Source organism: Leptodactylus fuscus, chromosome 9, assembly GCF_031893055.1.
Source record: "Leptodactylus fuscus isolate aLepFus1 chromosome 9, aLepFus1.hap2, whole genome shotgun sequence".
NCBI classification, from domain to species: Eukaryota; Metazoa; Chordata; class Amphibia; order Anura; family Leptodactylidae; genus Leptodactylus; species Leptodactylus fuscus.
Genome location: NC_134273.1, coordinates 4,173,136 through 4,245,224, shown reverse-complemented (window position 1 = coordinate 4,245,224; position 72,089 = coordinate 4,173,136).

Genomic DNA, 72,089 nt, shown 5'->3' with positions numbered 1-72,089 from the left:
AAGCAGAAATCTCTGGGCAGATCTCTCTGGGAGCAGCTAGTGACTGAGCCGCCTCCGGCAGGGAGCTGGTGCTTCAGTCTAAACTTAGCTGACATGTTCTGGAGTCAGAGCCCCATCCAGAAGAACATTAACTCCTAACATCCGGGACACGAAGCAACGACTTCCCATCAATGATGAGTTTATGTTATCTGTGAGATACTGAGCCGGGCCCCTGGGTCTAGATCTGGAGATTTCCCCGGCCCTTAAAGGGGTATTGTGATTTATATAAATGAAGCTTATGGCCAGGGCTCCATGTAGTGTAAATGGTGCAGTTTGCCCAGGGTGTAAACGTCACAAAAGAAAATGCAACATTTTACAGTGTGTGCATAGTGGATGGAATTAGAGCGAATTGTAGGAAAATACGCGCAGTGGACACAATGACATATCCAAAACCGTCACAGTGTTGGAAATCGCAGCATGTCAATTATACCTATGGAAATGACGGTGGTTTCCCTATAGGAGTAGAGGAAACATCTGCAGGCTTTCTGTGAATAGTGCGATGTGTTTTCGCCGCAGTGTATCCTGCAACGCTTTTTGCTGTGACCCGCTACGTGGGACCTTAGTCTATGGCGGAATTCTGATTTCCTGCAAGTTAGTCCCTATACTCAGATTAAGGGATAGCTTATTGATCGGTCGGGGTACGTCCACAGGGACCTGCACCAGTCGTGAGTGTGTGGGTCTGGGTACCCCCCTAGTGCATCAAGCATGTGCACTGTCTATGCGACCACCGGAGATAGTCACAGAGATAGTCACGGAGATAGTCACGGAGATAGTCCTCCACTCAGACTGGTGTGGCCATTAGAGATGAGCGAGGAGTATTTGATCAAATACCTCGCTCCCATAGGAATGCGTGTAAGCGGCCGAACACCAAGGGGTTACATGTATTCCTATGGGAGCGAGGTATTCGATCAAATACTACTCGCTCATCTCTAGTGGCCATGAATGCACAAACAATTTCACCAGATATTTGGGGTCACGCACCATTTTTCTATAGAAAATATTGCTGTAAATGTATACAAAGTAGCATCCGGGAAAGTAATGTGTCTATTGTCATGTGATGTACAGTATGTAGTGACATTTTATAGAGTCCTGCCGGCGGTGACACTAATGATACCGTCTGACTGCTGGTGATCTGATCGCCCACCTAAAGCGACGGGGTTGCGGCACCGCCGGAGATCACAGCCCCAGCACAACCCCTTTAACTCTGCGCCTCATTGTCGGCTTTTACTCAGTATGTCACTTTGGTTCTGACTTGATGGGACGTGACATCTGCAGCATTGTATAACATTTCTGCGAATTTCTTGTTGTGTCGGCTGAGCGCTGCGTATCCATCAGACGTATCATAGTCAATGTGCGCCGCTTATTATCAATTTTCTCTTATTTCAGGGAAATGTTATTCTCTCCTTCCTCGTGGCCTCGTCTGATGTAATGAGCCGATCGTGTCAACACATTCCTGTCCAGAACATTTCTCTCTAATAGTCTTACCCAGTGGAGGAGACAATAAAACTGTGCAAATAGGCGCTCGCCGCTCCCGCTCCCTCCGCAGCGCCTCGTATATCGCCGTCTCTTTCCTTGGTCACCGTCACAGTAAAATGATTGTTGATTTTTCTTGCCTTAATACTTACATGGAGACGACATAGATAAAACCTGCGCAGCTCGTCGCTGGCAAAGACAATTATTTTACAGCAAATGAGCAGCGAGACGCGTTTCGTTGTGCGATGGAAATGAATTATTTATGGAAGGATTCTAATGGAAAGAGACGGGAGACGGCGATCTGGGGGGGATCTGTATCCTACAAGCCAATGCTTCATGTCTAATCCAACAGCACCGAATCATGAAGCCCCCTGCCACGCACTATGGCCAGCACTATGTGACCCCCCTCTAAATAGCAGCTCTGGACATTTCATCTACACCCGGTCTGATAGGAACCTCAAATGTAACGTTATAATGTCAATGACATGCAACACAAAGTGGAGAGAGGAACTCACCGCAAAATAAAGTCATGTTGTCACCCTTCTGTCCTGGTAGAGACGCCCAGATGTTGGCCCAGGATGGTGGCATGGATGGCTCTTAACTTCTCAAGTCTGTCTTCCTTGGGGGAGCTCATCGTGTGCACCAATGCTCCAAGGTGTGCACACAAAGAAAGCAGCGATCCTGTAGACGTCTATATGAGATGAGCCGCCTATTATGATGTGCACTGTATTATATCTACCCCTCTAGCCCCCTCCCTAATGTATAGATAAGCATGGACCCCTCCAGAGGATAACACCAGGACCATGTACCCCTATACACAGTACCCAGTACTATAAAGCTACAACCAAACTAGAAGAGATGGAAGAACCATCAAGACTATTACAATGACGCCAGGTTCCCTCTTCCTCCCAAATTTCTGTAGGCTTCATACTCTTCTACAGTCTGTATAGGTTCCCTAGTTCTAGGTGTTCCCCTATATATGTCTCAGCAAAGAAAAACAAAAAAGAACACCGCGCGGCACCTTGCGCATTATCTTTGTGATGATTCTCACAAAAAAGTGCATCAATAGTAATCACCTTGATTTGCTGTGATAATGATCACAGCATACAAGCAAATCTTTCAGCAAATCTTTCAGCAAAATGATAGCAAGCAGATCTTTTAACCGTGTATATACCTATACCTATATATGTCTCAGCACGTAGGTCCCAATTAGGACTTTATCCACAGATGCCCCCTATAAGTGCTTTTACCAATGGTGTTTCTGCAAAATGTAGCAGCACAATAGGAGACCCCCATAAGGCCCGGGCTACAAGAGGTCCTCCAGAAGGCGATATTCACACACACATGCTATAAATCCAACACGTATTTTACTATAAGATCCAAAGCAGAAGTCCAGCTCTGGCACGTTCTCTGCTACATAGTCCATGTGGAAGCTTTCTGTGGATTGTCATCAGATCTGACATTGATTCCAGTGCAGAATCTTACCCAAAATCCAAGTCGAGTCAGTTTTGTGTATTAGCCCCAGTTACCCTTTCTTGCAGGTGTGAAGTGGGACAATGTATAGCGTCCTCTAGTGGACAGTGAACCATCCAATAAACCAATGAGACTGCCTCTGCCTTCAAAAGCTTCCCAACAAGAAGGAGATGATTCCTAATATCGGTGAGACTCTATGAAGATGATGAAGAACATGGCGAAAAAAGTGATGTACTAGCGGTAGAGGTATAGTATTAATCCTAGAATCCCATGTAGGGACCACCAGTCCCACTACTAACCAACCACAACCTAAAGAAACTTCTGTTTTTACAATGACAACAAAGCAAATATCAACTCTATTCTAACCCTGCTATTTTGTTGCCAGCAATGTGTGGCCACCTGGATTGTCTGATGGTTTCATAGAGTTGGCCAAACTCTTCAGACAGGAGAATTGTCCTCTGTGGGCTAAATGGACCCATACGTTCAACAAAATGGTCTTTTGTCATCTCCAGTCTCTTAGTCCAACTATGACAAGTTCTAACAAGGTCTTGCGGGTTACAAAGTTGGTTGCTGGATTCTGGTAGGATCCTTCTCAGGTCTTGCATGGTATGATCCTTCTCAGGTCTTGCACGGTACGATCCTTCTCAGGTCTTGCACGGTACGATCCTTCTCATGTCTTGCATGGTACGATCCTTCTCATGTCTTGCATGGTACGATCCTTCTCAGGTCTTGCATGGTACGATCCTTCTCAGGTCTTGCATGGTACGATCCTTCTCAGGTCTTGCACGGTACGATCCTTCTCAGGTCTTGCATGGTACGATCCTTCTCAGGTCTTGCATGGTACGATCCTTCTCAGGTCTTGCACGGTACGATCCTTCTCAGGTCTTGCACGGTACGATCCTTCTCATGTCTTGCACGGTACGATCCTTCTCAGGTCTTGCATGGTACGATCCTTCTCAGGCCTTGCATGGTACGATCCTTCTCAGGTCTTGCATGGTAGGATCCTTCTCAGGCCTTGCATGGTACGATCCTTCTCAGGTCTTGCATGGTACGATCCTTCTCAGGTCTTGCACGGTACGATCCTTCTCAGGTCTTGCACGGTACGATCCTTCTCAGGTCTTGCACGGTACGATCCTTCTCAGGTCTTGCATGGTAAGATCTGTGAAGGTAGACCATGTCTATTCTTATTTTTATACATGCTTTATACTGCTTAAGAAATTATATTTTTCTTTGTGCAACGTTTATACATTAAGATGGCGCTTGTATCCAGTACCGCACCCAGATGCTGACGCACACGATCGTCATGTGGTTTATAAGAAAGACAGTATCATTTCCCGGGAAATCGAAAGCTAAGAAGATATTGAAATTTAAGAGCCAATGACTGATCGCCAGTGTATTCGGATACAAGACGTATATGCTTACAGCCTGCCTTTTTCTTATCTTTCTTGCATTCCTGTATAAAAACTGTAACTTCCTCAATAAACCTCAGTTCTGTGTGAACAGGCATCATGCTCGTTGCATGGACTGGGATTAACCCTGACACATGTGTTAGAATTCATTCTAGTCAGCGCGCACATGCATGATTGATTTGGAGCAGGTGACTGACCACTGTAAGTGACCCGTACTCTGGCGGGGGTTCTCCCTCAACAGATCCTTCTCAGGTCTTGCAGGGTACGATCCTTCTCAGGTATTGCGTGGTGTGATCCTTCTCAGGTCTTGCATGGTAGGATCCTTCTCAGGTCTTGCATGGTAGGATCCTTCTCAGGTCTTGCATGGTGCGATCCTTCTCAGGTCTTGCATGGTAGGATCCTTCTCAGGTCTTGCAAGGTAGGATCCTTCTCAGGTCTTGCATGGTGCGATCCTTCTCAGGTCTTGCATGGTAGGATCCTTCTCAGGTCTTGCATGGTAGGATCCTTCTCAGGTCTTGCATGGTGCGATCCTTCTCAGGTCTTGCATGGTAGGATCCTTCTCAGGTCTTGCATGGTACGATCCTTCTCAGGTCTAGCATGGTGCGATCCTTCTCAGGTCCACTCATTTGCATATCTTTCTCTTTCATTATCCTCTCTGGCCAATGAATTTCCAAACTTTCGGTGGCATGTAGACAAGTGGCCAACTCCATATTGCTCTTTGCCCTTTGCTTGCTATGTATTATCACTCATGGTACATTGTCCTGGTGTCTGATGGCCACATAGACCTACATTGACCCTATTGGACAATCTTTGGTTGCCCTTTCCAGATTCCATCATTGTCATTAGCAAACCCTGAATCTAACCCCAAGAAGACGTATCAAGGAGGAGCCGAGGACCTTGGTGATAGGGTTATGGTCCCATGTTCTATAATTATTTGTCATCAATTCCAGACCTCAGTGTCATGGCTCCATCTCTTTGGATATTTCCGACATCCAACCACTGAACAGACTCAAGAGGTTTAGAATGAATTTCGTCTTCATTGCCAGTGACATAGCGCTCCTAATGAGGTCATTACAAAAATAAACAAGTCTTCAGTCTAATACGGGGCTAAACAGTCAGAGCATCAATATGAAGAGATCTCTTACTAGGTTAAACCGTAATTAAGTCACATAATCCCTCAAAATATTTACCCTGCGAGCAAACACCCGGCAAACGGCGCTCATCTGGATAATTAATTACAGTAATTAATGCAGGGAAGACAGCTGCTGCTAATACTACGGCTGCCGGATACCCGGCCCACGCCGAAACCTCTGGGGGGAATGACCACCAAGTAACCAAGGAAGCAACAGATGTAATAGGCGCCGAAGAGTAGACAGGACGGCCATGTGCAGCGCGGAGCGGGGGCCCCTGCCAAACCGATACCTAGGTGACGGCACTACAAGGCCTCATCAACCGGAGGGCCAGGAAATAATGGCAGCGTGGTGAGATAAAAAATATAGGTCTCTGCGCTCTTGTAAAGAACGTTTATGAAATGGAGGCCGAATTATACGCGCCAATAAAACAGGAGGAGACGGCGCACAGGAGGTAGATCCATGGGGGAGGGCGCCATGCTTCACTGGATAAAGCCTGCAGTATAATATAGATCAGAAGGAGACAATCAATATCCCCGGCCCCCGCCATCCCATAATAGAAAGTGGATCATAATATTCACAATAGTCAGCCCGAGGCAGACCATAACCAAAGTGTAGGGTGAGTGACAGTAGTATATCCAACATATACACCAATGAAGGGGCAGTATTATAGTAGTTATATTCTTGTACATAGGAGTAGTATTATAGTAGTTATATTCTTGTACATAGGAGTAGTATTATAGTAGTTATATTCTTGTACATAGGAGTAGTATTATAGCAGTTATATTCTTGTACATAGGAGTAGTATTATAGTAGTTATATTCTTGTACATAGGAGCAGTATTATAGTAGTTATATTCTTGTACATAGGAGCAGTATTATAGTAGTTATATTCTTGTACATAGGAGTAGTATTATAGTAGTTATATTCTTGTACATAGGAGTAGTATTATAGTAGTTATATTCTTGTACATAGGAGTAGTATTATAGTAGTTATATTCTTGTACATAGGAGCAGTATTATAGTAGTTATATTCTTGTACATAGGAGCAGTATTATAGTAGTTATATTCTTGTACATAGGAGTAGTATTATAGTAGTTATATTCTTGTACATAGGAGCAGTATTATAGTAGTTATATTCTTGTACATAGGAGCAGTATTATAGTAGTTATATTCTTGTACATAGGAGTAGTATTATAGTAGTTATATTCTTGTACATAGGAGTAGTATTATAGTAGTTATATTCTTGTACATAGGAGTAGTATTATAGTAGTTATATTCTTGTACATACGAGTAGTATTATAGTAGTTATATTCTTGTACATAGGAGTAGTATTATAGTAGTTATATTCTCGTACATAGGAGTAGTATTATAGTAGTTATATTCTTGTACATAGGAGGTAGTATTATAGTAGTTATATTCTTGTACATAGGAGTAGTATTATAGTAGTTATATTCTTGTACATAGGAGTAGTATTATAGTAGTTATATTCTTGTACATAAGAGTAGTATTATAGTAGTTATATTCTTGTACATAGGAGTAGTATTATAGTAGTTATATTCTTGTACATAGGAGTAGTATTATAGTAGTTATATTCTTGTACATAGGAGCAGTATTATAGTAGTTATATTCTTGTACATAGGAGTAGTATTATAGTAGTTATATTCTTGTACATAGGAGCAGTATTATAGTAGTTATATTCTTGTACATAGGAGTAGTATTATAGTAGTTATATTCTTGTACATAGGAGTAGTATTATAGTAGTTATATTCTTGTACATAGGAGCAGTATTATAGTAGTTATATTCTTGTATATAGGAGGTAGTATTATAGTAGTTATATTCTTGTACATAGGAGCAGTATTATAGTAGTTATATTCTTGTATATAGGAGGTAGTATTATAGTAGTTATATTCTTGTACATAGGAGGTAGTATTATAGTAGTTATATTCTTGTACATAGGAGTAGTATTATAGTAGTTATATTCTTGTACATAGGAGTAGTATTATAGTAGTTATATTCTTGTACATAGGAGTAGTATTATAGTAGTTATATTCTTGTACATAGGAGTAGTATTATAGTAGTTATATTCTTGTACATAGGAGTAGTATTATAGTAGTTATATTCTTGTACATAGGAGTAGTATTATAGTAGTTATATTCTTGTACATAGGAGTAGTATTATAGTAGTTATATTCTTGTACATAGGAGTAGTATTATAGAAGTTATATTCTTGTACATAGGAGTAGTATTATAGTAGTTATATTCTTGTACATAGGAGTAGTATTATAGTAGTTATATTCTTGTACATAGGAGTAGTATTATAGTAGTTATATTCTTGTACATAGGAGTAGTATTATAGTAGTTATATTCTTGTACATAGGAGTAGTATTATAGTAGTTATATTCTTGTACATAGGAGTAGTATTATAGTAGTTATATTCTTGTACATAGGAGTAGTATTATAGTAGTTATATTCTTGTACATAGGAGTAGTATTATAGTAGTTATATTCTTGTACATAGGAGGTAGTATTATAGTAGTTATATTCTTGTACATAGGAGCAGTATTATAGTAGTTATATTCTTGTACATAGGAGTAGTATTATAGTAGTTATATTCTTGTACATAGGAGTAGTATTATAGTAGTTATATTCTTGTACATAGGAGGTAGTATTATAGTAGTTATATTCTTGTACATAGGAGTAGTATTATAGTAGTTATATTCTTGTACATAGGAGTAGTATTATAGTAGTTATATTCTTGTACATAGGAGTAGTATTATAGTAGTTATATTCTTGTACATAGGAGTAGTATTATAGTAGTTATATTCTTGTACATAGGAGTAGTATTATAGTAGTTATATTCTTGTACATAGGAGTAGTATTATAGTAGTTATATTCTTGTACATAGGAGTAGTATTATAGTAGTTATATTCTTGTACATAGGAGTAGTATTATAGTAGTTATATTCTTGTACATAGGAGTAGTATTATAGTAGTTATATTCTTGTACATAGGAGTAGTATTATAGTAGTTATATTCTTGTACATAGGAGTAGTATTATAGTAGTTATATTCTTGTACATAGGAGGTAGTATTATAGTAGTTATATTCTTGTACATAGGAGCAGTATTATAGTAGTTATATTCTTGTACATAGGAGTAGTATTATAGTAGTTATATTCTTGTACATAGGAGTAGTATTATAGTAGTTATATTCTTGTACATAGGAGGTAGTATTATAGTAGTTATATTCTTGTACATAGGAGTAGTATTATAGTAGTTATATTCTTGTACATAGGAGCAGTATTATAGCTGTTATATTCTTGTACATAGGAGTAGTATTATAGTAGTTATATTCTTGTACATAGGAGTAGTATTATAGTAGTTATATTCTCGTACATAGGAGTAGTATTATAGTAGTTATATTCTCGTACATAGGAGGTAGTATTATAGTAGTTATATTCTCGTACATAGGAGGTAGTATTATAGTAGTTATATTCTTGTACATAGGAGTAGTATTATAGTAGTTATATTCTTGTACATAGGAGTAGTATTATAGTAGTTATATTCTTGTACATAGGAGGTAGTATTATAGTAGTTATATTCTTGTATATAGGAGGTAGTATTATAGTAATTATATTCTTGTACATAGGAGTAGTATTATAGTAGTTATATTCTTGTACATAGGAGTAGTATTATAGTAGTTATATTCTTGTACATAGGAGCAGTATTATAGTAGTTATATTCTTGTACATAGGAGTAGTATTATAGTAGTTATATTCTTGTACATAGGAGGTAGTATTATAGTAGTTATATTCTTGTACATAGGAGCAGTATTATAGTAGTTATATTCTCGTACATAGGAGTAGTATTATAGTAGTTATATTCTTGTACATAGGAGTAGTATTATAGTAGTTATATTCTTGTACATAGGAGGTAGTATTATAGTAGTTATATTCTTGTACATAGGAGTAGTATTATAGTAGTTATATTCTTGTACATAGGAGCAGTATTATAGCTGTTATATTCTTGTACATAGGAGTAGTATTATAGTAGTTATATTCTTGTACATAGGAGTAGTATTATAGTTGTTATATTGTTGTACATAGGTGTAGTATTATAGTAGTTATATTCTTGTACATAGGAGTAGTATTATAGTAGTTATATTCTTGTACATAGGAGTAGTATTATAGTAGTTATATTCTTGTACATAGGAGCAGTATTATAGTAGTTATATTCTTGTATATAGGAGGTAGTATTATAGTAGTTATATTCTTGTACATAGGAGGTAGTATTATAGTAGTTATATTCTTGTACATAGGAGTAGTATTATAGTAGTTATATTCTTGTACATAGGAGCAGTATTATAGTAGTTATATTCTTGTACATAGGAGGTAGTATTATAGTAGTTATATTCTTGTACATAGGAGTAGTATTATAGTTGTTATATTGTTGTACATAGGTGTAGTATTATAGTAGTTATATTCTTGTACATAGGAGTAGTATTATAGTAGTTATATTCTTGTACATAGGAGTAGTATTATAGTAGTTATATTCTTGTACATAGGAGCAGTATTATAGTAGTTATATTCTTGTACATAGGAGGTAGTATTATAGTAGTTATATTCTTGTACATAGGAGTAGTATTATAGTTGTTATATTGTTGTACATAGGTGTAGTATTATAGTAGTTATATTCTTGTACATAGGAGTAGTATTATAGTAGTTATATTCTTGTACATAGGAGTAGTATTATAGTAGTTATATTCTTGTACATAGGAGCAGTATTATAGTAGTTATATTCTTGTATATAGGAGGTAGTATTATAGTAGTTATATTCTTGTACATAGGAGGTAGTATTATAGTAGTTATATTCTTGTACATAGGAGTAGTATTATAGTAGTTATATTCTTGTACATAGGAGCAGTATTATAGTAGTTATATTCTTGTACATAGGAGGCAGTATTATAGTAGTTATATTCTTGTACATAGGAGTAGTATTATAGTAGTTATATTCTTGTACATAGGAGTAGTATTATAGTAGTTATATTCTTGTACATAGGAGCAGTATTATAGTAGTTATATTCTTGTATATAGGAGGTAGTATTATAGTAGTTATATTCTTGTACATAGGAGCAGTATTATAGTAGTTATATTCTTGTATATAGGAGGTAGTATTATAGTAGTTATATTCTTGTACATAGGAGTAGTATTATAGTAGTTATATTCTTGTACATAGGAGTAGTATTATAGTAGTTATATTCTTGTACATAGGAGTAGTATTATAGTAGTTATATTCTTGTACATAGGAGTAGTATTATAGTAGTTATATTCTTGTACATAGGAGTAGTATTATAGTAGTTATATTCTTGTACATAGGAGTAGTATTATAGTAGTTATATTCTTGTACATAGGAGTAGTATTATAGTAGTTATATTCTTGTACATAGGAGTAGTATTATAGTAGTTATATTCTTGTACATAGGAGTAGTATTATAGCAGTTATATTCTTGTACATAGGAGTAGTATTATAGTAGTTATATTCTTGTACATAGGAGTAGTATTATAGTAGTTATATTCTTGTACATAGGAGTAGTATTATAGTAGTGATATTCTTGTACATAGGAGTAGTATTATAGTAGTTATATTCTTGTACATAGGAGTAGTATTATAGTAGTTATATTCTTGTATATTGGAGTAGTATTATAGTAGTTATATTCTTGTATATTGGAGTAGTATTATAGTAGTTATATTCTTGTACATAGAAGTAGTATTATAGTAGTTATATTTTTGTACATAGGAGTAGTATTATAGTAGTTATATTCTTGTACATAGGAGTAGTATTATAGTAGTTATATTCTTGTACATAGGAGTAGTACTATAGTAGTTATATTCTTGTACATAGGAGTAGTATTATAGTAGTTATATTCTTGTACATAGGAGTAGTATTATAGTAGTTATATTCTTGTACATAGGAGGTAGTATTATAGTAGATATATTCTTGTACATAGAAGTAGTATTATAGTAGTTATATTCTTGTACATAGGAGTAGTATTATAGTAGTTATATTCTTGTACATAGGAGGTAGTATTATAGTAGTTATATTCTTGTACATAGGAGTAGTATTATAGTAGTTATATTCTTGTACATAGGAGTAGTATTATAGTAGTTATATTCTTGTACATAGTAGTAGTATTATAGTAGTTATATTCTTGAACATAGGAGTAGTATTATAGTAGTTATATTCTTGTACATAGGAGTAGTATTATAGTAGTTATATTCTTGTACATAGGAGTAGTATTATAGTAGTTATATTCTTGTACATAGGAGTAGTATTATAGTAGTTATATTCTTGTACATAGGAGTAGTATTATAGTAGTTATATTCTTGTACATAGGAGGTAGTATTATAGTAGTTATATTCTTGTACATAGGAGCAGTATTATAGTAGTTATATTCTTGTACATAGGAGTAGTATTATAGTAGTTATATTCTTGTACATAGGAGTAGTATTATAGTAGTTATATTCTTGTACATAGGAGGTAGTATTATAGTAGTTATATTCTTGTACATAGGAGGTAGTATTATAGTAGTTATATTCTTGTACATAGGAGGTAGTATTATAGTAGTTATATTCTTGTACATAGGAGTAGTATTATAGTAGTTATATTCTTGTACATAGGAGCAGTATTATAGTAGTTATATTCTTGTACATAGGAGGTAGTATTATAGTAGTTATATTCTTGTATATAGGAGGTAGTATTATAGTAATTATATTCTTGTACATAGGAGTAGTATTATAGTAGTTATATTCTTGTACATAGGAGTAGTATTATAGTAGTTATATTCTTGTACATAGGAGCAGTATTATAGTAGTTATATTCTTGTACATAGGAGTAGTATTATAGTAGTTATATTCTTGTACATAGGAGGTAGTATTATAGTAGTTATATTCTTGTACATAGGAGTAGTATTATAGTAGTTATATTCTTGTACATAGGAGCAGTATTATAGCTGTTATATTCTTGTACATAGGAGTAGTATTATAGTAGTTATATTCTTGTACATAGGAGTAGTATTATAGTAGTTATATTGTTGTACATAGGTGTAGTATTATAGTAGTTATATTCTTGTACATAGGAGTAGTATTATAGTAGTTATATTCTTGTACATAGGAGTAGTATTATAGTAGTTATATTCTTGTACATAGGAGCAGTATTATAGTAGTTATATTCTTGTATATAGGAGGTAGTATTATAGTAGTTATATTCTTGTACATAGGAGCAGTATTATAGTAGTTATATTCTTGTATATAGGAGGTAGTATTATAGTAGTTATATTCTTGTACATAGGAGGTAGTATTATAGTAGTTATATTCTTGTACATAGGAGCAGTATTATAGTAGTTATATTCTTGTACATAGGAGCAGTATTATAGTAGTTATATTCTTGTACATAGGAGTAGTATTATAGTAGTTATATTCTTGTACATAGGAGCAGTATTATAGTAGTTATATTCTTGTACATAGGAGGCAGTATTATAGTAGTTATATTCTTGTACATAGGAGTAGTATTATAGTAGTTATATTCTTGTACATAGGAGTAGTATTATAGTAGTTATATTCTTGTACATAGGAGCAGTATTATAGTAGTTATATTCTTGTATATAGGAGGTAGTATTATAGTAGTTATATTCTTGTACATAGGAGTAGTATTATAGTAGTTATATTCTTGTACATAGGAGTAGTATTATAGTAGTTATATTCTTGTACATAGGAGCAGTATTATAGTAGTTATATTCTTGTATATAGGAGGTAGTATTATAGTAGTTATATTCTTGTACATAGGAGTAGTATTATAGTAGTTATATTCTTGTACATAGGAGTAGTATTATAGTAGTTATATTCTTGTACATAGGAGTAGTATTATAGCAGTTATATTCTTGTACATAGGAGTAGTATTATAGCAGTTATATTCTTGTATATAGGAGTAGTATTATAGTAGTTATATTCTTGTACATAGGAGTAGTATTATAGTAGTTATATTCTTGTACATAGGAGTAGTATTATAGTAGTTATATTCTTGTACATAGGAGTAGTATTATAGTAGTTATATTCTTGTACATAGGAGCAGTATTATAGTAGTTATATTCTTGTATATTGGAGTAGTATTATAGTAGTTATATTCTTGTATATTGGAGTAGTATTATAGTAGTTATATTCTTGTACATAGAAGTAGTATTATAGTAGTTATATTTTTGTACATAGGAGTAGTATTATAGTAGTTATATTCTTGTACATAGGAGTAGTATTATAGTAGTTATATTCTTGTACATAGGAGGTAGTATTATAGTAGTTATATTCTTGTACATAGGAGTAGTATTATAGTAGTTATATTCTTGTACATAGGAGCAGTATTATAGTAGTTATATTCTTGTACATAGGAGGCAGTATTATAGTAGTTATATTCTTGTACATAGGAGTAGTATTATAGTAGTTATATTCTTGTACATAGGAGTAGTATTATAGTAGTTATATTCTTGTACATAGGAGCAGTATTATAGTAGTTATATTCTTGTATATAGGAGGTAGTATTATAGTAGTTATATTCTTGTACATAGGAGCAGTATTATAGTAGTTATATTCTTGTATATAGGAGGTAGTATTATAGTAGTTATATTCTTGTACATAGGAGTAGTATTATAGTAGTTATATTCTTGTACATAGGAGTAGTATTATAGTAGTTATATTCTTGTACATAGGAGTAGTATTATAGTAGTTATATTCTTGTACATAGGAGTAGTATTATAGTAGTTATATTCTTGTACATAGGAGTAGTATTATAGTAGTTATATTCTTGTACATAGGAGTAGTATTATAGTAGTTATATTCTTGTATATAGGAGTAGTATTATAGTAGTTATATTCTTGTACATAGGAGTAGTATTATAGTAGTTATATTCTTGTACATAGGAGTAGTATTATAGTAGTTATATTCTTGTACATAGGAGCAGTATTATAGTAGTTATATTCTTGTATATTGGAGTAGTATTATAGTAGTTATATTCTTGTATATTGGAGTAGTATTATAGTAGTTATATTCTTGTACATAGAAGTAGTATTATAGTAGTTATATTTTTGTACATAGGAGTAGTATTATAGTAGTTATATTCTTGTACATAGGAGTAGTATTATAGTAGTTATATTCTTGTACATAGGAGTAGTACTATAGTAGTTATATTCTTGTACATAGGAGTAGTATTATAGTAGTTATATTCTTGTACATAGGAGTAGTATTATAGTAGTTATATTCTTGTACATAGGAGGTAGTATTATAGTAGATATATTCTTGTACATAGAAGTAGTATTATAGTAGTTATATTCTTGTACATAGGAGTAGTATTATAGTAGTTATATTCTTGTACATAGGAGGTAGTATTATAGTAGTTATATTCTTGTACATAGGAGTAGTATTATAGTAGTTATATTCTTGTACATAGGAGTAGTATTATAGTAGTTATATTCTTGTACATAGTAGTAGTATTATAGTAGTTATATTCTTGAACATAGGAGTAGTATTATAGTAGTTATATTCTTGTACATAGGAGTAGTATTATAGTAGTTATATTCTTGTACATAGGAGTAGTATTATAGTAGTTATATTCTTGTACATAGGAGTAGTATTATAGTAGTTATATTCTTGTACATAGGAGTAGTATTATAGTAGTTATATTCTTGTACATAGGAGGTAGTATTATAGTAGTTATATTCTTGTACATAGGAGCAGTATTATAGTAGTTATATTCTTGTACATAGGAGTCGTATTATAGTAGTTATATTCTTGTACATAGGAGTAGTATTATAGTAGTTATATTCTTGTACATAGGAGGTAGTATTATAGTAGTTATATTCTTGTACATAGGAGTAGTATTATAGTAGTTATATTCTTGTACATAGGAGCAGTATTATAGCTGTTATATTCTTGTACATAGGAGTAGTATTGTAGTAGTTATATTCTTGTACATAGGAGTAGTATTATAGTAGTTATATTCTTGTACATAGGAGGTAGTATTATAGTAGTTATATTCTTGTACATAGGAGTAGTATTATAGTAGTTATATTCTTGTACATAGGAGTAGTATTATAGTAGTTATATTCTTGTACATAGGAGGTAGTATTATAGTAGTTATATTCTTGTACATAGGAGGTAGTATTATAGTAATTATATTCTTGTACATAGGAGTAGTATTATAGTAGTTATATTCTTGTACATAGGAGTAGTATTATAGTAGTTATATTCTTGTACATAGGAGCAGTATTATAGTAGTTATATTCTTGTACATAGGAGGTAGTATTATAGTAGTTATATTCTTGTATATAGGAGGTAGTATTATAGTAATTATATTCTTGTACATAGGAGTAGTATTATAGTAGTTATATTCTTGTACATAGGAGTAGTATTATAGTAGTTATATTCTTGTACATAGGAGCAGTATTATAGTAGTTATATTCTTGTACATAGGAGGTAGTATTATAGTAGTTATATTCTTGTACATAGGAGCAGTATTATAGTAGTTATATTCTTGTACATAGGAGTAGTATTATAGTAGTTATATTCTTGTACATAGGAGTAGTATTATAGTAGTTATATTCTTGTACATAGGAGGTAGTATTATAGTAGTTATATTCTTGTACATAGGAGTAGTATTATAGTAGTTATATTCTTGTACATAGGAGCAGTATTATAGCTGTTATATTCTTGTACATAGGAGTAGTATTATAGTAGTTATATTCTTGTACATAGGAGTAGTATTATAGTAGTTATATTGTTGTACATAGGTGTAGTATTATAGTAGTTATATTCTTGTACATAGGAGTAGTATTATAGTAGTTATATTCTTGTATATAGGAGGTAGTATTATAGTAGTTATATTCTTGTACATAGGAGCAGTATTATAGTAGTTATATTCTTGTATATAGGAGGTAGTATTATAGTAGTTATATTCTTGTACATAGGAGCAGTATTATAGTAGTTATATTCTTGTATATAGGAGGTAGTATTATAGTAGTTATATTCTTGTACATAGGAGGTAGTATTATAGTAGTTATATTCTTGTACATAGGAGTAGTATTATAGTAGTTATATTCTTGTACATAGGAGCAGTATTATAGTAGTTATATTCTTGTACATAGGAGGCAGTATTATAGTAGTTATATTCTTGTACATATGAGTAGTATTATAGTAGTTATATTCTTGTACATAGGAGTAGTATTATAGTAGTTATATTCTTGTACATAGGAGCAGTATTATAGTAGTTATATTCTTGTATATAGGAGGTAGTATTATAGTAGTTATATTCTTGTACATAGGAGTAGTATTATAGTAGTTATATTCTTGTACATAGGAGTAGTATTATAGTAGTTATATTCTTGTACATAGGAGCAGTATTATAGTAGTTATATTCTTGTATATAGGAGGTAGTATTATAGTAGTTATATTCTTGTACATAGGAGTAGTATTATAGTAGTTATATTCTTGTACATAGGAGTAGTATTATAGTAGTTATATTCTTGTACATAGGAGTAGTATTATAGCAGTTATATTCTTGTACATAGGAGTAGTATTATAGCAGTTATATTCTTGTATATAGGAGTAGTATTATAGTAGTTATATTCTTGTACATAGGAGTAGTATTATAGTAGTTATATTCTTGTACATAGGAGTAGTATTATAGTAGTTATATTCTTGTACATAGGAGTAGTATTATAGTAGTTATATTCTTGTACATAGGAGCAGTATTATAGTAGTTATATTCTTGTATATTGGAGTAGTATTATAGTAGTTATATTCTTGTATATTGGAGTAGTATTATAGTAGTTATATTCTTGTACATAGAAGTAGTATTATAGTAGTTATATTTTTGTACATAGGAGTAGTATTATAGTAGTTATATTCTTGTACATAGGAGTAGTATTATAGTAGTTATATTCTTGTACATAGGAGTAGTATTATAGTAGTTATATTCTTGTACATAGGAGCAGTATTATAGTAGTTATATTCTTGTATATTGGAGTAGTATTATAGTAGTTATATTCTTGTATATTGGAGTAGTATTATAGTAGTTATATTCTTGTACATAGAAGTAGTATTATAGTAGTTATATTTTTGTACATAGGAGTAGTATTATAGTAGTTATATTCTTGTACATAGGAGTAGTACTATAGTAGTTATATTCTTGTACATAGGAGTAGTATTATAGTAGTTATATTCTTGTACATAGGAGTAGTATTATAGTAGTTATATTCTTGTACATAGGAGTAGTATTATAGTAGTTATATTCTTGTACATAGGAGGTAGTATTATAGTAGTTATATTCTTGTACATAGCAGTATTATAGTAGTTATATTCTTGTACATAGGGGCAGTATTATAGTAGTTATATTCTTGTACATAGGAGTAGTATTATAGTAGTTATATTCTTGTACATAGGAGCAGTATTATAGTAGTTATATTCCTGTACATAGGAGTAGTATTATAGTAGTTATATTCTTGTACATAGGAGTAGTATTATAGTAGTTATATACTAGTACATAGGAGTAGTATTATAGTAGTTATATTCTTGTACATAGGAGCAGTATTATAGTTGGTATATTCTTGTACATAGGAGCAGTATTATAGTAGTTATATTCTTGTACATAGGAGTAGTATTATAGTAGTTATATTCTTGTACATAGGAGCAGTATTATAGTAGTTATATTCTTGTACATAGGAGTAGTATTATAGTAGTTATATTCTTGTACATAGGAGTAGTATTATAGTAGTTATATTCTTGTACATAGGAGTAGTATTATAGTAGTTATATTCTTGTACATAGGAGCAGTATTATAGTAGTTATATTCTTGTACATAGGAGGTAGTATTATAGTAGTTATATTCTTGTACATAGGAGTAGTATTTTAGTAGTTATATTCTTGAACATAGGAGTAGTATTATAGTAGTTATATTCTTGTACATAGGAGTAGTATTATAGTAGTTATATTCTTGTACATAGGAGGTAGTATTATAGTAGTTATATTCTTGTACATAGGAGGTAGTATTATAGTAGTTATATTCTTGTACATAGGAGCAGTATGATAGTAGTTATATTCTTGTACATAGGAGCAGTATTATAGCTGTTATATTCTTGTACATAGGAGTAGTATTATAGTAGTTATATTCTTGTACATAGGAGTAGTATTATAGTAGTTATATTGTTGTACATAGGTGTAGTATTATAGTAGTTATATTCTTGTACATAGGAGTAGTATTATAGTAGTTATATTCTTGTACATAGGAGTAGTATTATAGTAGTTATATTCTTGTACATAGGAGCAGTATTATAGTAGTTATATTCTTGTATATAGGAGGTAGTATTATAGTAGTTATATTCTTGTACATAGGAGCAGTATTATAGTAGTTATATTCTTGTATATAGGAGGTAGTATTATAGTAGTTATATTCTTGTACATAGGAGGTAGTATTATAGTAGTTATATTCTTGTACATAGGAGTAGTATTATAGTAGTTATATTCTTGTACATAGGAGCAGTATTATAGTAGTTATATTCTTGTACATAGGAGGCAGTATTATAGTAGTTATATTCTTGTACATAGGAGTAGTATTATAGTAGTTATATTCTTGTACATAGGAGTAGTATTATAGTAGTTATATTCTTGTACATAGGAGCAGTATTATAGTAGTTATATTCTTGTATATAGGAGGTAGTATTATAGTAGTTATATTCTTGTACATAGGAGTAGTATTATAGTAGTTATATTCTTGTACATAGGAGTAGTATTATAGTAGTTATATTCTTGTACATAGGAGCAGTATTATAGTAGTTATATTCTTGTATATAGGAGGTAGTATTATAGTAGTTATATTCTTGTACATAGGAGTAGTATTATAGTAGTTATATTCTTGTACATAGGAGTAGTATTATAGTAGTTATATTCTTGTACATAGGAGTAGTATTATAGCAGTTATATTCTTGTACATAGGAGTAGTATTATAGCAGTTATATTCTTGTATATAGGAGTAGTATTATAGTAGTTATATTCTTGTACATAGGAGTAGTATTATAGTAGTTATATTCTTGTACATAGGAGTAGTATTATAGTAGTTATATTCTTGTACATAGGAGTAGTATTATAGTAGTTATATTCTTGTACATAGGAGCAGTATTATAGTAGTTATATTCTTGTATATTGGAGTAGTATTATAGTAGTTATATTCTTGTATATTGGAGTAGTATTATAGTAGTTATATTCTTGTACATAGAAGTAGTATTAAAGTAGTTATATTTTTGTACATAGGAGTAGTATTATAGTAGTTATATTCTTGTACATAGGAGTAGTATTATAGTAGTTATATTCTTGTACATAGGAGTAGTATTATAGTAGTTATATTCTTGTACATAGGAGCAGTATTATAGTAGTTATATTCTTGTATATTGGAGTAGTATTATAGTAGTTATATTCTTGTATATTGGAGTAGTATTATAGTAGTTATATTCTTGTACATAGAAGTAGTATTATAGTAGTTATATTTTTGTACATAGGAGTAGTATTATAGTAGTTATATTCTTGTACATAGGAGTAGTACTATAGTAGTTATATTCTTGTACATAGGAGTAGTATTATTATAGTAGTTATATTCTTGTACATAGGAGTAGTATTATAGTAGTTATATTCTTGTACATAGGAGTAGTATTATAGTAGTTATATTCTTGTACATAGGAGGTAGTATTATAGTAGTTATATTCTTGTACATAGCAGTATTATAGTAGTTATATTCTTGTACATAGGGGCAGTATTATAGTAGTTATATTCTTGTACATAGGAGTAGTATTATAGTAGTTATATTCTTGTACATAGGAGCAGTATTATAGTAGTTATATTCCTGTACATAGGAGTAGTATTATAGTAGTTATATTCTTGTACATAGGAGTAGTATTATAGTAGTTATATACTAGTACATAGGAGTAGTATTATAGTAGTTATATTCTTGTACATAGGAGCAGTATTATAGTTGGTATATTCTTGTACATAGGAGCAGTATTATAGTAGTTATATTCTTGTACATAGGAGTAGTATTATAGTAGTTATATTCTTGTACATAGGAGCAGTATTATAGTAGTTATATTCTTGTACATAGGAGTAGTATTATAGTAGTTATATTCTTGTACATAGGAGTAGTATTATAGTAGTTATATTCTTGTACATAGGAGTAGTATTATAGTAGTTATATTCTTGTACATAGGAGCAGTATTATAGTAGTTATATTCTTGTACATAGGAGGTAGTATTATAGTAGTTATATTCTTGTACATAGGAGTAGTATTATAGTAGTTATATTCTTGAACATAGGAGTAGTATTATAGTAGTTATATTCTTGTACATAGGAGTAGTATTATAGTAGTTATATTCTTGTACATAGGAGCAGTATTATAGTAGTTATATTCTTGTACATAGGAGTAGTATTATAGTAGTTATATTCTTGTACATAGGAGGCAGTATTATAGTAGTTATATTCTTGTACATAGGAGGTAGTATTATAGTAGTTATATTCTTGTACATAGGAGGCAGTATTATAGTAGTTATATTCTTGTACATAGGAGTAGTATTATAGTAGTTATATTCTTGTACATAGGAGGCAGTATTATAGTAGTTATATTCTTGTACATAGGAGGTAGTATTATAGTAGTTATATTCTTGTACATAGTAGGTAGTATTATAGTACTTATATTCTTGTACATAGTAGGTAGTATTATAGTAGTTATATTCTTGTACATAGGAGTAGTATTATAGTAGTTATATTCTTGTACATAGGAGGTAGTATTATAGTAGTTATATTCTTGTACATAGGAGTAGTATTATAGTAGTTATATTCTTGTACATAGGAGGTAGTATTATAGTAGTTATATTCTTGTACATAGGAGGTAGTATTATAGTAGTTATATTCTTGTACATAGGAGCAGTATTATAGTAGTTATATTCTTGTACATAGGAGTAGTATTATAGTAGTTATATTCTTGTACATAGGAGTAGTATTATAGTAGTTATATTCTTGTACATAGGAGGTAGTATTATAGTAGTTATATTCTTGTACATAGGAGCAGTATTATAGTAGTTATATTCTTGTACATAGGAGTAGTATTATAGTAGTTATATTCTTGTACATAGGAGCAGTATTATAGTAGTTATATTCTTGTACATAGGAGGTAGTATTATAGTAGTTATATTCTTGTACATAGGAGCAGTATTATAGTAGTTATATTCTTGTACATAGGAGTAGTATTATAGTAGTTATATTCTTGTACATAGGAGCAGTATTATAGTAGTTATATTCTTGTACATAGGAGTAGTATTATAGTAGTTATATTCTTGTACATAGGAGTAGTATTATAGTAGTTATATTCTTGTACATAGGAGCAGTATTATAGTAGTTATATTCTTGTACATAGGAGTAGTATTATAGTAGTTATATTCTTGTACATAGGAGTAGTATTATAGTAGTTATATTCTTGTACATAGGAGGTAGTATTATAGTAGTTATATTCTTGTACATAGGAGCAGTATTATAGTAGTTATATTCTTGTACATAGGAGTAGTATTATAGTAGTTATATTCTTGTACATAGGAGCAGTATTATAGTAGTTATATTCTTGTACATAGGAGTAGTATTATAGTAGTTATATTCTTGTACATAGGAGTAGTATTATAGTAGTTATATTCTTGTACATAGGAGGTAGTATTATAGTAGTTATATTCTTGTACATAGGAGGTAGTATTATAGTAGTTATATTCTTGTACATAGGAGCAGTATTATAGTAGTTATATTCTTGTACATAGGAGCAGTATTATAGTAGTTATATTCTTGTACATAGGAGCAGTATTATAGTAGTTATATTCTTGTACATAGGAGCAGTATTATAGTAGTTATATTCTTGTACATAGGAGCAGTATTATAGTAGTTATATTCTTGTACATAGGAGTAGTATTATAGTAGTTGTTTGTATATATTGCAGTCGTCCATCAATCCACTTTGTTATTCAGGCTATAACTGTTCTGTCTTTTTGTTCCTATTGCTGTGTGTGTCAGTCTTCACTACAGTTCTGGAATTAGTTTTATGAATCAGTGATGCACAGAACCTTCCCGAATAAATCCGCTCTATCTTACATGATACATGATTCCCATCTGCAGTCTATGGAGCCTGTGGTATACAGTAATAATCACGCCACTCCTCCATATAGCACCAGGCACAGTTATTATATACAGAAGACAGGGAATATTCTCTGGTACAATATAAATATGACAAAGTCACAGCGACCTTGGTAACAAGGCTCCATCTTTATCCTTATGTCAACCTGCTGGTGACAAGTGAGGCGTGCACAGGGTCAGGCAGTGGCCTTCTTGGCGAAAGCATCCGCAATAAACGTAAGGCATCTTGTGGAAGATTTATTGTGTGCGGGAAAGGTGTCTGTTTATGTGATTGTATAAAACATATTAAGGGGACACATGTCAAGGCCGACAGCGGCAGGAGAATCACTGATATAAGAGACGATCAGGCAGGAGGATCCTCAGCAGATGCCGCTGACTGCGCAGCATTGACTATATAAGACATGATGCCACATATAGATTTATATCCATGAAATATACACATGTCATATAAGAGCAACTAGTAATACAGCAAGGACCGCTGTGCAGAAATGGGGAGAGGTGTCCTCCAGCTTTTATAAAACTACAACTCCCAGCAGGTCTCAAAATGTCAAGTTAAAGTCTGCTACATCTGTACAGGTATTATTATAATTGTGAATACTGCCCCCTGTGGCGCTGGCTGAGCGTGGCTCCGCTAACAGGGCTATTAGTGCTGCTCTTAACCGGTTGCTCAGATGGTGATCGGCTTTATTTGCACAGCGGGGTCCATTTCTCAATGCTAATGCATCCGAGCCTCATGTTTGCACAGTGATCTGCACTTTTCAGCCTTTTATCCCCTTCGATTCTGTTCATTCTCCGATGGCATTTGCCGCATCTTTTTCCTCGTGCCACGCACATTTTCATCCATTTATCTGCTGACATTGTCCTTATAAAGTGCGACCTCCTGTGAAGATTCGGATGTCTGTTCACTATAGAACGCCTTGTAGCCATGTGGCGGCTCCACGTTCCTGCCCTGTCATTGCTGCTGGATCCCGCTGACAGCTGTTGGCTATTACCCTGCAAAAAAATCCACATTTCCATGTGCACGTGACCCATCAGATAACTTTTTAGGATGAGCATGCCCTGTGTGACTGATTTCCAGCCCCTGTCTGGGGTTTATTCTGCATGTTTAGCAGTTTTCCTCTTTGTCTCTAGTTCACAGTTCTCCCTGAGCTGCAGAGAAGAGAATACAGATGACCAGTTTGTTCCAAGCTAGATTTGTTATAAATTTTCCAAAATTTTTAGGGTTTTCTGCCTATGACTTACTGTTACACTCAGGAGTCTCTTCAGACCCCGGAGTTTTCTGCACAGAGACCCATGGCTGCTGCAGAAGCTGAGTACACACTAATACCTTCACTCACTTCTCCAGGGCTTCATCACTGTCTTCTTTGGGCCTCAGCCAACCTTATCCGGACTCCTGGGTGATATTATGGGCCTCAGAGCAGCTTAAATACCATATCGGGCACTATAGAATAGTAATGGTTTGTACTGACGACAATAAAGTATTTAGGGTAAGATAGAAAACTTTCTCTAAGCTGCAGCACCATGGCTGTGTCTACTTTCCTCTTACTCTTCTCACTGGGTTAGGGGGATATTGTCACTCCTTGGGGAGAGACCACCATATAGGTGTGTGGAGACTTATTAAGCCTTTAGCACTCCACTTTGCAAGGGACCATGGGAAGAATATGCAAATCTGTCTTCCATGATGTAATTAGGAAGTCAGCTTCTGCCTCAGTGTTGCAAACCAATAGAGGGCGCTCACTGGAATGTGCAAGCTTGTCTTCCCTGATGTAATTAGGAAGACAGAATCTCAGTGAAATAGCCCAATAAAGGCTGCTTAGCCTCTCACCTCTACCAGGTTAGTCTTCTCTACACCGGGCTGACAAGATGCAATAACATCGAAACGGCCGTCCTTGGTTGAGAGACTGTACCTGGTAATAATCCCAGCGTCATTGCAAAACAAAGGCCTCTTGGAACGTCGAGCATGATGCTAAAGGGAGCGCCCTCTATTGGGCTATATCACTGACATTCTGTCTTCCTAATTACATCAGGGAAGACAAGCTTGCACATTCCAGTGAGCGCCCTCTATTGGTTTGCAACACTGAGGCACCTGACTTCCTAATTACATCATGGAAGACAGATTTGCATACTCTTCCCATTTTCTCACATGGAGTCTGATCCCTATGTGAGCTGACAATCCATTTTAGAAGATCAGAGATGTCAGAGTCCAGATCAGTTTAGTAGGGAGGGAGTAAGAAAGGAGCCTGACAGGTGGGAAAAGAAGCATTTTACTCTAAGACATATTACAAAGTTTCTTAGTCAATTGTACTTTTGGTTTAGACAAAGTTAATTGAGAAGTGAAAGGACAACCCTGGGATTCCTAAGACTCCGTCCCCAGTATAATGTGCACACAAGTGTTTTGCACCCACCCTGGGGGTAACAATGGTAAATTATTCAGCACAACATACAAGAACTCCAAGCAGAGCATTGTCCACACGGTCGTCTCTATTATTACCATATAATCATGTTATTGTGACCTATGTCTCGCAGCTGAAGGTTTGTTGCAGTTGTATCCATTGTAGACAAGGCTCGGCAAGGTCAGCAGCATGCATCTCTCCTGTCCTGATACTTTGTCACAATGTAGAACTTGTCATTATAAAATCTTTAGTCTTCATTGATTTTTTTGCAGTCGTATCTTGCTGTGTGTTTGGAGACCTTACCCTCGGCTTCAAACATTCGTGAAGAACAATGGATTTCATATTCCTCCGCTCAATATTTCAGCGTCATAGAACTTTCCGTTTCCTGGTGGACTCGTGGTCACTGTGACTCATAGACTCAAAAGACGAGATCAGGACTCATATTGTGCCGGGTCTGTCGCTGAACCAGACCAAGATCAGTGTCCGTCTATCTGCCTCCGAGCCGACCTTCTGCAGAGCCAAGGCTTCACCCTACAAAGAGAAGGGCAGCTGACAAGTTCCTCTGATGCCATTCACTGACCAGTACAAGCCGCGTGTGTCCTCACATCTGCAACGCCTGGTGGCTCCCAATTGTCTGCAATGCTTTAATGAGTGTGGAGACCTGCGCACATCTCCCATCATGCACTGCAGTCCTTGGCTTATTATGTGTGTGTTATTGCGGTCAGTATATAGCATAGCACTTAGTACAGGTAGTATATAAACTATTATCAAAGGACGGGCTAGATTCTTTTGTATTGCAGCAGTTCCCATCACAAGGGGCACCAATGACATGAGAAGCCTATGGTTATATTCAATAGGACTGGACTAATGGACTCCCTCTAGTGGTCTATGCAGCTCCTACAGTATGCAGACACATCTGTCTCTATAATAACAGACTACAAATCTTCCCTGTGTAGTCAGATCTTACAACCATATATTAGTTTATACTCTTACTTGTACTTTGATAATAATGGCTGCATTGCGGAAGTTTCTTTTTTCAGCAATTCCCATCACAAGGGGGCAGCAATGAGCCAAGTGACAAGAAATGTATAATTGCATTCAATGGGAAGCGTAGAGCGAATTATACAATGGACTCCTCATAGTCACAGACTACAGACAAGCCCTATGTAGTCAGATCTTACAGTTCTGCGCCAGTGTCTTCTATTTGCTTCAAATCAAGAGGAAGAGGAAGTGGAGGAACATACGAGTGCACGGAGACACATAGGCCTGCATAGGAGCTGTGCACACAAAACGGTGGGGGATTATTTTCAATGTTTTCCATCCCTTGGCTCCGCTTGGAGATGCAAAAATGGAAACCCAATCTGCTTACAAAGCGGTTTCCACGGGCCCCATAGACTATAATGGGGTACATCCAGTTTCCATCCGAAAAATGCAGAGAAAGGTCCTGATTGCAGAAGTTTCCTCTCCGCTTTATTCAAGTAGATTCATGAACAGAATTCCCTGAAAAGACTTGAAGCGCTGGTGTGACCCTGGACTTAGCGGCACCTTCTGGCCTGACCAGGCGTTGGTGACATGTCGTGTCCTGTGTAACATTTACTAAAACTGTGTCAGAGGTCTAGGAAAGCTGAGTGACTACCAATTCACCCAATGTGGGGCTGTAATGGTGGCTATATTGATTGTTACCTGGGGTGTAAGTTGAGGGGGTGCAGAGGGTGCAGTTGCAGACTTTGGTTACACCCCTGATTATCACCCAGCTTTCCCAGACTCCTAAGTGGTCAATTTACCCTCTTATGGAATGATACAGCCTAGGGAAGTAACTTCAGCATTGCCATGCAGCTATCTAGGAAAGCTGGGTGCCCACCTATCATGTATCCGCTCTTGTATTCTCTGTGATTCCTGGTATCTAGCCCCTGATATTTTCAGCAGTATTCAGTTTCCCTCGTCATTTTCTCTTCACCTGAGCTGCTGACAATTTCGTTTTCTGCAATATTTCTGCAATTTCCTTTGGCTCGAGCTGTAGACAAGACATCGGCAGGGAGACACAGGATCTCCTTGAATCTCCTCGCCCTAAAATCCTAGTTCTGCAAATCTAGACCTTGATGCGAGCTTCACCCTGGCTACCCAGTTTCCTTTCTTGGGGTCCATTTGGGAAACCCAATCATGGCAGTCTAGGGGTGGAGATCTAATTCCTATTTTCCAGTCCTACATTTTAGTATGTATGCATTTACTTTAATGAAGTTGATCTGCAATACTAGAAACAACCTGCAGACCAGTGTGGCGCTGTAGTGTGCTGAAACCTGATGCATCGCATCTTACTAATCTATAGTACCTGGTGTACCCACTCCATCTCCCAAAATGCTGATGCTATCTGGAGCCGTTGGGCCAATCACCAATAACTTCTCCTGCTTTCCGGTATTCACATGCAGCTTTGGATGTAACTGGAGTAGAAAAGAAGCCATTGTCATCGCCCTCCTCCTGCCGCCTCCATGATTGTATTATCCGGGATGGGATGTGACTCAGTGTTTATTAGTGACTGTGCACATTACGAGCATCGCGGGCGCCATCAGTTTTTAATTTAACCAAACAAGGTATTTTATTGTGGACACAGATGGCGCCGTCAGCCGTCATCTTCTAATAATAGGAATCCTGGGTGGGATATTACCGCGTTCATGGCTACTCTTCAGTACAGAACACTGAGAATGGCGCGGCCCAGAGATGAGCGGCAGCGGCGGCCGTGGACATTATGTAGGGTCCTGATGAATCGATAGCGACCATTTGGTTAATATAAGGGACATTTCGCCCCCCTCCTGCCTGAAGACAGACGCCAGCTGGTAACGTGTCTATTGTGAGGTCATTGAGAACATGGAATTGAAAAATTCAGGAGTCGAAGGAGAAGATGACGGAAAGGCCTGTCTTAGCTCTGCAGCCTCGCACGTTCCTTGTCTTATCTCTTCCAGTGACCACAGTAGGAGACATATTGAGAGCAGCTTTAATGTAGAAGGTCAGGGGGCAGCTGTTACCCCATAAATACATCACTGCTCATGTTATAAGCTGCTGAGCTCCCCCTGGTGGTGGATGAAGGTGGACAGAAGTTCATCATTTAGCTCAATGTTTGCGATTTGGGTACATACTATTGTCATTACATACAGACCCGCCATCCACTAACCACAGGGTCATCACATACAGACCCGCCATCCACTAACCTCAAGGTCATTATCTATAGACCCGCCATCCACTAACCACATGGTCATTATCTATAGACCCGCCATCCACTAACCACAGGATCAGCATATGGAGTCCTGCCATCCAGTTCAGTGCAGGACACACATGGGTGGCCGGTTGGGCTTCAGCCATCTTTGCTTTCTCCTGCCGCCGTCTTCCATGTGAAACTCCTTGCTCAACCTTGGAAGTAAATAATTCAGATCTTAGAAGAAAATTAAAGAGCAGAAACACTTGTAATAAAGCAGCAGATAGCGGCGGTTATTGACCTGTCTGCGGCAGATTCACGCTTCACCGCAGGGACTCATATTTACATTTTCCGGGGACTTTATGAATCGTCCATCGACTGCTCAGATTCACCAGGGATTTAAATAGTAAAAGGAGATTTCATTGTAGAAGAAGGAAAGAAAATGAAGTGTCAGGCGCAGAACAACTTCACCAAAAACGACCTTAATTATCTGAAAATCCTTCAGGAAAGAAAAGCTGGCGCTGTAGCGGAGAGCTGCGCGGACGCTCCACCAGGCGCGGGGTCCAGGTCACCCACAAAACAATTACTTTTATTCTATATTCATTCACGTCTCAATAACACGATAAATCTATAAAATAAGAATGTGACTCCAGATATATACAGATATATACTGCGGCGGGAGAAAGTATTTACGCCCCCTAGTGGGGTGTATGGGGTACCCCGGGGAGGTGATGGCGGCTCTACTGAATATAGGATGGGGGTGGGGGGGTAATACGTTAACAATGTTGCACTGAACAGATAAATGTAACGATTTGTATTCACTTTAACCCCGCCATCAATGCTCATCCTCACTTGTTCATGACCGTACATATTGTCCGATTTTTCGTGTTTTTTTGGTACATGCGATTTTTTGCGGGGTTTCAGGTATTCACATGCTTTTTGGGTCTTTTTATGACATCCATTATATTATTGAGGCACTGAGGGTAATATTGTGGGGACCCCATACTAATGTAATGCGGCAGTGATTATTATGGGTATGACAGGGCTCTATAGCTAAGCCGAGCCTTTGCACATCAGTTGCAGGGGGGGTATATACTTTTCTGCCTGCTGTAATAAGGTGCAGGTCCCTGGGATGGTTGCTGCAGATGATGGAGGTCTCGGCGCTGCGTGCAATGACTTTGCTATCTGGGTTTCATACACAACATCCTGATCTGCTACAGGCAAGAAATTCTCAAGGTTTTCTGATAATTAGAGATGACAGATGTCACCTCTCTGCCGGTGACGGGGGATGTGACAGGCACAGTTGCTGGACTCCCAGGCCCGTCTCTTTGCTTTCTTTAATATGCAGGAATTGTGATGCTTCCTTGTATTTTTAGCACAGATCTCGGTCCTGGCTGTAAATCTGCAGCTCTCAAACATGGCGTCACATCATAGCGTGTCGACGGTGTCAAGACGGTTGTGTAAAGCCGAGCTTCTGAGAGGTTTGTGTGCAGGACTCCCAGGTCGCAGAGCGATTCCAGCAACATTTCCAAAAAATTGTGATGGGGGCGATGATAATGAGTCACATGACATACCGATCTCCAAAAATATCCAAAAATATCTTATCATTACTACAGTGTAATTCCAGTAACATAATATTAATAGACTTCGGCAGATGAGAATTATTAGCTATAGGTAAGAATAAGGATAGAAAACAGATCAGTCAGATAGTAAGGACTGTATCACTGATGGACTAGGGCAATGAAGGTGCTAAGGTTTGTAGGTCTGCAGGTATTAATATCAGGATCCTGGATGGTCTAGGGTAGTGAAAGGGTTAATATAAATCTTTCTGGTGGTCTAGGAAAATGAGCAGGGCCAAATGTCCCAATTCAGTGGTCACTCATCTCCTCAGCCCCAGGGTTGCCCCTGCTGAAGTTTCCTCTTTTTCCCCCAGAACAGAGACGAATGCAGGAAGAGAAGAGAGAGAACCGTGCAGGGTAATATAGGGCTGTACAGTTCTCTCTATGACTAGGCAGAGGGATTCAGAAAAACTCTACCCAGTCATTAAGGGGAGGGCACAAGTGAGACTTGGAAGATCTGTTGGAAATTGGTCAGAGCAGCACACTGTACGATCCCAGGAGCTGCAGTACTGGGAAGGATTTAAGACTAGTCTGTGTAACCTATAGAGGCAGTCTACCATACAGCATGTACTTATAAAGTGCTCACCCGGATAGTGCATGTAATAATTTCCAAGGAACATTACAGTAACACAGTTCACTATGTCGTACATTAGGACAGTCGTCACAAAAACACTTGCCAAAATAACATGGCTTAGTTATAAAAAGCAACTAGAATCTGACAATCCATCACCAACCCTGACACGAGGAGGAGCCAGAACTAGGACTGCTCACTGTCTATACTCCCATTCAGTACAGCAGGTAGTATACAGCGTGCAGCGTATTATACCAAACTGCTTATTCTATGTGCAGGTAATGCTAAAACCTTCACTATGTGGCAGAAAGAGTTAAAGACGATTCCCGATTCCTCCTCTCAGCAGCTACAATTTAAGTAACCGCTTAAAAACAACAGTTAAAATCATTGTCTATGACTTCTGATACACAAAGTAACTGCGGTATAATCAGGGGCTCAGCAGGAAACCGCATCCTAATTGATCTCACCCGGCCTGACGTCGCTCCTCACCTCATCCATCCTCATCGCTCCAATCCCCGAATCCTCCACCTTCTGTTCCTCTCAACTCCACTGAATGTTCTGTAATAAAATCATTACACTGAAACTGTATACAGTGTAATACCTGAAGAATGGCTGTAGGGGACAGTATTATAGTAGTTATATTCTTGTACATAGGAGCAGTATTATAGTAGTTATATTCTTGTACATAGGAGTAGTATTATAGTAGTTATATTCTTGTACATAGGAGTAGTATTATAGTAGTTATATTCTTGTACATAGGAGGTAGTATTATAGTAGTTATATTCTTGTACATAGGAGCAGTATTATAGTAGTTATATTCTTGTACATAGGAGTAGTATTATAGTAGTTATATTCTTGTACATAGGAGCAGTATTATAGTAGTTATATTCTTGTACATAGGAGTAGTATTATAGTAGTTATATTCTTGTACATAGGAGCGGTATTATAGTAGTTATATTCTTGTACATAGGAGTAGTATTATAGTAGTTATATTCTTGTACATAGGAGTAGTATTATAGTAGTTATATTCTTGTACATAGGAGCAGTATTATAGTAGTTATATTCTTGTACATAGGAGTAGTATTATAGTAGTTATATTCTTGTACATAGGAGTAGTATTATAGTAGTTATATTCTTGTACATAGGAGGTAGTATTATAGTAGTTATATTCTTGTACATAGGAGTAGTATTATAGTAGTTATATTCTTGTACATAGGAGTAGTATTATAGTAGTTATATTCTTGTACATAGGAGTAGTATTAAAGTAGTTATATTCTTGTACATAGGAGTAGTATTATAGTAGTTATATTCTTGTACATAGGAGCAGTATTATAGTAGTTATATTCTTGTACATAGGAGCGGTATTATAGTAGTTATATTCTTGTACATAGGAGTAGTATTATAGTAGTTATATTCTTGTACATAGGAGTAGTATTATAGTAGTTATATTCTTGTACATAGGAGCAGTATTATAGTAGTTATATTCTTGTACATAGGAGTAGTATTATAGTAGTTATATTCTTGTACATAGTAGTATTATAGTAGTTATATTCTTGTACATAGGAGGTAGTATTATAGTAGTTATATTCTTGTACATAGGAGTAGTATTATAGTAGTTATATTCTTGTACATAGGAGTAGTATTATAGTAGTTATATTCTTGTACATAGGAGTAGTATTAAAGTAGTTATATTCTTGTACATAGGAGTAGTATTATAGTAGTTATATTCTTGTACATAGGGGGCGGTATTATAGTAGTTATATTCTTGTACATAGGAGTAGTATTATAGTAGTTATATTCTTGTACATAGGAGTAGTATTATAGTAGTTATATTCATGTACATAGGAGTAGTATTATAGTAGTTATATTCTTGTACATAGGAGCAGTATTATAGTAGTTATATTCTTGTACATAGGAGCAGTATTATAGTAGTTATATTCTGGTACATAGGAGTAGTATTATAGTAGTTATATTCTTGTACATAGGAGTAGTATTATAGTAGTTATATTCTTGTACATAGGAGTAGTATTATAGTAGTTATATCCTTGTACATAGGAGTAGTATTATAGTAGTTATATTCTTGTACATAGGAGGTAGTATTATAGTAGTTATATTCTGGTACATAGGAGTAGTATTATAGTAGTTATATTCTTGTACATAGGAGGTAGTATTATAGTAGTTTTATTCTTGTACATAGGGGCAATATTATAGTAGTTATATTCTTGTACATAGGAGTAGTATTATAGTAGTTATATTCTTGTACATAGGAGGTAGTATTATAGTAGTTATATTCTTGTACATAGGAGTATTATTATAGTAGTTATATTCTTGTACATAGGAGTATTATTATAGTAGTTATGTTCTTGTACATAGGAGTAGTATTATAGTAGTTATGTTCTTGTACATAGGAGCAGTATAATAGTAGTTATATTCTGGTACATAGGAGGTAGTATTATAGTAGTTATATTCTTGTACATAGGAGTATTATTATAGTAGTTATATTCTTGTACATAGGAGTATTATTATAGTAGTTATGTTCTTGTACATAGGAGCAGTATAATAGTAGTTATATTCTGGTACATAGGAGGTAGTATTATAGTAGTTATATTCTTGTACATAGGAGTATTATTATAGTAGTTATATTCTTGTACATAGGAGTAGTATTATAGTAGTTATATTCTTGTACATAGGAGCAGTATTATAGTAGTTATATTCTTGTACATAGGGGTAGTATTATAGTAGTTATATTCTTGTACATAGGAGTAGTATTATAGTAGTTATATTCTTGTACATAGGAGTAGTATTATATTAGTTATATTCTTGTACATAGGAGCAGTATTATAGTAGTTATATTCTTGTACATAGGGGTAGTATTACAGTAGTTATATTCTTGTACATAGGAGTAGTATTATAGTAGTTATATTCTTGTACATAGGAGTAGTATTATAGTAGTTATATTCTTGTACATAGGGGTAGTATTATAGTAGTTATATTCTTGTACATAGGAGTAGTATTATAGTAGTTATATTCTTGTACATAGGAGTAGTATTATAGTAGTTATATTCTTGTACATAGGAGCAGTATTATAGTAGTTATATTCTTGTACATAGGAGTATTATTATAGTAGTTATGTTCTTGTACATAGGAGTAGTATTATAGTAGTTATATTCTTGTACATAGGAGCAGTAGTATAGTAGTTATATTCTTGTACATAGGAGGTAGTATTATCATAGTTATATTCTTGTACATAGGAGTAGTATTATAGTAGTTATATTCTTGTACATAGGAGTAGTATTATAGTAGTTATATTCTTGTACATAGGAGTAGTATTATAGTAGTTATATTCTTGTACATAGGAGCAGTATTATAGTAGTTATATTCTTGTACATAGGGGTAGTATTATAGTAGTTATATTCTTGTACATAGGAGTAGTATTATAGTAGTTATATTCTTGTACATAGGGGTAGTATTATAGTAGTTATATTCTTGTACATAGGAGCAGTATTATAGTAGTTATATTCTTGTACATAGGAGTAGTATTATAGTAGTTATATTCTTGTACATAGGAGTAGTATTATAGTAGTTATATTCTTGTACATAGGAGCAGTATTATAGTAGTTATATTCTTGTACATAGGAGCAGTATTATAGTAGTTATATTCTTGTACATAGGAGTAGTATTATAGTAGTTATATTCTTGTACATAGGAGTAGTATTATATTAGTTATATTCTTGTACATAGGAGTAGTATTATAGTAGTTATATTCTTGTACATAGGAGTAGTATTATAGTTAGAGATGAGCGAACACTAAAATGTTCGAGGTTCGAAATTCGATTCGAACAGCCGCTCAATGTTCGTGTGTTCGAACGGGTTTCGAACCCCATTATAGTCTATGGGGAACAGATACTCGTTAAGGGGAAACCCAAATCCGTGTCTGGAGGGTCACCAAGTCCACTATGACACCCCAGGAAATGATGCCAACACCTCTGGAATGACACTGGAACAGCAGGGGAAGCATGTCTGGGGGCATCTAACACACCAAAGACCCTCTATTACCCCAACATCACAGCCTAACAACTACACACTTTACACACTCAATACCACCTCTCTGACAGTAGGAAAACACCTTGAAACATGTGTATTTGGCACTTGCAGTGAGGAGAGCTTGTCACCAGCAGTGAATTTGGCCCTTGTAGTAAGTTGAGGTTGGCACCAACATTTGTTTTGAAAATCAGGGTGGATTGAGCCTCTAACCAGCAGAGTTTGGGCAAATTCATGGTGGAGGGAGCCTCTAAAAAACCCAGTTTGGACCAATTCATGGTGGAGGGAGCCTCTAACCAGCCCAGTTTGGGCAAATTCATGGTGGAGGGAGCCTCTAACCAGCCCAGTTTGGACCAATTAATGGTGGAGGGAGCCTCTAACCAGCCCAGTTTGGACCAATTAATGGTGGAGGGAGCCTCTAACCACCCCAGTTTGGACCAATTCATGGTGGAGGGAGCCTCTAAACAGCCCAGTTTGGGCAAATTCATGGTGGAGGGAGCCTCTAAAAAACCCAGTTTGGACCAATTCATGGTGGAGGGAGCCTCTAACCAGCCCAGTTTGGACCAATTAATGGTGGAGGGAGCCTCTAAACAGCCAAGTTTGGACCAATTCATGGTGGAGGGAGCCTCTAAAAACCCCAGTTTGGACCAATTCATGGTGGAGGGAGCCTCTAACCAGCCCAGTTTGGGCAAATTCATGGTGGAGGGAGCCTCTAAACAGCCCAGTTTGGGCAAATTCATGGTGGAGGGAGCCTCTAACCAGCCCAGTTTGGACCAATTAATGGTGGAGGGAGCCTCTAACCAGCCCAGTTTGGACCAATTAATGGTGGAGGGAGCCTCTAACCACCCCAGTTTGGACCAATTCATGGTGGAGGGAGCCTCTAACCAGCCCAGTTTGGACCAATTCATGGTGGAGGGAGCCTCTAAAAAACCCAGTTTGGACCAATTCATGGTGGAGGGAGCCTCTAAACAGCCCAGTTTGGGCAAATTCATGGTGGAGGGAGCCTCTAAAAACCCCAGTTTGGACCAATTCATGGTGGAGGGAGCCTCTAACCAGCCCAGTTTGGGCAAATTCATGGTGGAGGGAGCCTCTAAAAAACCCAGTTTGGACCAATTCATGGTGGAGGGAGCCTCTAACCAGCCCAGTTTGGACCAATTAATGGTGGAGGGAGCCTCTAAACAGCCAAGTTTGGACCAATTCATGGTGGAGGGAGCCTCTAAAAACCCCAGTTTGGACCAATTCATGGTGGAGGGAGCCTCTAACCAGCCCAGTTTGGACCAATTAATGGTGGAGGGAGCCTCTAAACAGCCAAGTTTGGACCAATTCATGGTGGAGGGAGCCTCTAAAAACCCCAGTTTGGACCAATTAATGGTGGAGGGAGCCTCTAACCAGCCCAGTTTGGACCAATTCATGGTGGAGGGAGCCTCTAAACAGCCCAGTTTTGGCAAATTCATGGTGGAAGGAGCCTCTAACCAGCAGAGTTGTGGGAAAGCAGGGTGGAGGGAGCCTCTAACCAGCAGAGTTGGTGGAAATCAGGGTGGAGGGAGCCTCTAACCAGCAGAGTTGGGGGAAATCATGTTGGAGGGAGCCTAGTATTAGCAGAATTGTGCAACGCTTATGGTGGATGAGTATGAGGATGCGGAGGAATTGGAGAGGTTGAGTACAGACATGGAGTTTCATGTTGGGGTGCTTTACACAGGTGGGCACAAAAATGACGGCTCTACCCAGTGGTGGTTCATTTTTATCAAAGTGAGCCGGTCGGCACTCTCAGCTGACAGACGGGTGCGCTTGTCAGTGATGATGCCACCGGCTGCACTGAACACCCTCTCAGATAGGACGCTGGCGGCAGGACAGGACAGCACCTCCAAGGCATATAGGGCAAGTTCAAGCCACAGGTCCAACTTCGACACCCAATACGTGTAGGGCGCAGAGGGGTCGGAGAGGACAGGGCTGTGGTCGGAAAGGTATTCCCGCAACATGCGCCTATACTTCTCACGCCTGGTGACACTAGGACCCTCCGTGGCGGCACTTTGGCGAGGGGGTGCCATCAAGGTGTCCCAGACCTTAGACAGTGTGCCCCTCGTTTGTGTGGACCGGTGAGAACTTGGTTGCCTACTGGAGGAACTGCCCTCCCTGCCGCCAACGTCACATGCTGGAAACATCTCCATCATATTCTGCACCAATTGCCTGTGGCAAGCATTGATGCGATTGGCCCTCCCCTCTACCGGAATAAAAGACGAGATGTTGTTTTTATACCGGGGGTCAAGGATAGCAAAGATCCAGTACTGGTTGTCCTCCATGATTTTGACAATACTCTTGTCGGTTGTAAAGCACCCCAACATGAACTCAGCCATGTCTGCCACAGTGTTAGTTGGCATGACTCCTCTGGCCCCACCGGAAAGTTCAATCTCCATTTCCTCCTCATCCTCCATGTCTACCCATCCGCGCTGCAACAATGGGACGATTCGAAGTTGCCCGGAAGCCTCCTGTATCACCATCACATCATCGGACAACTCTTCTTCCTCCTCCTCCTCCTCCTCCTCCTCCATTAAACGCAGTGAAGCGGACAGATGTGTGGACCTACTCTCCAGCTGTGACGGATCGGATGCTATCCCTGACTCCTCTGTGTGATCTGAGTTATCCCTGATGTCAATCAGGGATTCTCTCAGAACACACAAGAGCGGGATTGTAAGGCTCACCATCGCATCCTCAGAGCTCACCCTCCTTGTGGACTCCTCAAAGACCCGTAGGATGTCACAAAGGTCTCTCATCCATGGCCACTCATGGATGTGAAACTGAGGCAGCTGACTTTGTGGCACCCTAGGGTTTTGTAGCTGGTATTCCATCAAAGGTCTCTGCTGCTCAACCACTCTATTCAACATCTGAAACGTTGAGTTCCAGCGTGTGGGGACGTCGCACAAAAGCCGGTGTTGTGGCACATGCAGGCGTTGCTGGAGAGATTTTAAGCTAGCAGCGGCTACTGTCGACTTGTGAAAGTGGGCGCACATGCGCCGCACTTTCACCAGTAGCTCTGGAACATTGGGGTAGCTCTTTAGGAAACGTTGCACCACTAGGTTGAAGACGTGGGCCAGGCATGGAACATGTTGGAGTCCGGCAAGCTCCAGAGCTGCTACCAGGTTCCGGCCGTTATCACAAACGACCATGCCTGGGCCCAGGTGCAGCGGCTCAAACCATATTGCCGTCTCATCGAGGAGGGCATCCCTCACCTCGGAGGCAGTGTGCTGTCTGTCCCCCAAGCTGATCAGCTTCAGCACAGCCTGCTGACGTCTACCAACGCCAGTGCTGCAACGTTTCCAACTCGTAGCTGGGGTCAATCTAACAGCGGAGGAGGAGGCGGTGGCGGAGGAGGAGGCGGTGGCGGAGGAGGAGGCGGTAGAGGAGGAGGAGGAGGGGGGTGTTCTTCTCGTGTCCCTGCCAGGAATGTTAGGCGGGGAGACGAGGTACACCGGGCCAGTTTGGGAAGCAGTCCCAGCCTCAACTACATTCACCCAGTGTGCCGTCAGTGAAATGTAGCGTCCCTGTCCGCATGCACTTGTCCACGCGTCGGTGGTCAAGTGGACCTTTGTGCAAAGCGCGGAACTAAGGGCCCGCCTGATGTTGAGTGACACGTGCTGGTGCAAGGCGGGGACGGCACACCGGGAGAAGTAGTGACGGCTAGGGACGGCATAGCGAGGTGCTGCAGTTGCCATCAGGTCCAGGAAGGCGGGAGTTTCAACAAGCCGGAACGCCAACATCTCCTGGGCCAGCAGTTTAGCGATGTTGGCGTTCAAGGCTTGCGCGTGTGGGTGGTTAGCAGTGTATTTCTGCCGCCGCTCCAATGTCTGAGAGATGGTGGGTTGTTGTAAAGAAACGCCTGATGGTGCCTTTGATGGTGCAGGAGAAGGAGATAAGACAGGACCAGGGGAGGATGAGGTAGAAGTCAACAAAGTGGCGGAGGCAGATGAAGTGGTGTCCTGGCTCGTCCTCTGGAGTGCATCGCCAGCACAGTCAGCAGTGGCAGTGGCAGAGGCAGTGGCAGAGGCAGTGGCGTGAACGGCAGGCGGCCTTTGTCCTGCCGTTGCTGCCTGCCACTGATTCCAGTGCTTGGATTCCAAATGACGGCGCATTGAAGTGGTGGACAGGTTGCTCTTCTCAGAGCCCCTAATCAATTTCGAGAGTCAAATTGTGCAGACAACACTATATCTGTCCTCGGCGCATTCCTTGAAAAAACTCCACACCTTCGAGAAACGTGCCCTCGAGGTGGGAGTTTTTCGGGGCTGGGTACGAACTGGAACATCTTGGGAGATTCCGGGTGTGGCCTGGCTTCGCCTAAGCTGCTGACCTCTGCCTCTGCCTCTAGCTACCCTTTTTGGTGCTGCACCTGCCTCAACATCCACACTACTTTCCCCGCTTGACATCCCCCCTGTCCAGGTCGGGTCAGTGTCCTCATCATCCACCACTTCCTCTTCCAACTCCTGTCTCATCTCCTCCTCCCGCACAATGCGCCGGTCAACTGGATGCCCTGACGGCAACTGCGTCACATCATCGTCGATGAGGGTGGGTTGCTGGTCATCCACCACCAAATCGAACGGAGATGGAGGAGACTCTAGTGTTTGAGCATCTGGACACAGATGCTCCTCTGTTAGGTTCGTGGAATCGTGACGTGGAGAGGCAGGTTGAGGGACAATGAAAGGAGCGGAGAACAGCTCTGGGGAGCAGGGACAGTTTGGGTTATTGTTCTGTAAAGCTTCGGAATTTTGGGAGGAAGGAAGACAAGACTGTTGGGTAATAGGAGGAGAGGAGGCAGAGTCTGACTGGCTGCTGGACAATGTGCTGTAAGCGTTCTCTGACAGCCATTGCAAGACCTGTTCCTGGTTCTCGGGCCTACTAAGGTTTGTACCCTGCAGTTTAGTTAATGTGGCAAGCAACCCTGGCACTGTGGAGTGGCGCAATGCTTGCTGCCCCACAGGAGTAGGCACGGGACGCCCTGTGGCTTCACTGCTACCTTGCTCCCCAGAACCATTCCCCCGACCTCGCCCACGGCCTCGTCCACGTCCCTTTCCGGGAGCCTTGCGCATTTTGAATTCCTAGTTAGAAATTGGCACTGTATACCAGTAGTAAAAATTGTGGGTGCACGTAACCCCAATATATTCTTTGAATTCCCAGTCAGACACTGGCACTATATGGCAGTAGCAAGAAATGAGGGTATTTGTATTCCCAATATACTCTTTAAATTCCCAGTCAGACAATGGCACTGTATACCAGTAGTAAAAATTGTGGGTGCACGTAACCCCAATATATTCTTTGAATTCCCAGTCAGAAACTGGCACTATATGGCAGTAGCAAGAAATGAGGGTATTTGTATTCCCAATATACTCTTTGAATTCCCAGTCAGACAATGGCACTGTATACCAGTAGTAAAAATTGTGGGTGCACGTAACCCCAATATATTCTTTGAATTCCCAGTCAGAAACTGGCACTATATGGCAGTAGCAAGAAATGAGGGTATTTGTATTCCCAATATACTCTTTGAATTCCCAGTCAGACAATGGCACTGTATACCAGTAGTAAAAATTGTGGGTGCACGTAACCCCAATATATTCTTTGAATTACCAGTCAGAAACTGGCACTATATGGCAGTAGCAAGAAATGAGGGTATTTATAACCCCAATATATTCTTTGAATTCCCAGTCAGACAATGGCACTGTATACCAGTAGTAAAAATTGTGGGTGCACGTAACCCCAATATATTCTTTGAATTACCAGTCAGAAACTGGCACTATATGGCAGTAGCAAGAAATGAGGGTATTTGTATTCCCAATATACTCTTTGAATTCCCAGTCAGACAATGGCACTGTATACCAGTAGTAAAAATTGTGGGTGCACGTAACCCCAATATATTCTTTGAATTACCAGTCAGAAACTGGCACTATATGGCAGTAGCAAGAAATGAGGGTATTTGTATTCCCAATATATTCTTTGAATTCCCAGTCAGACAATGGCACTGTATACCAGTAGTAAAAATTGTGGGTGTATATAGCCCCAATTCTATTGCTAGGGGACTTGCAGGGTATTTCTGGGGTGAAGGTGGGGGGGCACACCGTTGGAACGGGTATCGGGGTATATATCGGGTATACAGGAATACACTGACAGTGTATTCCATTCAGGATCCTGGGAAAGCTGGGTTGCGGCGATTGAGCCCGTCAGTGCCACGTTACACTGACAAGCTTCTCCCTGGAATTTAGCTCTTACAAGAGCTGTTGGTTGTCTTCTCCTTCCTATCCTAGCCTGTCCCTGCCTACCCAGAATCTAAGCCCTAGCTAACTGGACGGAAACCTCCGTCCTCGGTGAATTGCAAGCTCAGAATGACGCGAACCTGGGCGGCGCTGTTCTTTTAAATTAGAGGTCACATGTTTTCGGCAGCCAATGGGTTTTGCCTACTTTTTTCAACGTCACCGGTGTCGTAGTTCCTGTCCCACCTACCCTGCGCTGTCATTGGAGCAAAAAAGGCGCCAGGGAAGGTGGGAGGGGAATCGAGTAATGGCGCACTTTACCACGCGGTGTTCGATTCGATTCGAACATGCCGAACAGCCTAATATCCGATCGAACATGAGTTCGATAGAACACTGTTCGCTCATCTCTAATTATAGTAGTTATATTCTTGTACATAGGAGTAGTATTATAGTAGTTATATTCTTGTACATAGGAGTAGTATTATAGTAGTTATATTCTTGTACATAGGAGTAGTATTATAGTAGTTATATTCTTCTATATAGGAGCAGTATTATAGTAGTTATATTCTTGTACATAGGAGGTAGTATTATAGTAGTTATATTCTTGTACATAGGAGTAGTATTATAGTAGTTATATTCTTGTACATAGGAGGTAGTATTATAGTAGTTATATTCTTGCACATAGGAGTAGTATTATAGTAGTTATATTCTTGCACATAGGAGTAGTATTATAGTAGTTATATTCTTGTACATAGAAGCAGTATTATAGTAGTTATATTCTTGTACATAGGAGTAGTATTATAATAGTTATATTCTTGTACATAGGAGTAGTATTATAGTAGTTATATTCTTGTACATAGGAGGTAGTATTATAGTAGTTATATTCTTGTACATAGGAGCAGTATTATAGTAGTTATATTCTTGTACATAGGAGTAGTATTATAGTAGTTATATTCTTGTACATAGGAGCAGTATTATAGTAGTTATATTCTTGTACATAGGAGGTAGTATTATAGTAGTTATATTCTTGCACATAGGAGCAGTATTATAGTAGTTATATTCTTGTACATAGGAGTAGTATTATAGTAGTTATATTCTTGCACATAGGAGTAGTATTATAGTAGTTATATTCTTGCACATAGGAGTAGTATTATAGTAGTTATATTCTTGTACATAGGAGTAGTATTATAGTAGTTATATTCTTGTACATAGGAGGTAGTATTATAGTAGTTATATTCTTGTACATAGGAGCAGTATTATAGTAGTTATATTCTTGTACATAGGAGTAGTATTATAGTAGTTATATTCTTGCACATAGGAGTAGTATTATAGTAGTTATATTCTTGTACATAGAAGCAGTATTATAGTAGTTATATTCTTGTACATAGGAGTAGTATTATAATAGTTATATTCTTGTACATAGGAGTAGTATTATAGTAGTTATATTCTTGTACATAGGAGGTAGTATTATAGTAGTTATATTCTTGTACATAGGAGCAGTATTATAGTAGTTATATTCTTGTACATAGGAGCAGTATTATAGTAGTTATATTCTTGTACATAGGAGTAGTATTATAGTAGTTATATTCTTGTACATAGGAGCAGTATTATAGTAGTTATATTCTTGTACATAGGAGGTAGTATTATAGTAGTTATATTCTTGTACATAGGAGTAGTATTATAGTAGTTATATTCTTGTACATAGGAGCAGTATTATAGTAGTTATATTCTTGTACATAGGAGTAGTATTATAGTAGTTATATTCTTGTACATAGGAGCAGTATTATAGTAGTTATATTCTTGTACATAGGAGGTAGTATTATAGTAGTTATATTCTTGTACATAGGAGTAGTATTATAGTAGTTATATTCTTGTACATAGGAGTAGTATTATAGTAGTTATATTCTTGTACATAGGAGCAGTATTATAGTAGTTATATTCTTGTACATAGGAGGTAGTATTATAGTAGTTATATTCTTGTACATAGGAGTAGTATTATAGTAGTTATATTCTTGTACATAGGAGCAGTATTATAGTAGTTATATTCTTGTACATAGGAGTAGTATTATAGTAGTTATATTCTTGTACATAGGAGCAGTATTATAGTAGTTATATTCTTGTACATAGGAGTAGTATTATAGTAGTTATATTCTTGTACATAGGAGCAGTATTATAGTAGTTATATTCTTGTACATAGGAGTAGTATTATAGTAGTTATATTCTTGTACATAGGAGTACTATTATAGTAGTTATATTCTTGTACATAGGAGCAGTATTATAGTAGTTATATTCTTGTATATAGGAGTAGTATTATAGTAGTTATATTCTTGTACATAGGAGTAGTATTATAGTAGTTATATTCTTGTACATAGGAGTACTATTATAGTAGTTATATTCTTGTACATAGGAGCAGTATTATAGTAGTTATATTCTTGTACATAGGAGTACTATTATAGTAGTTATATTCTTGTACATAGGAGCAGTATTATAGTAGTTATATTCTTGTATATAGGAGTAGTATTATAGTAGTTATATTCTTGTACATAGGATTAGTATTATAGTAGTTATATTCTTGTACATAGGAGGTAGTATTATAGTAGTTATATTCTTGTACATAGGAGTAGTATTATAGTAGTTATATTCTTGTACATAGGAGTAGTATTATAGTAGTTATATTCTTGTATATACCATGTAGTATTATAGTAGTTATATTCTTGTACATAGGAGCAGTATTATTTATTTGTCTTGTATTCGGCTTTCTTTCTCTGCTTCATAAGGGGGTATAGTTTGGTTGAAATGGGACCCTAATGAATGTTCATTACAACTTCAGCAAAATTTTGGCTCAGTATAAGTTAGCTAATAAATTCTGAACATTTACCCTAGATTTATGTACATCCTGAGCCTTTGTAATATATCCGGCACATTCTCAGACTTCTGGTGTCTCTACTATTTCTGTGGTTTAGGCCATTGATGAGGTGGATATAGAGGATACGGTTGATCCTGGACCGCTGTCGTTTGACAATCGCTCCTCATTAGAACACTCGTCAGTAATAATTACTTTTATTCGCTGTCATTATCGGGGACTATCACAATCTCATTATCATTTAGCTCCATTTAAGGTTCAGTTTATGTGAGATGAATGCGCTGTCAGTACTGCACATATGTCTATAGGCTGCATACATATATTATATGGCTGCGATACACCGCTCTGCCAGAGCAGCCCAACATCTGTTAAAGGGCCAGTAGTTCTTAAATCTTCGTAACTCCCCGCACTGAGCAGCTCGGGAAACAGGCTGATACATCAGATGAACAGATACAGTATAGCAAAACATCAGGGCAGGAGAACATTTAATATAGCTTTTCTCTCTATCCTTATCCTCCCACCTTTATCCTCCCTTATTCTCATCCTTATCCTCCCTTATCCTCACCCTTACCCTCACCCATATCCTCCCTTATTCTTGCCCTTATCCTCCCATATCTTCCCTTATCCTCGCCCTTATCCTCACCTTTATCCTCCCATATCCTCCCTTATCCTCACCCTTATCCTCCCATATCTTCCCTTACCATCACCCTTATCCTCACCCATATCCTCCCTTACCCCCTTACCCTCACCCATATCCTCCCATATCTTCCCTTATCCTCGCCCTTATCCTCACCTTTATCCTCACATATATTCCATTACCCTCACCCATATCCTCCCATATCCTCACCCTTTCCCTCACCCTTACCCTCACCTTTATCCTCCCATATCCTCCCTTACCCTCACCCTTATCCTCCCATATCCTCCCTTACCCTCACCCATATCCTCCCATATCCTCACCCTTTCCCTCACCCTTACCCTCACCTTTATCCTCCCATATCCTCCCTTACCCTCACCCTTATCCTCCCATATCCTCCCTTACCCTCACCCTTATCCTCCCATATCCTCCCTTACCCTCACCCTTATCCTCCCATATCTTCCCTTACCCTCACCCATATCCTCCCTTATCCTTTCTCACCTCCCCCTCCCCCGCATATTTAGATGACAATTGCTGACTTCTGGCACTTTTAGTTTCTTGTTCCTTTTGATTCTGATGTTGTTTCCAGGGGCAAAAGTTAAAAATGAATTGTAAGATGCGAGACCTCAGCCGTACAATTTCAGATTTTACAGCATAAAACGGTTTCTAAGGAATGGTCGCGCCCTGGGGAGAGCGAGGCTCAGAAGAGAATCATTGCTGCCGTAATCTACTGAATAACTAACAGGGCCGAGCTCGCCTCCTCCGCTGATGATCACGTCTGACCTTTATTCCTACCCTGTGTCCGGTATTACAGCTCAGCTACAGTGACGTGAATGGGACTGAGCTGCAATACCACGCACAACCTGTGGGCAAGTGGGGCGCTGATTTTTATTGGTCCTAAATGTTCTTCCTTCTTATCCACAATTGAATTGATTCAGTTAATTCTTAATGATATCCTATTCTAGGAAAGCTGGGTGACGGTTGCCATTGTGGCAACTATCCAGCTTTCCCAGTTGTACTTAGGGTGTAACTATACTCCGTCCCAGAGGTCTTCAACCTGTTGCTTAATAACAGCTGTGAAACTACAACACCCAGCAGGCCCTGAATGCCGCATTTCACAGCTGCAGATGGACAGATACAATTGTATCCGATCAGACAGATACAATTGTATCCAATCAGACAGATACAATTGTATCCAATCAGACAGATACAATTGTATCCGATCATTGCTGCAGAATAGATAGGCAGGTAGTCAGGGCATGCTGGGAGTTGTAGTTATACAATAGCCATAGGTCATAGGTCTCATCTGTGCACTGCTAAAGGATAGGCAGGTTGTCAGGGCATGCTGGGAGTTATAGTCATATAACATCAGTACAGCCATAGGTGAAGGCCTCAGCTGTGCGTTGTGCTGGGAGTTGTAGTCTCACAACAGCAGATTGTCGCATCTCTGTGGCCTTGTCCGCCTTCTGATATTGATGTCTGTCCCCTTTAAGGTGAATCTATTGAGTTGTCCGATGTCCAGACCTTGTTTGTCTTCACGCCGAGGCGTCCATGTTCCGGTGAGCGCTGATGCGCTGGTGTGATACGGCTTCATGTACGTTGCGGCGCTCTCCGAGGTGCTGAATTATTTGTATTTTAGCATCTGTTGCCCACGGACGTGCTAAACTGCTCGGTGCGGCCGTCTGTGTCTCCATTAACAAGGCGCAGCACCGGACGCAGATTTAATTAGCTTCTGAAAATGTCATGCGTGGACGTGACGATGGCGAAGTGTGAGGCCGCAAATCTCCAGCCCTGACAGCAGTCACGAGCCCAGGTTACAAGTCTGGACTGCTAGCGGCCTCCATGACATGTCGGCTGTACTGGCCGAGCCCTGACCTCGCAGCTGTCAGAAAGAAGAAGTTCAGACCTGTCACCTATTCCTGTGTGTACTGCCTGTATATGAGGTATAGGTAGTATATATACACACGAGTGCAGGTATATACACCACATTACACCTACACTCCTCACTCTGGATGTATACATGACGCTGCCATCTTATGGTTGATAAACAAGCGCCAGAGTCAACCATGGGGGAGGCAGAACTGTCAGAAATTAGAGATCACACGGGGTGACAACAACAGTAACAGCGCCACACCTGTGCACAGTCTATCTGTGGTATTGCAGCGCAGACCTATTTAAATAACTGAGGATGCAATACCACAAACAACCTATGGATAGGTGTGGCGCTATTTCTAAAGGAAAGCAGCCATGCTTACACACCCTATAAGTGCCCGGCGCCTAGAAGTATTGCAGTGTACTGTCCCTTTAATTTTGGTCCCCAGCACTAAGATATAATCTTCCCGCTCTGCTGATAACTTAGTCGCCGACTTCATCCATCATCATATTGGTGGCGGCGCAGTCATCTGTCGGCCGCACTCTGATTTTCTTCTTGCTTTCTCTAATTGATTAATCAATATCCTTAATTGAGTTGAGGTTGTTTAATGGAGAAGCCGCCGCCGCTCTCTCCGGATGTGCTGACCCGGGCGCCTTGTATTAGGGCGCTTTCACACGTGACATTCTCATGTCGTTTTTTTAAAGGCAGTTTTTGAAGCCAAAACTCGGAGTGGAATCACAAAGGAACAAAATCTTTCCAACAGCCTTCTCCTCCCTTTACTATCTTCTCCTTCTAAAACTGCAGCGAAATGGCATGTGTGGATTTTTCTCTCTAGCCCCCACCATTCCTGAGTCATCAGTGCAGTTAGTTTTGGTGCCTGTTATAATAACTAGACTCCCTGATGCCCAGTGGATGCCTATTCCTGCCTGCCACCACCCACTTGGCATTAGGGAGCTCAGTTTTATTGTCTGATATGCTAATTAACTGCACTGATTGCTCAGAAATGGTGAGGGCTAGAGGACAGAGTATCACTGCAGTGTAAAGCAAGGAGGAGATAGCACAGCAGCTACGCTTCATACTCCCTGCAGTGCCGTTGCAGTATCATAAAATAAACCTGCAGTGTAAAGCATGTGGCTGAGACACGAGGTGGATTTCTGACTACCTTAGACTCTATTAGACCATGCAGTTGTGCTGGAGTCGCAGTACAAAGCAGATAGAAGTGATGACAAGGACACAGCAGCAGTTGTGCACTTCCCCTGCAGCGCCGCCACAGGTGACACGAGGCATGACATCTACCTGTGTAATGCAGGGTTATGCAGATGTAATAAGTCTCCATTCTGTAATTGCTAGTTATGTCGTCCTCTGCTGTGCTAACTATAGGAGTCTTTGCATTGTTAGAGGAGCGACAGTCCGCCCACCGACAGGTTAATATCGTAATGGCAGACACTTCTGAGCGGGTGCAGGGCGCTCATCAATTCTGTAGCTGTGAGGAGACTTATCCCATGAAATTGGATTTGTGACTAATTCCTGTGAGACATTTGCATATATTCGTCTCAAGTCACAGTTTTCAGCTCCAGTGGCGCTAAGACAGCCAGCCTGAGGTTTTATAACAGATCCGGAACGAACTGCTAGTCAGACGTTGTCCACCAGGAGGCAGAGTATTACAGCAGCGCTACCTACCAAGGGATGACCATTCTGTGCCACATCCCAGGGGTACAAGTATCGGGGTGAAGGGGGAGCGATCACACCAGGTTATGCTGCAAAACTAATCACTTATGGGCGCTGGGGGCCACACTGCAGGGGGCCCATGTGAAAATACAACATGGTAGGACCATGGAACTGCAGACATATGACATGTATGAGGAAAATGCTGGAATTGTAACTCCGCAATACACTGCCGGCCAGATCCTGTGATCCTGATGGTCGTGGACAGCGCTAGAGAGTGATCTGTGCGTTCAGCCTGCAGCAGCTCTTGTGAGGACTAGAGAAGAATCCAAGGACCAGCCAAGTGATCGGAGTAATAATGCAAGATGGAAGCAAAACCCCTGTCTGAACAGATTACAACATCTGCAGCATCACCTCCGAGATGTATTACAGCATCTGCCGCAGGAAGGAAAACTTTTAAAGTTCTGGATATAAAACCTCCAGTGCACGCAACGTATTCTGGAACACATCTGCTGAAATACAGGGTCCAGAGACTGGTGCACATCAAAGTGTCCCCGAGATGTCAGGAGATGTAAGGAAGAATCACCACCAAGACCTGCCGCTACATAAGGACATGCACATGAAGCAGAACTGGTCTGCAGTCCTATGTAATGTAGTAGATGTCACCGGCAGTCCTATGTAATGCAGTAGATGTCACCGGCAGTCCTATGTAATGCAGTAGATGTCACCGGCAGTCCTATGTAATGCAGTAGATGTCACCGGCAGTCCCATGTCATGCAGTAGATGTCACCGGCAGTCCCATGTCATGCAGTAGATGTCACCGGCAGTCCCATGTAATGCAGTAGATGTCACCGGCAGTCCCATGTAATGCAGTAGATGTCACCGGCAGTCCCATGTAATGCAGTAGATGTCACCGGCAGTCCCATGTAATGCAGTAGATGTCACCGGCAGTCCCATGTAATGCAGTAGATGTCACCGGCAGTCCCATGTAATGCAGTAGATGTCACCAGCAGTCCCATGTAATGCAATAGATGTCCCCGGCAGTCCTATGTAGTGTAGTAGATGTCCCCGGCAGTCCTATGTAATGTAGTAGATGTCCCCGGCAGTCCTATGTAATGTAGTAGATGTCCCCGGCAGTCCTATGTAATGTAGTAGATGTCACCGGCAGTCCTATGTAATGTAGTAGATGTCACCGGCAGTCCTATGTAATGTAGTAGATGTCACCAGCAGTCCCATGTAATGTAGTAGATGTCATCGGCAGTCCTATGTAATGTAGTAGATGTCACCGGCAGTCCTATGTAGTGTAGTAGATGTCCCCGGCAGTCCTATGTAATGTAGTAGATGTCCCCGGCAGTCTTATGTAATGTAGTAGATGTCACCGGCAGTCCTATGTAATGTAGTAGATGTCACCGGCAGTCCTATGTAACAGCTCTGCTCCAGTTGTATCCATGTTGTGTATCTTGTATTAACCATTGATGCGCCGGCCTCTGCTCCAGTATTACCAGCTCCGCCATCTCTCCCAGCTGCAGACATCTTATATATTATTTAGATCTCTTGCTCTTACATTTTATCCCCAAACTGACACAGAAATCTAGAATTTCATCCAAAAGCAGAAAAGTAAACTATTGTGAATTGGTCCAACACAAACACAAACACTATATATTTACTTATATATTATTATTATTACTATAGCTCATTCCATACAACTGGCCGGGTCATACCACAGACTTACGGCCGACGTAAAGATTACTTTAACTACAAGGCCTCTAAGTAATTTGGTGAATCTTGTTCCTATAGGAGCAGGCACTTGACTTGATCCAGTCTTAATAAATTCCCCCCATATTCTTCCCCTCCTCCACCATCACCTCTTTTCATCCTTTAATACCCCCCCCCCCCTCCATTGATTCCAGCACAGTTGGTATTTTTCTCCAGCCTTCTCTGTTCCTGAGCCATCAGTGCAGTGAGTTTTGGTGTTTGATCTGATGACTCTCTGGTGATAAGTTGGTGCCTATTCCTGCCTGACAATCTACGAATAGGATAACCTCCATATGTGTACCTACTAGTCCAAAGCACAACAAATCTATAAAACTAGTGCACTAATATATACCTTTAATTAATATGCATTAAAAAATAAGGAAAGACTGACCTGATACTGGCCGGCCTGAATGGACAGGGCGCCATATTGATCACTGGCCGGTGAATTGTACATGTCAATGTACCTAATGTAAATGTATCCTAAGGTTAAACTAATGGGAATCAGCAGTGAATGTGCACTATAAAATGGAGAGTGACCGCTATAGATTCCCCATTAATGCGCACACCCCTCTGCACTTAATCCCACTGGTCAGGACACTTCAACAAAAAGCTGACCGGGACCGCGGACCATTAGATCCAGCCAACCACTAAACTTGAGGGAAGACAGTTTGATCCCCCATAACTAACCCTAGTCCCCAACCAAACATAATAGTCATATAGACCCGCACATATACACTGGCAGATACAATGTATCCTGACGCGTTTCAGTTGATTTACCAGCTCATCAGAGGCTTAGAATGTCTGGAGACCAGATTGTAGTGGTATTCTACAGTCCGGAACAAGGAACGGCTCGTGCCCTCGGCCGGACGGCTATAATATGCAGCCGCAATCGCGCAGCGAGCAGTTGGGTATAATATACCCCTGACCCCGCCCTCCTATTGACACGTCATGGAGTGAGTGCCATGATACAGTGACCACCCCCCTCCATTGGTGCATCGTCCTCTTAATCTCAGTGTTACCCCCCTGACACCCATTTGAAATTAGGAAGTCTTGAAACCAAAACTTACTTCACTGATTGCTGAGGAGCGGCGGGGGCCAGAATCAGTGGACGGGTGGCTATTAATGGATGTGAAGAGCTGGAGGGGATGGAAGGGAATATGAGTGAGACTGCGGTCAGCCATAGTTACCATCTCTGTGTCAGATCCTTTCCCTTCGGGGGTTTGGGTGTTTCTTCGGAGTTTGGAGCAATAGAAGGGACGTTCTGCAGAAATTGCCAAATTCCTCCCCAGTCCTCTCCTAGTGATGGATTAGTTCCTTGGAGGCTTCCTCCCAAACAAAGCAAATTCCAATAAGAAATAATATATTTCAGCTAAAAATAAGCCGAGGCCTGTGAGTCCTGCCAAGTCCCCGCCTGGGCAAATTGTCAAATGATTTCTCTGTGTAGTTTTCTTATTTATTTTTTGCTTGGATACAGCCGCAGTTGGATGGTAAAATATAGTAAATCCCAAGTATAACTGAGCTAATACACTAGTGACGCACTATACGACCACAAAGCTGTACCTGTCACGTATAGAGCTCACTGTCCTCCAGTCACATCCAAAGCTGCATTCAGAATTGTGTCAGAAGCAACCAGCTACTTCATGTCAATCAACCCCAGACACACGTCTAAGCTGACATCTCTGTTAGCAGCAAGTCTGTCTATCGTTACAATGAGGGAACTGAGATTTCAGAGTGAATTTCAGTATAATGTAACGGGGCAGAGAAACTGCAGGACAAGTGGAGAAAGAAGCATTTATCACTGGTAAGATGTGCTGTGATCTAATTGGTGGACTTGTAATATTGATTTCTTAAAACTTACACATTAAACTTGTCAGAGATAAACAGAATCATATGTGATAGGATTAGATACATTTCAAGAGACAGCAGACAGTATCACACAGGATAGGATTAGATACAGTAACTCAGTATACAGTATCACACAGGATAGGATTAGATACACGGCTCAGTATACAGTATCACACAGGATAGGATTAGATACACAGTTCAGTATACAGTATCACACAGGATAGGATTAGATACACGGCTCAGTATACAGTATCACACAGGATAGGATTAGATACACAGCTCAGTATACAGTATCACATAGGATAGGATTAGATACACAGTTCAGTATACAGTATCACACAGGATAGGATTAGATACACAGTTCAGTATACAGTATCACACAGGATAGGATTAGATACAGCTCAGTATACAGTATCACACAGGATAGGTTTAGATACACAGCTCAGTATACAGTATCACACAGGATAGGATTAGATACACCGCTCAGTATACTGTATCACACAGGATAGGATTAGATACACGGCTCAGTATACAGTATCACACAGGATAGGATTAGATACACAGCTCAGTATACAGTATCACACAGGATAGGATTAGATACACAGCTCAGTATACAGTATCACACAGGATAGGATTAGATACACAGCTCAGTATACAGTATCACACAGGATAGGATTAGATACAGTAACTCAGTATACAGTATCACACAGGATAGCATTAGATACACAGCTCAGTATACAGTATCACACAGGATAGGATTAGATACAGTAACTCAGTATACAGTATCACACAGGATAGGATTAGATACACAGCTCAGTATACAGTATCACACAGGATAGGATTAGATACACAGCTCAGTATACAGTATCACACAGGATAGGATTAGATACACAGCTCAGTATACAGTATCACACAGGATAGCATTAGATACACGGCTCAGTATACAGTATCACACAGGATAGGATTAGATACACGGCTCAGTATACAGTATCACACAGGATAGGATTAGATACACAGCTCAGTATACAGTATCACACAGGATAGGATTAGATACACCGCTCAGTATACAGTATCACACAGGATAGGATTAGATACACAGCTCAGTATACAGTATCACACAGGATAGCATTAGATACACAGCTCAGTATACAGTATCACACAGGATAGGATTAGATACACCGCTCAGTATACAGTATCACACAGGATAGGATTAGATACACAGCTCAGTATACAGTATCACACAGGATAGGATTAGATACACCGCTCAGTATACAGTATCACACAGGATAGGATTAGATACACAGCTCAGTATACAGTATCACACAGGATAGCATTAGATACACGGCTCAGTATACAGTATCACACAGGATAGGATTAGATACACGGCTCAGTATACAGTATCACACAGGATAGGATTAGATACACAGCTCAGTATACAGTATCACACAGGATAGGATTAGATACACAGCTCAGTATACAGTATCACACAGGATAGGATTAGATACACAGCTCAGTATACAGTATCACACAGGATAGCATTAGATACACAGCTCAGTATACAGTATCACACAGGATAGGATTAGATACACGGCTCAGTATACAGTATCACACAGGATAGGATTAGATACACCGCTCAGTATACAGTATCACACAGGATAGCATTAGATACACAGCTCAGTATACAGTATCACACAGGATAGGATTAGATACACGGCTCAGTATACAGTATCACACAGGATAGGATTAGATACACAGCTCAGTATACAGTATCACACAGGATAGGATTAGATACACAGCTCAGTATACAGTATCACACAGGATAGGATTAGATACACAGCTCAGTATACAGTATCACACAGGATAGGATTAGATACACAGCTCAGTATACAGTATCACACAGGATAGGATTAGATACACAGCTCAGTATACAGTATCACACAGGATAGCATTAGATACACAGCTCAGTATACAGTATCACACAGGATAGGATTAGATACACAGCTCAGTATACAGTATCACACAGGATAGGATTAGATACACAGCTCAGTATACAGTATCACACAGGATAGGATTAGATACACGGCTCAGTATACAGTATCACACAGGATAGGATTAGATACACAGCTCAGTATACAGTATCACACAGGATAGGATTAGATACACAGCTCAGTATACAGTATCACACAGGATAGGATTAGATACACAGCTCAGTATACAGTATCACACAGGATAGGATTAGATACACGGCTCAGTATACAGTATCACACAGGATAGGATTAGATACACAGCTCAGTATACAGTATCACACAGGATAGGATTAGATACAGCTCAGTATACAGTATCACACAGGATAGGATTAGATACACAGCTCAGTATACAGTATCACACAGGATAGGATTAGATACACAGTTCAGTATACAGTATCACACAGGATAGGATTAGATACAGCTCAGTATACAGTATCACACAGGATAGGTTTAGATACACAGCTCAGTATACAGTATCACACAGGATAGACTTAGATACACGGCTCAGTATACAGTATCACACGGGATAGGATTAGATACAGCTCAGTATACAGTATCACACAGGATAGGATTAGATACAGCTCAGTATACAGTATCACACAGGATAGGATTAGATACAGCTCAGTATACAGTATCACACAGGATAGGATTAGATACAGCTCAGTATACAGTATCACACAGGATAGGATTAGATACAGCTCAGTATACAGTATCACATAGGATAGGATTAGATACACAGCTCAGTATACAGTATCACACAGGATAGGATTAGATACAGCTCAGTATACAGTATCACATATTATAGGATTAGATACACAGCTCAGTATACAGTATCACACAGGATAGGATTAGATACACAGCTCAGTATACAGTATCACACAGGATAGGATTAGATACAGCTCAGTATACAGTATCACATATTATAGGATTAGATACAGTAGCTCAGCAGTCAGTATCACATATGAGTCACTTTGATTGTTTTCCTCTTTATTGAGCTGTCAGTCTCTTCTCTGGATAAGTGTTTTACTGATAGAAATGTATCTTGTACTTTCTCGCTCGTTCACTTCTCGCGTCTCCATTCAGTCTCATTAGCGGACCTTTATATTTGCATCTCAATGAAACAATGACTGTTTAATGCTTCTGCTGCTCTCTCCACAGCACTTAAGTAAGATTTACAGTAATGACGCACAGACAAGAAGCTCTCTACCCCGCCAGAAACACAGCAAGACCTGCTCTGTTATCCTGTCTACTGGAGAGAAGTGTAACATCTCATCATCTCATCTCCAGCTGAAATAACATGACAAGGAGGGAAATACCAAGGAACAGACAGTGGGAAAAGGTCAGATGTAGAGATGAGCGAACAGTGTTCTATCGAACTCATGTTCGATCGGATATTAGGCTGTTCGGCATGTTCGAATCGAATCGAACACCGCGTGGTAAAGTGCGCCATTACTCGATTCCCCTCCCACCTTCCCTGGCGCCTTTTTTGCTCCAATAACAGCGCAGGGTAGGTGGGACAGGAACTACGACACCGGTGACGTTGAAAAAAGTAGGCAAAACCCATTGGCTGCCGAAAACATGTGACCTCTAATTTAAAAGAACAGCGCCGCCCAGGTTCGCGTCATTCTGAGCTTGCAATTCACCGAGGACGGAGGTTTCCGTCCAGCTAGCTAGGGCTTAGATTCTGGGTAGGCAGGGACAGGCTAGGATAGGAAGGAGAAGACAACCAACAGCTCTTGTAAGAGCTAAATTCCAGGGAGAAGCTTGTCAGTGTAACGTGGCACTGACGGGCTCAATCGCCGCAACCCAGCTTTCCCAGGATCCTGAATGGAATACACTGACAGTGTATTCCCGTATACCCCATATATACACCCCAAATCCCCGTTCCAACGGTGTGCCCCCCCCCCTTCACCTCAGAAATACCCTGCAAGTCCCCTAGCAATAGAATTGGGGCTATATACACCCACTATTTTTGCTACTGCCATATAGTGCCATTGTCTGACTGGGAATTCAAAGAATATATTGGGGTTACAAATACCCTCATTTCTTGCTACTGCCATATAGTGCCAGTTTCTGACTGGGAATTCAAAGAATATATTGGGGTTACGTGCACCCACAATTTTTGCTACTGGTATATAGTGCCATTGTCTGACTGGGAATTCAAAGAATATATTGGGGTTACAAATACCCTCATTTCTTGCTACTGCTATATAGTGCCAGTTTCTGACTGGGAATTCAAAATGCGCAAGGCTCCCGGAAAGGGACGTGGACGAGGCCGTGGGCGAGGTCGGGGGAATGGTTCTGGGGAGCAAGGTAGCAGTGAAGCCACAGGGCGTCCCGTGCCTACTCCTGTGGGGCAGCAAGCATTGCGCCACTCCACAGTGCCAGGGTTGCTTGCCACATTAACTAAACTGCAGGGTACAAACCTTAGTAGGCCCGAGAACCAGGAACAGGTCTTGCAATGGCTGTCAGAGAACGCTTACAGCACATTGTCCAGCAGCCAGTCAGACTCTGCCTCCTCTCCTCCTATTACCCAACAGTCTTGTCCTCCTTCCTCCCAAAATTCCCAAGCTTCACAGAACAATAACCCCAACTGTCCCTGCTCCCCAGAGCTGTTCTCCGCTCCTTTCATTGTCCCTCAACCTGCCCCTCCACGTCGCGATTCCACGAACCTAACAGAGGAGCATCTGTGTCCAGATGCTCAAACACTAGAGTCTCCTCCATCTCTGTTCGATTTGGTGGTGGATGACCAGCAACCCACCCTCATCGACGATGATGTGACGCAGTTGCCGTCAGGGCATCCAGTTGACCGGCGCATTGTGCGGGAGGAGGAGATGAGACAGGAGTTGGAAGAGGAAGTGGTGGATGATGAGGACACTGACCCGACCTGGACAGGGGGGATGTCAAGCGGGGAAAGTAGTGTGGATGTTGAGGCAGGTGCAGCACCAAAAAGGGTAGCTAGAGGCAGAGGCAGAGGTCAGCAGCTTAGGCGAAGCCAGGCCACACCCGGAATCTCCCAAGATGTTCCAGTTCGTACCCAGCCCCGAAAAACTCCCACCTCGAGGGCACGTTTCTCGAAGGTGTGGAGTTTTTTCAAGGAATGCGCCGAGGACAGATATAGTGTTGTCTGCACAATTTGCCTCTCGAAATTGATTAGGGGCTCTGAGAAGAGCAACCTGTCCACCACTTCAATGCGCCGTCATTTGGAATCCAAGCACTGGAATCAGTGGCAGGCAGCAACGGCAGGACAAAGGCCGCCTGCCGTTCACGCCACTGCCACTGCCTCTGCCACTGCCTCTGCCTCTGCCACTGCTGACTGTGCTGGCGATGCACTCCAGAGGACGAGCCAGGACACCACTTCATCTGCCTCCGCCACTTTGTTGACTTCTACCTCATCCTCCCCTGTTCCTGTCTTATCTCCTTCTCCTGCACCATCAAAGGCACCATCAGGCGCTTCTTTACAACAACCCACCATCTCTCAGACATTGGAGCGGCGGCAGAAATACACCGCTAACCACCCACACGCGCAAGCCTTGAACGCCAACATCGCTAAACTGCTGGCCCAGGAGATGTTGGCGTTCCGGCTTGTTGAAACTCCCGCCTTCCTGGACCTGATGGCAACTGCGGCACCTCGCTATGCCGTCCCTAGCCGTCACTACTTCTCCCGGTGTGCCGTCCCCGCCTTGCACCAGCACGTGTCACTCAACATCAGGCGGGCCCTTAGTTCCGCGCTTTGCACAAAGGTCCACTTGACCACCGACGCGTGGACAAGTGCATGCGGACAGGGACGCTACATTTCACTGACGGCACACTGGGTGAATGTAGTTGAGGCTGGGACTGCTTCCCAAACTGGCCCGGTGTACCTCGTCTCCTCGCCTAACATTCCTGGCAGGGACACGAGAAGAACACCCACCGCCTCCTCCTCCGCCACCGCCTCCTCCTCCGCCACCGCCTCCTCCTCCGCCACCGCCTCCTCCTCCGCTGTTAGATTGACCCCAGCTACAAGTTGGAAACGTTGCAGCACTGGCGTTGGTAGACATCAGCAGGCTGTGCTGAAGCTGATCAGCTTGGGGGACAGACAGCACACTGCCTCCGAGGTGAGGGATGCCCTCCTCGATGAGACGGCAATATGGTTTGAGCCGCTGCACCTGGGCCCAGGCATGGTCGTTTGTGATAACGGCCGGAACCTGGTAGCAGCTCTGGAGCTTGCCGGACTCCAACATGTTCCATGCCTGGCCCACGTCTTCAACCTAGTGGTGCAACGTTTCCTAAAGAGCTACCCCAATGTTCCAGAGCTACTGGTGAAAGTGCGGCGCATGTGCGCCCACTTTCGCAAGTCGACAGTAGCCGCTGCTAGCTTAAAATCTCTCCAGCAACGCCTGCATGTGCCACAACACCGGCTTTTGTGCGACGTCCCCACACGCTGGAACTCAACGTTTCAGATGTTGAATAGAGTGGTTGAGCAGCAGAGACCTTTGATGGAATACCAGCTACAAAACCCTAGGGTGCCACAAAGTCAGCTGCCTCAGTTTCACATCCATGAGTGGCCATGGATGAGAGACCTTTGTGACATCCTACGGGTCTTTGAGGAGTCCACAAGGAGGGTGAGCTCTGAGGATGCGATGGTGAGCCTTACAATCCCGCTCTTGTGTGTTCTGAGAGAATCCCTGATTGACATCAGGGATAACTCAGATCACACAGAGGAGTCAGGGATAGCATCCGATCCGTCACAGCTGGAGAGTAGGTCCACACATCTGTCCGCTTCACTGCGTTTAATGGAGGAGGAGGAGGAGGAGGAGGAGGAGGAAGAAGAGTTGTCCGATGATGTGATGGTGATACAGGAGGCTTCCGGGCAACTTCGAATCGTCCCATTGTTGCAGCGCGGATGGGTAGACATGGAGGATGAGGAGGAAATGGAGATTGAACTTTCCGGTGGGGCCAGAGGAGTCATGCCAACTAACACTGTGGCAGACATGGCTGAGTTCATGTTGGGGTGCTTTACAACCGACAAGCGTATTGTCAAAATCATGGAGGACAACCAGTACTGGATCTTTGCTATCCTTGACCCCCGGTATAAAAACAACATCTCGTCTTTTATTCCGGTAGAGGGGAGGGCCAATCGCATCAATGCTTGCCACAGGCAATTGGTGCAGAATATGATGGAGATGTTTCCAGCATGTGACGTTGGCGGCAGGGAGGGCAGTTCCTCCAGTAGGCAACCAAGTTCTCACCGGTCCACACAAACGAGGGGCACACTGTCTAAGGTCTGGGACACCTTGATGGCACCCCCTCGCCAAAGTGCCGCCACGGAGGGTCCTAGTGTCACCAGGCGTGAGAAGTATAGGCGCATGTTGCGGGAATACCTTTCCGACCACAGCCCTGTCCTCTCCGACCCCTCTGCGCCCTACACGTATTGGGTGTCGAAGTTGGACCTGTGGCTTGAACTTGCCCTATATGCCTTGGAGGTGCTGTCCTGTCCTGCCGCCAGCGTCCTAACTGAGAGGGTGTTCAGTGCAGCCGGTGGCATCATCACTGACAAGCGCACCCGTCTGTCAGCTGAGAGTGCCGACCGGCTCACTTTGATAAAAATGAACCACCACTGGATAGAGCCTTCATTTTTGTGCCCACCTGTGTAAAGCACCCCAACATGAAACTCCATGTCTGTGCTCAACCTCTCCAATTCCTCCGCATCCTCATACTCATCCACCATAAGCGTTGCACAATTCTGCTAATACTAGGCTCCCTCCACCCTGATTTCCCCCAACTCTGCTGGTTAGAGGCTCCCTCCACCCTGATTTCCCCCAACTCTGCTGGTTAGAGGCTCCCTCCACCCTGCTTTCCCACAACTCTGCTGGTTAGAGGCTCCCTCCACCCTGATTTCCACCAACTCTGCTGGTTAGAGGCTCCCTCCACCCTGATTTCCCCCAACTCTGCTGGTTAGAGGCTCCCTCCACCCTGATTTCCCCCAACTCTGCTGGTTAGAGGCTCCCTCCACCATGAATTGGTCCAAACTGGGTTTTTTTAGAGGCTCCCTCCACCATGAATTTGCCCAAACAGGGCTGGTTAGAGGCTCCCTCCACCATGAATTGGTCCAAACTGGGGTTTTTAGAGGCTCCCTCCACCATGAATTGGTCCAAACTGGGGTTTTTAGAGGCTCCCTCCACCATGAATTGGTCCAAACTGGGGTTTTTAGAGGCTCCCTCCACCATGAATTGGTCCAAACTGGGTTTTTTAGAGGCTCCCTCCACCATGAATTTGCCCAAACTGGGCTGGTTAGAGGCTCCCTCCACCATGAATTTGCCCAAACTGGGCTGGTTAGAGGCTCCCTCCACCATGAATTGGTCCAAACTGGGGTTTTTAGAGGCTCCCTCCACCATGAATTGGTCCAAACTGGGGTTTTTAGAGGCTCCCTCCACCATGAATTGGTCCAAACTGGGGTTTTTAGAGGCTCCCTCCACCATGAATTTGCCCAAACTGGGGTTTTTAGAGGCTCCCTCCACCATGAATTTGCCCAAACTGGGCTGGTTAGAGGCTCCCTCCACCATGAATTGGTCCAAACTGGGGTTTTTAGAGTCTCCCTCCACCATGAATTGGTCCAAACTGGGGTTTTTAGAGGCTCCCTCCACCATGAATTTGCCCCAACTCTGCTGGTTAGAGGCTGAATCCACCCTGATTTTCAAAACAAATGTTGGTGCCAACCTCAACTTACTACAAGGGCCAAATTCACTGCTGGTGACAAGCTCTCCTCACTGCAAGTGCCAAATACACATGTTTCAAGGTGTTTTCCTACTGTCAGAGAGGTGGTATTGAGTGTGTAAAGTGTGTAGTTGTTAGGCTGTGATGTTGGGGTAATAGAGGGTCTTTGGTGTGTTAGATGCCCCCAGACATGCTTCCCCTGCTGTTCCAGTGTCATTCCAGAGGTGTTGGCATCATTTCCTGGGGTGTCATAGTGGACTTGGTGACCCTCCAGACACGGATTTGGGTTTCCCCCTTAACGAGTATCTGTTCCCCATAGACTATAATGGGGTTCGAAACCCGTTCGAACACACGAACATTGAGCGGCTGTTCGAATCGAATTTCGAACCTCGAACATTTTAGTGTTCACTCATCTCTAGTCAGATGGAACCTGAGATATCTATATATGTATATGTATGTAGATATACTCTATATTATACTCTAATATAGCACCAACATACTCCACTGTGCTGTACAGAAAAAAATTATAACTACTATTATACTATTCCTATGTACAAGAATATAACTACTATAATACTACTCCTATGTACAAGAATATAACTACTATAATACTGCTCCTATGTACAAGAATATAACTACTATAATACTGCTCCTATGTACAAGAATATAACTACTATAATACTACCTCCTATGTACAAGAATATAACTACTATAATACTACTCCTATGTACAAGAATATAACTACTATAATACTACTCCTATGTACAAGAATATAACTACTATAATACTGCTCCTATGTACAAGAATATAACTACTATAATACTACTACTATGTACAAGAATATAACTACTATAATACTACTCCTATGTACAAGAATATAACTACTATAATACTCCTCCTATGTACAAGAATATAACTACTATAATACTACTCCTATGTACAAGAATATAACTACTATAATACTACTCCTATGTACAAGAATATAACTACTATAATACTACTCCTATGTACAAGAATATAACTACTATAATACTGCTCCTATGTACAAGAATATAACTACTATAATACTACTACTATGTACAAGAATATAACTACTATAATACTACTCCTATGTACAAGAATATAACTACTATAATACTACTCCTATGTACAAGAATATAACTACTATAATACTACTCCTAAGTACAAGAATATAACTACTATAATACTCCTCCTATGTACAAGAATATAACTACTATAATACTGCTCCTATGTACAAGAATATAACTACTATAATACTGCTCCTATGTACAAGAATACAACTACTATAATACTGCTCCTATGTACAAGAATATAACTACTATGTACAAGAATATAACTACTATAATACTGCTCCTATGTACAAGAATATAACTACTATAATACTGCTCCTATGTACAAGAATACAACTACTATAATACTACCTACTATGTACAAGAATATAACTACTATAATATTACTCCTATGTACAAGAATATAACTACTATAATACTACTCCTATGTACAAGAATATAACTACTATAATACTACTCCTATATACAAGAATATAACTACTATAATACTACTCCTATGTACAAGAATATAACTACTATAATACTACTCCTATATACAAGAATATAACTACTATAATACTACCTCCTATGTACAAGAATATAACTACTATAATACTACTCCTATGTACAAGAATATAACTACTATAATACTCCTCCTATGTACAAGAATATAACTACTATAATACTGCTCCTATGTACAAGAATATAACTACTATAATACTACTCCTATGTACAAGAATATAACTACTATAATACTCCTCCTATGTACAAGAATATAACTACTATAATACTGCTCCTATGTACAAGAATATAACTACTATAATACTACTCCTATGTACAAGAATATAACTACTATAATACTGCTCCTATGTACAAGAATATAACTACTATAATACTGTTCCTATGTACAAGAATATAACTACTATAATACTACTCCTATGTACAAGAATATAAGTACTATAATACTACCTACTATGTACAAGAATATAACTACTATAATACTCCTCCTATGTACAAGAATATAACTACTATAATACTGCTCCTATGTACAAGAATATAACTACTATAATACTGCTCCTATGTACAAGAATATAACTACTATAATACTGCTCCTATGTACAAGAATACAACTACTATAATACTACTCCTATGTACAAGAATATAAGTACTATAATACTACCTACTATCTACAAGAATATAACTACTATAATACTACTCCTATGTACAAGAATATAACTACTATAATACTCCTCCTATGTACAAGAATATAACTACTATAATACTACTCCTATATACAAGAATATAACTACTATAATACTACTCCTATATACAAGAATATAACTACTATAATACTACCTCCTAGCTGTGAGGACGTGTTTTTGTAGCTCTCCTGAGGCTCCTGATGTCTGGAGATAGCCCAGGGCGGGGCCACCCTGGGTGGGGAAGTTCCCCTGCCAAGGCCCAGGCTCCAAGGCCTTCTCTGGGAAGCAATTCCCAGACAACTAAAAAAATGGATGGAAATCCTAAAGTCCCCAGTAATGGGAATCGTGTCCAGTGTGTCAGCAGTCCTAGTGCAGCAAGCCAAGATGGGAAGAAAGTTGTAAAGGAAGAAGTAACGGAAGCAAGCAGTAGTACGGTGCAACAACCAAGCAAAATGGTTGAATGTAAGGAGCAAACTTTGCAGCCTGTGCAGACTCCATTGCAGGTTGCAGGTGTCCAGTCCACCCCACCCTCCTGCAGACAGAGGAGAACATCCCTGGAGAAGCAGACCATGCAGGAGAACATGCAGCAGTCTGTATTGGTACGGTCTGAGCGGACAAGATCTGGAAGCGGTAACTACAAAAATGTAGTGAAGGCAGTGGAGGAGATCAAAGGGAGACCAGCGGGGAAGCTTCAAGGTACCAGCAGTACAGTCACTGGAAATAAACTGGGACATAGTCCCCAGTCTGGACATTGTGGGCCCATGGCAGTGACAACAGCCGTAGCATGTCAGAAATCACAGGCTACACCAACCAGAAGCCATACTGGGGGTAACCAACCTGCAAAGCTTTCCAACAATGCACAAACTGTCACAGCTACTGAGCGAGCACCAGAACTGCGCCTGGCAGATGAGATACCAGCACTGGTCAAGCGACTGGAGACATTGAAGGCCAGTAAAATATATCTGCAGAGACAGATTGAATGTGCCTATAATCTAAAAAAGTCTGCATGCCCTGAGAAACTGGTGTTACTGGACAGGAAGCTGAGCGCACTGGCGAAAGAGCTCGCCGAGAACGTACGGGAGACCGAGACTGTACTGGAGCAAATGGGACCGGTGGGAGAATCATACAGAAACCAGCAGCGGTTCCAGGAATACCAGAAGTCACCATCACCTTGTGCCAAAGCTGGGTCTGAACCCTTGCAAGGTGGCAGCCAGCAGTCCCATGTAAAACCAGTTCTGCAGCCAGCAAGTTTCCCTTTTAAGGAAGGGAATTTGTACGGGAAAGCGACCAGTGTTCAGCAACAGCAAAAACCTGCAGCAGTTCTCAGCAAGGCACCACAAGTCCCAGCAACCAGCACTTTGCAACCAGGTCATGGACCCCTGCCTAATGGTAATGAAGTAGCAGCTGTGCAGACACCACAAGTCCCAGGAGACAAGTCATTGCAGCAGGACTATGGACTCTTACCTGAAGGTACTGGGGGAGTAACATATTTGGGGTTACAGGTTGTGGACTCTGTTGTGCAGGACTCTGCTGCCGCTGACTGTAGTGGTAATATGGACTCTGCTATGCAGGACTCTGCTGCCGCTGACTATAATACTAATATGGACTCTGCTGTGCAGGACTCTGCTGCCGCTGATTGTCTGACTAATGTGCCTGATATTATGGATATTCCTGTATGTGATAACGGCCCAGCAGGGGAAGGTGTTTCTGGGGGGGATCCTTCACGATCTATGGCGTCAGACCCCTCTGCAGTCCAGTCTCTGGAGTCTGGTGATATTGCAGACATAGAGGTTGATGGTGGGGCGGACACAGGACAGTCCAGTGTGCAGGACTTTCCCCCTCTGGATACTCGCACAGTAGCAGAACCACATGGTACAGGTGCTCAGCAGCCCACACAGCGCCCACAAACACGCCAAGATGGCGGATCCGGCCGTACCTCCTCAGGGAATGCCTGGAGCCGCGGTGCTCCATCTTTTGCATCAAACTCCAATTATACAGGCCAGGCTTTCAGGAGGAGGAATGTAGTCAGGTTTAGGCACGGAGGTGCCAAGGAGGATCTGCCGGATAGGAGGTTTGTGGTCCGAGAGCTCCTATGTACCCAGATGGGCTTTGTGCCGACTGATATCCTGGCCGTCATAAACCTTCCTGACCGCCAGGGGTACGATGTTAGTTTTAAGCTGATGTCTGATCTGGACCGGTTCTGGGCCAATCTCACCAGGTTGAGAGATACGGAAGGTTGGGATAAGTTCAGTTTCATCCCCATCTCTAGGCCAGATACGGCTTCTGTCACAATTGTATTTTGGAATGAAGCCGTTCCCCCTCAGGATATTGTCATCTGGCTCAGGAGGCATTGTGACCTCATGTCCGATCTTAGTAAGAACAGGGATGAAGACGGGGTCTGGACCGGTGGGTGGAGGGTCCTGGTGAAGTTACGTCAGCAGAACAACATAACCCAACATCTGCCCAATTCGTTCTTTATAGGCCGAGAAAAAGGGATCTGCTTCTATGCGGGTCAGCCTCGCCGGTGCTTCAAGTGTGGGAAGGCCGGCCATGTGGCCAGTGTATGCTCCATGGTAAAGTGTAGCCTCTGTAATGAAATGGGCCACGTGAGTGCCACATGCCAAAGCATTAGGTGTAACCTGTGCGGTAGGATCGGTCACCCCCACAGAGATTGTCCTGATGCCTGGCATAACATCTGTAAGGATAGCCCTGATGAGGACTTGCTGGCAGCGGCTGATGACATACAGGAGGAGGAGGAGGCGCTATTGTCAGGGTCAGTAGTCACGGAGGCGGAGCCTCAACCACATACAGGTGATACCACCCAAGACCAGGCCGAGTCAGGTCCCATTGAGACGACCATGGAGGTTGTCGAGCAGGTTGTACAACCCTCAGTGGTCGTCTCTTCTCCTGCCCGATCATCCAACAATAATAAAAGGAGGAAGAAGGATAAAGCCAGCCGTAAGCCTGAGGGTGAGTGGACCACAGTAGAAAAGCCTACAAAGATGAGAGTAAGTAGTGCAGGCGAGGTCACTGCAACGGGGAATAGATTTAGTGTCCTATCAGAGTCAGACGGAGAAGCAGAACTAGACAGAGAACTCTCACGAATGATGGCGGAGTATGAGGAGGAGCCAGAGGGCGATCCCCCCACTAAGAGGAGACCCCACCGAGATGAGGGGCAGTCCGAATCAGACATGGAAACAGCTGGTCACCAGGACACCTCTGACTCTGACCTATGACAATGGGGCCCATCTCTCTGTTTCTCATATTCCTAGTTGTTCTGATGGCAGGTTTCTATCTTAAAGTTATCTCTAGTAATGTGAATAGCATCCGAGCAAGGAGGACAAGACACGCAGTGTATGAACATCTGAGATATCTTGATGCCGATGTCTATTTCTTACAAGAAACCCGTTTAAATACTTTAGGACTAATACGAGAAGCAGAGAGAGAATGGAAATCTGGCCCGTCCTTCTGGTCTCTGGCTGTGGAACCTTATGCCGGGGTTTCTATACTGTTTAACACCCCTGATGTCACCATACACAGATTCACTGAGGTTCTGATGGGGAGGTGCCTGGTTTTAGAAGTTACCATCCGAGGCAGAAGGCTCCGACTCATTAATATCTATGGTTCACCGCAGTCGGTGATGGAAAGGGCACGTCTGTTTGATGAAGTCAAGCAGTACTTGTTTACATCTGTTCCGGTAGTCATGGCAGGGGACTTCAATGCCACCATGTCATCCAGTGACAGACCTACTGGTCGGCCTCTCACCAGGGACTGCAAGGTCTTAAGCAGAATTATTTCACAGGCTGGTCTGTCTGATGTGTTTACTGAGGGTGGTAGGAAACCAAAATTCACTTACTCCTGCGCTGGTAGATGCAGTCGGATAGACTTAGCTCTGGTCAGTCCCGCTGAGCATGTTAGTGAGAAAAGTGAAAAGACAGTCCCTTATTCTGATCATCTGGCTTTGTATTTTTGCTTGGGCTCCACAAAACGCCCTGATATTGGGAGAGGCCTATGGAAGCTCAATTCCAGCCTCTTGGACGATGACTGTGTCCGGAGTTGTGTCCACTCTCTATTTCAGAACCAGCTTGAGAGAGTGGTGTTTTATGATAACATGGCAGACTGGTGGGAGGATGTCAAGGAGGAGATCAGATCCCTCTTAAGGAGACTGTCAGTTAAGAAGGGGAAGAGTAAGTATAGCCAGTATCTCAGGCTGCGGAAAGAATTAGAGTCACTCTATTCGGCGGGCGGGGATAACCAACAGAAGATTGACCGGCTGAAATCTGAGATCAGTCAGTATCAGTACCGCAGGTATACATCCCTGGTTCTTGAACGGGATTATGGGTCCTTAGGGGCTCCGGATCCTTTTGAGAATTGCAGGGAGCGGGTGGCAAATAAATCGGTCACAGGTCTCACTGACTCCCAGGGTGTTTTACAGGAGTCTCGGGAGGGTATCCTGGGGGTGGTGAGAACTTACTATGCTGACTTGTTTCAGAAGAAGGTTTTGGATAGAGAGAAGGTGGCTCAATTCTTGGAGGCAACTCCAGGTCCTGATACTAATGATTTGGACTTTTCTCCTTTGACAGCAGAGTTAACAGTGGAGGAGGTGAAAGAGGCCATAGATAAGTTACATCTGAAGAAGGCACCAGGTCCAGATGGGATTACAGCTGAGTTCTATAAGAAATTCCGAGACCTCTTGGCACCAATTCTCGTGGATGTATACAAAACTAGTCTAGAAAACCACCTGATGCCTCCATCCATGAGAGTGTCCTCCCTGATCCTGCTGTCTAAAGGTAAAGAGCCTAGTGACATCAAGAACTGGAGGCCGATTGCCCTCTTGAATGTCGATAGGAAGATTCTTGCAAAAATTCTGTTCTCTAGATTAGTTTGTTTGTCCCCGGCACTGTTGGCAGGCTCTCAGTTTGGCACAGTTAAAGGGCGGAACATCTCTGGAGCAGTTATCTCGATAAGGGAGATGTTTGAGAGATGTAAAGCTCTGAGGTGTGGGAGATATGTTGTGAGTCTTGACCAGGCTAAGGCCTTTGACAGAGTAGACCATGAGTATCTATGGGCGACTTTGACAAAGTACGGTATTCCGGGACAATTTGTGGATTGGCTGAGAACTTTGTACCGTGAGGCGGAGAGCTTTCCTCTGATTAATGGTTGGCAGGGTGATGCTTTCAGGGTTGAGGCAGGGGTGAGACAAGGTTGCCCACTGAGTCCATTACTGTATGTGTTTGCCATAGACCCGTTTCTTAGGTCACTGCAGGAGTGTGATTTTCAGGGGGCGCCGGTCCCCCACTGCTTGCCCCTGAGAGTTGTTGCCTACGCGGATGATGTGACTGTGGTGATATCTGAGCCTCGTGAGGTGGAGATGTTGTCTGCGGCCATCAGAAGTTACTCAGGGGCCTCCGGGTCTCTTGTCAACCTTGAGAAGAGTCAAGCTCTCTGGACGGGTCATACTGGTCCTACATTTGATCTGCCGCAGTTTGCCCAGGCCTCCTCCTATATTAAGATCCTTGGGGTGAAATTCGGGAGGGATGATAATTGCAGACTAAATTGGGAAGAAAAGTTGGAATCCGGAAATGCAAAGGTTCAGCGATGGAAGAACTGGAGGCTGACCTATAGAGAAAGGGTTAAAATGTTGAAGACTTACCTGGTCCCTGTCTTCTTGTACGTCTCTGTTGTCTTTCCTTTGCCAGAATCTTTCTCCACTAGGCTCTTTAGCCTGTTCTTCCAACTTTTGTGGGGGAACAGGTTGAACCCAGTAAAAAGAGGGATAACCTACCTACAGAGGAGACAGGGTGGGCTGGATATGTTAAATCCAAGGGTGTTTTTTGACTCCATGTTTCTAAAAGTAAATTTTGGTTGCCTGGACTCAGATAACAGCTCCCTGTGGGTAAATAGTATCAGGGACTGGATATTGCCTTTTGCAGAATCCTGGGTGCGAGGCGGCAGCCTTAAGAGGGGTCGATCGACTCGTGACTACCTCCCCCAGTATCTGGACTATGGCATAAGGTGCCTGAAAAAATGGGGTATTGAAAAGACCTATCTGGTGAGTAAGACCAGGAAAGATCTGTACACCAGGGTATGTAAGACCTTCTATTGTCTCCAGCCAACATTGAGGGACTGTACATCTACAACCCTGCAGGATAGTCTGAGGCTCCTCACTGGTCGGAGGCTCCCTGCAAAGTTCTTTGACATTGCCTGGCTATCTCTGCATGGGAAACTTTTTGTAAGAGGCAACCTAAAACATCTCAGTGTGACAGATCGGGCATGTCCATTAGGTTGTCAGCAGGAGGAGACCATGGCACATTTTATATCAGAGTGCGGGGGAGGGCGAAAGATCTGGCAGGAAATATCCCGGAGGCTGAAAATTCCCCGATTACAATCACTCAAATACCCCGAGATCATATATGGCATCCCAACTAATATAGGTGACATTAACCGGGAGACCCTGTATATTATTATTACTGTCATCAAATATTATCACTGGCATACAAGGACCCAGGTGTCCCTACACAGAGAGCCCTTCCGTCATATGACCGCTGTCACATATATCATGTCTGAACTGAGGTGGATAAAGTCTCTGGAGGTCAGAAAAAAGTCTGATAATGTAAAATTGTGGAGAAATGTATATATCGATTGCTGAATACTCTGATAACACTGCAAATAAGTCTGTTCATTTATTTATGGATTTATTTTTTTTTCCCCCTCTTTATCCTGCCAGCAATGGACTCTTAAGTTAAAGTGATTCTCATTTTTGTTATCTGACAGACATGTCTGATTTATGTTATATTATTATTATTATTATTATTATTATTAGTTATTAATTCTGCTGGAATGTAATGTATTTTTGTTTTGTTTTTACTAATAAAAATTACCTCCTATGTACAAGAATATAACTACTATAATACTACTCCTATGTACAAGAATATAACTACTATAATACTACTCCAATGTACAAGAATATAACTACTATAATACTACCTCCTATGTACAAGAATATAACTACTATAATACTGCTCCTATGTACAAGAATATAACTACTATAATACTACTCCTATGTACAAGAATATAACTACTATAATACTACTCCTATGTACAAGAATATACCTACTATAATACTACCTCCTATGTACAAGAATACAACTACTATAATACTACCTCCTATGTACAAGAATATAACCACTATAATACTACTGCTATGTACAAGAATATAACTACTATAATACTACTCCTATGAACAAGAATATAACTACTATAATACTACTCCTATATACAAGAATATAACTACTATAATACTACCTCCTATGTACAAGAATATAACTACTATAATACTACTCCTATGTACAAGAATATAACTACTATAATACTACTCCTATGTACAAGAATATAACTACTATAATACTGTCCCCTATGTACAAGAATATAACTACCATAATACTACTCCTATGTACAAGAATATAACTACTATAATACTACTACTATGTACAAGAATATAACTACTATAATACTACCTCCTATGTACAAGAATATAACTACTATAATACTGCTCCTATGTACAAGAATATAACTACTATAATACTACTCCTATGTACAAGAATATAAGTACTATAATACTACCTACTATGTACAAGAATATAACTACTATAATACTACTCCTATGTACAAGAATATACCTACTATAATACTACCTCCTATGTACAAGAATATAACTACTATAATACTACCTCCTATGTACAAGAATATAACCACTATAATACTACTGCTATGTACAAGAATATAACTACTATAATACTACTCCTATGTACAAGAATATAACTACTATAATACTACTCCTATGTACAAGAATATAACTACTATAATACTACTCCTATATACAAGAATATAACTACTATAATACTACCTCCTATGTACAAGAATATAACTACTATAATACTACTGCTATGTACAAGAATATAACTACTATAATACTACTCCTATGTACAAGAATATAACTACTATAATACTACCTCCTATGTACAAGAATATAACTACTATAATACTACTGCTATGTACAAGAATATAACTACTATAATACTACTCCTATGTACAAGAATATAACTACTATAATACTACCTCCTATGTACAAGAATATAACCACTATAATACTACTGCTATGTACAAGAATATAACTACTATAATACTACTCCTATGTACAAGAATATAACTACTATAATACTACTCCTATGTACAAGAATATAACTACTATAATACTACTCCTATATACAAGAATATAACTACTATAATACTACCTCCTATGTACAAGAATATAACTACTATAATACTACTGCTATGTACAAGAATATAACTACTATAATACTACTCCTATGTACAAGAATATAACTACTATAATACTACTCCTATGTACAAGAATATAACTACTATAATACTGTCCCCTATGTACAAGAATATAACTACCATAATACTACTCCTATGTACAAGAATATAACTACTATAATACTCCTCCTATGTACAAGAATATAACTACTATAATACTGCTCCTATGTACAAGAATACAACTACTATAATACTGCTCCTATGTACAAGAATATAACTACTATAATACTACTCCTATGTACAAGAATATAACTACTATAATACTGCTCCTATGTACAAGAATATAACTACTATAATACTACCTCCTATGTACAAGAATACAACTACTATAATACTACTCCTATGTACAAGAATATAACTACTATAATACTACCTACTATGTACAAGAATATAACTACTATAATACTACTCCTATGTTCAAGAATATAACTACTATAATACTACTCCTATGTACAAGAATATAACTACTATAATACTACTCCTATATACAAGAATATAACTACTATAATACTACTCCTATATACAAGAATATAACTACTATAATACTACCTCCTATGTACAAGAATATAACTACTATAATACTACTGCTATGTACAAGAATATAACTACTATAATACTACTCCTATGTACAAGAATATAACTACTATAATACTGCTCCTATGTACAAGAATATAACTACTATAATACTACTCCTATGTACAAGAATATAACTACTATAATACTACCTCCTATGTACAAGAATATAACTACTATAATACTACTACTATGTACAAGAATATAACTACTATAATACTACCTCCTATGTACAAGAATATAACTACTATAATACTGCTCCTATGTACAAGAATACAACTACTATAATACTACTCCTATGTACAAGAATATAAGTACTATAATACTACCTACTATGTACAAGAATATAACTACTATAATACTACTCCTATGTACAAGAATATAACTACTATAATACTGCTCCTATGTACAAGAATATAACTACTATAATACTACTCCTATGTACAAGAATATAACTACTATAATACTACCTCCTATGTACAAGAATATAACTACTATAATACTACTACTATGTACAAGAATATAACTACTATAATACTACCTCCTATGTACAAGAATATAACTACTATAATACTGCTCCTATGTACAAGAATATAACTACTATAATACTACTCCTATGTACAAGAATATAACTACTATAATACTGCTCCTATGTACAAGAATATAACTACTATAATACTACTCCTATGTAC